Genomic DNA, 72,089 nt, shown 5'->3' on the forward strand with positions numbered 1-72,089 from the left:
GCGACAGGTGCAAAGGTCTCCTCATAATCGATCCCCTCAATCTGTGAAAAGCCTCAGGCAACAAATCTTGCCTTGTACTTCTCCACACTCCCGTCAGCTGCCTGCTTAACTTTGTAGATCCATCTCGAACCCACCACTGGTTTCCCTTCCGGTCTAGGAACAATCTCCCATGCACTGTTTCTGACAATAGAATCATACTCTTCCACCATGGCGTCTACCCATGCGGTATCCTCCACAGCTTTCTTGAAAGAGGATGGCTCAGTCACAACACACTTGCTCATAAGAGCCATGTATCCAGTGTACCGATCAGGTGACTGTCTCTGCCTGCGTTGGGCTGTAGGTGGTCCTACAACTTTCTCTGCATCTTGAGCCAGTCGCTCAACTTCTGTCAAGCGCTTTCGCCCTCTGATGGTTGGCGCTGCATGATTGGTCTCTTCCACTCCATGAACCTCGTCCTGTGGTTGATCCACGTCCTAAAGCTCATCCTTAGGAACTAATAGCTCCTCATCTGCATGCAAGTGTAGCTCCCTCTCAAGCGAACACTTCATGGCTTTCTCCTCCTGAAATTTTATATCCCGTCGCACAACAGTTTTACCACTATCTGGCAAATACACACGATAGTTGTGGGGCGTATCAGTGTACCCCACAAATATCCCAACCTCTGCGGTCGGCTCCAATTTCTTCCTGGCATCCTTCGTCACATGCATGTAAACGTTAGCACGAAAAATCCTCAAATGAGAAAGATCAGGCTTCTTACCAGAATAAGTCTCCTCAGGTGTACTCATGCCAAGTATCCTATGAGGACAACGGTTCTGCACATAAACTGCTGTATTGCATGCTTCCGCCCACAAGTGAAGGGGTAGGCCCTGATCATGCAACATTTCCCGTGCAACACTCACAATCGTTCTGTTCTTCCGCTTAGCTACCCTGTTCTGCTGTGGGTTATGGGGAGCTATGAGCTCTCTACGAATACCTTTTGTCTTGCAGAAATCCTTGAACTCGTCCGAGATGTATTCACCACCATTATCGCTCCTAAGAGCCTTCACCTTCTTCCCCGACTCCTTCTCAACCAGTGCTTTGAATTCACAGAACTTTGAATATGTCTCGCTCTTCTTCTGCATGAAGAAGATCCAACACTTACGAGAGAAATCATCAACAAAAATCAAATAATACCTGTGTTTTGCTGTCGAAGCAACTAAGAAAGGTCCACACACGTCTGTGTGAATTCTCTCAAGGATCGTCGTGGCGCGACTATCCTTCTCGTGAAAGGTGGCTTTCACAAACTTCCCCAAAGTACACCCCTTGCACTGATCTGACTGCGCAAGTGTGCCTTTAGGAAGCCCTGTAGTGATCTGCTGCAGTATCTTCAAGGCTCCATGGTGAAGGTGACCCAATCTCCTGTGCCACAACTCGCCATCATCCCAGCTCACCAATCCTTCTGCCTTGCCTGCCATTGCTGCACATCCATCTACATGCAACTGATAAAGGTTCCTCACTCGAACCCCTATCTTCCGGGTCTCACCAGTTGTCTTGTTGTGCAGGAAGGCCTTTCCCTCGCTGAAAACAACATCATACCCCTTGTCTTCTAACATCGCCACTGAGATGAGATTCTTCTTCAATCCTGGAACATGCATGACTTCCTTCAATACAAAGGGTTTACCAGACTCCCTCTCAAAGGAAATGGTACCGATACCGGTCGCACTGTATCTACCATCATCGCCCATCTCGATGTGCACTCCAAGATCTTTGTCCTCCAGATCAGAGAACAAATCTCTATCTCCCGTCATGTGAAAAGACGCACCACTGTCCAAGAACCACACACTTGAAACCAAGCATGCGATCAATGAAAAATCAAGCTCAAACTGAGAAGCTAAGACCTCTCCCCCTGCAGATCCAGCAGCTTGCTTGTTCTTCTTCTTCTGCGGACAATTTGTGGCATAGTGTCCGTGCTGGTGACAGTGAAAACACTTCACCTTGGACATATCCTGCTTCTTGCCTTTCGCACCAGACTGAGAAGCTTTCTTTATCTTCCCTTTCTTTGCTTTGGCAGCCAAAGCACAATTCTCTTCATTAGCTCCCTTTGACGAAGATCTGTCCCTGGTGCTCCGCTCAGATCAAAGTTTGCATGCATGGTATGAGGAAAAGAGAAGTACTCCATTGTATGAGCTAAGTTCCAATGTGCTTGAATTTCAAGATCCTTATGCAGTGTTTTTGGAGGCGGATAGAGAATTCATATCATTCAACGGATCTGTTTCTAAGTTGCCATCAGAGTTGCCTTTCAGTAGTTCTCTCTTGTTGTTCATAAGCGAACACTTGTGGAGGATTCAAACAGCAGACAGAATACTTACTTGGTTGCATTGGTTGTTTCATTTCACTTGATCATGTGATGAATGAAACTGTTAGAGTAGGTTGTGATGAATAAGCTCCACTTTGAGCATCATTGTCAGTTTGTCGGTTGTGTTTAAGTATCGAGTCAGTTTCTAGTTGGGTCATGAGTCCTTTATGAGTCAATTTTTAGTCTTGTTGTTAAGTTAGTTTGTGTCAGTTTTCAGTCATGCATTTCAGCTTGAGTTTATGACTCCATTGCCCAATGAATAAAGCACTGGTCTGCTCTCCCAGAGGTCTAAGGTTCTTGGCACCTCCAAGGAGCTACCATCCCCATTGGAGCCAATGTTAGTGTCAGTCTTTACAGCCTTCCTCCAGTGATCAAATGTGCTCTTACATAGTGATTTTGAAGTGTCAAGGTCAAATTTTGTCATTTCAGTGAGTCTTCAAGCAAAATTTGGTCACTAGCCATTAGGTCTAGGGTTTGCCCAAATGTCAGTCTATGTCACTATCCAGCTGAGTCTATCATCATTCATAGGGTTGTCATTATCATGTCAGTGTCTAATGGGTCATTTGATACCTTGTTCATGCTTCAGTTGCGCCCAGGCAAGGTCATTTCCCTCTCTTAGGGTTTTGAAGGCAGTTTCTCTTGGGCGGACAAATCATCGGCAAAACTTGTTTCCTGATGTTCATACACCTTCCCCTATCCTTAATGTACCTTATCAAACACTTCCCAACACTCAGATCCCCCAAATTCCTCATTTTTGCACAAACCCTAGTTTCTAGCTACAACCTGGCAATTTTCTAGGTTGGGCCTGTGTTTCACTCTTTTGAACCCCTTCCTCTCACTCAATCTCTGAGATTCCACTTTCCCCTGCTTCCTAACATCCCTCCCTACTCCCAAAAATTTCCTCAAGAATTTAGAAGCCCCTTATCCCCTTCATTTCGCTCCATTTCGACAAAATTCCTTGTTTCACACATCGGGGCAAGTTTCACTAAAATGATGGTTCTGAGCAATCAAAGATGAATTTTGAAAAAATGAGAGAGGTTTTTGTCCAGAACATGCCAAAGAAGAGAAACCTCCTTCACTTTTTTCACAGGTGTCATGGTTTGAGAGAAATGTCAAGAATACCGTTGCCTCAGGAGAATCAAAGGCACCTCTGAAGTGACCTTGGGAAAATCAAGTTTTCTCCTAGATTGGTTGGCCAAATGACTTTCTTGATGGGTAAAATGATACCTAGACACAAAGATATTTCCAATGAGCTATCATGAGCTCAATTTGGGGTTGAGGAAGGCATTCAAAAGTTGACTGCAACAACACTCTTCCTTGAGGCAGCCTCATTGGGCACTTTTTGACCAGTCTTGGGAGATTTGATTTTTGACAGGTCAAATCAACTCCAAATTGAAAAATTCCGGTTGAGTTGGAAAGTAGACTTAGAGACCTTTCCAACGAGCTATCCTGAACCCAATTCCGACACCGGGAAGGCCTCCAAAAGCCTCCTGAAAAAGCGCGACCACTCGAGCAGGGGCGCGACCACTCAGAGGCCTCTCTGCAGTGTATTTTCCTAAGGGGCGCGACCACTCAAGCAGGGGCGCGACCACTCAGGCTGTAAGTGCCAAATTGACTCAAATTTCCTCCAAATTTGCAAATCGGAGTGAGGTAGGCCTCCTAAACATTTTAAGTGATGGTGCCATGGATTCAATGATTGGTTTTTGCTCATGTTCACCATGCAAAAAATTATCAAAAGATAGGTTAAGTGACTTGTTGTTTTGCAAGCTTATGCTAGGGTTTGTTTGTTTTTCAAGGTTCTTTATTCCTTTGTTCCCTCCATTTGTTTTCCCATTATAAAATCACAAATGTTAAAGTGTTGTTGTTATCAACTCATTTGCAAAGAAATGCTAAAACCCCAACCCAATTCCATGAAACCCAAATCCCTTCTAAACTCTATTCAAACCCTAGTTTCCCTCATATATCATGCTCAAACCCTAAACACTATTGCACACAGCAAACATATGTAAAAGGCACAGCAATGAATGAAAACAAACATAGTGAAAAGAAAAAGAAATTGATGACAGAGGCATGCACATAAAAATTATGAAAAAACAGAGCAAAAATGTAACTTGCATAGCCTAGTACAAAAACAAAAGAAAGGACATCTTGCTGCACAAAAATCAGAGGTTAGTAGCTATATGGTGTTCATGCAAAGATTATCAAATGTACAGCTGCAATGTTTTCAAAAGGAGCAGTTTGCTGTGGCTAGGGTTTGCACAATGACATGGTATTCCTCCCTAATCCCTAAACTCTGTTTTCCCTTACCTTTCCCCTCATGAAAACCCTAATTCAATTGCTCATTAATCCTCTAAAAATCCCTATGCAATTGATATCCCTTCCCTTTTGTCAAAGCATGTAATTGAAACCCTAATTCACCCATGACAAAAGCAAATATGAAAGCTGCCAGCATTGTAAAGGAACTGCTGTTATGAAATAGGGTTGGCAGCATTGTTAGTAGTTTTCCTAGTCCCAAACCCTAATTCATTTATCCCCTCATTTCCCTAATTCCCTTGATACAGTCCCTCTCCCCTCCATTGCAAAATTGTCACAAGAACCCTTCCCCTCCCCCCGTGATCAAATAAACTAAATCACTGTTTCCCATTAGCATCCAAAAGCCATTTTAAAGGTTGAAAAAACAGAGTATGCTCATGAATGACATTAAAAGCAAAATAAAAGGAGCAGCCTGTAAAATTGATTGTGGTTGATGCTACCCCATACCCTGATACTGATGCCCTCATTCCCTCCATCATGTAAATTTTTATTGTCCTTTCCCTTGGTGATCAAAACACACATTTTCCCTAATAAAGTATTGATTTGCAAATGATGAGAGATGAGATGGCATGTTTGACATTGTGTGATTATTTCCTTCAAAGTTCCCTGTTTTTTGTATATATTTTCCCTTTCCTTATATAAACTCCCTCCCCTAACATTTTCCTCATGATTTTTCCCCTTGAAAACAACATACTTCTCAGCATTTTGCAGGCAGGGCAGCAGTCATCTTTGCCTATTTGTTCCACCTTGCTCAATAACATCATGTCAACCACTGAGACTAATGAGCAAGGTGATGACCGATCTTCATCCACGGAGGTTGAGACACAGCAGAGGCAGTACGAGAGGGCAAGCAGCCCATGGTTGAGGATGAGGCAGTTGGCGAGGCACATCCTGATTTCATTGATCTTGATGCTCATTCTCCTTCCTCTTCAGATTTCTATGAGCTCATTAGGCAGAGAGAGGAGGAGAACCTTGTGTTGCAGCGGAAGCTTGAGATGGCTCAGTGGACTATCACTTATTTAAAGCAGCGAAACAAACAGCTAGAGACGGAGAAAGAGCTGGATGAATTATGGAGAATCCGCGGTAACAGAGGCTTGAACCGCAGGAGGCCCGGGGACCCATTGCCCGCTGATAGGGAGTCATTGCTCATCCAAGCAAATATTCGCTTGGAGAGATTGTTGGAGAAGGCAAATCATGACAAAGAGCTGCTACGCAACATGAAAACACACTATTGGGCAAGATTGCATGTTTGCAAGGCTAAAATGAAAATTCTCCGAAGGAAGCTGTCAGAGGCCCAGAAGAAGAAGAAAAGGACAAACCCACTCCGTATCTTGGCTGAGGCATCCCTCACTCACCATGGTACTCATTAGCCTTCATCCAGCAGCAAAATCAAAAAATTTTGAGAGTTTTGGAGCATTTTGGAAATTTTTTGGAAATTTACAGGTTTTTGCCTGTGGAGTGGTCTCACCCCCCGCGCGACCACTCGTGAGGATTGCTCGGAATTGCAAAAAGTTGACATTTTTGGAAAGGGTATGCAAAGACTAAAATTACCTATACTTGGGAGAAGCCTGATTTTGAGATTTGAGCCTCCAAAAGCTCAAAATACATCAAAAAAATGACTTTCTGCCCACTTTTTGAGTTGCAGAAAGTGACCTTGGGAGAATTGACTTTTGAGGGGTCAAATCAACTCCAAATCCAGAAATTCCACTTGGGGTGGAAAGTAGACAGACCAAGCTTTCCAATGAGCCATCTTGCACCCGATTTGGACCAGTGGAACCCACTCAAAAGTTGCTTCAAAGGGGCGCGACCACTCGAGCAGGGGGCGCGACCACTCGAGCTGAATTTGGCAGTTTTGACTTTTCAGGCCAGAAAACACTGTTTTCACCTTGGTTGATGATTTTTACTTGTAGATGATGGATGAATGTATAATTTTCATGGAACATTGATAGATTTTATCTCTCTTTACCCTTCTAGAAGCTTCCTTGATGTAAAAAGTGAATAATTAATGCATGGATGAGTTAGCTAAGTAATAGAGGCAAGTTCTTTGACTGCCTATTATCTAGTGCTTAGTTTAGAATTAGTTCAAACTGCTCCTAGGAAGCTGAGCTCGACCCCTAGAGGTGGGGAAAGGAGTTAGATGGTCTATATTATGCCTTCTCTTGCTCATTTTCATGGTTGGACTCTTGTGGAAGAAAGCTTTCATTGTATATTGTACATCTATCTCTGCAATTTAAGGAAAAGGAAGGCCAGGGTTTTGCAGACATCATTGTGGATTCTTGTGGATTGTTGTGTTGATGGTGTGTTCTCTACATGTTCTTGTAAGTTTTGTTTATGTATTCCACATCTCTCTTTTGCTTCTAATTGGACAGATGAAGTGGTAAAGTTTGAATTCATGCTTTGACATGCTCAGCTTTTTAGTTTGTTCAATATTTATGTTTTCTACTGTCTAGAGAGGATTCAAATTGGTTGTTTGCCCTCTTTAGCTCCTCCTCTATCATTCCTGATCATCCACCTCAGATTAAGGCATCAGCACTCACTCCTACCTTGCCCCTAAGATCACCCTACAAAAACTGTGCTCATTCCCCGCACCCTGAATTGCACTTCCACCAATTGCCACCAAAAACCCCAAAAATCATTAAATCAACCCCCCTTATCAATTTACTAGCCTAAAATCTTTATTATTAATTGGTCAGCCTAATCATATTGAAAGATCTATCGAATCTGACCCGAGAGAGCCTTCTCATACCTCGTAGGGCTAGCTACGAGGTGAAATGGTTTGATGTTGCCTTGAAGGTTTACCTTCTTCAGCCTAGGGTGAAATCTCAAGTGCTAACAGGTTCCTCAGTTGCTTTTGGTCTAGTCTCTGGTCGATTCTTGACACCAAACTCACTAAGTCCACCGCCTTCCATGCTTAAACTGATGGCCAGATGGAGATCGTGAACAGGATGATCGTACACATTCTGTGCATGTACAACTCAAAGCATCCATGCACATGGGATGAGAGCCTCCCCTATGTTCAACACAGCTACAACTGGGCTCTCCACAGCTCGACTGCCACAACCCTTTTCAGGTGGGCTTGGGATTCCACCCACTATGTCCCATTGATGTGGCCATGCCATTTTTAGCTACTCATGTAGATTCGGCTCATGTCCATTCTGAAATAGATAAGGCAAATAGATTCATTGAGAAAATACAACATATTCGCTAGTAGGTCGATGACATTCTGGAGAAATCAAATGCCAAGAACAAGCAACGACATAATCAACATCAGGTGCCACACAAGTTTCAGGTGGGTGACAAAGTCTAGTTGCATTTGCAAAAGGAACGCCTTACTGGAGCCTATCGGAAACTCAGACCACTCCAATATGGTCCTTAAACCATTACCAAGGATGTGGGAGACAATGCATTTGAACTCAACATTCCCCCATTCCTTGGCCTACACCCAGTGTTCAACATGGACCGCCTTCGGCCATACTTCCCACCATTACTAGACACATTCGACATTGCAGAACAGCTCACACCCACGGAGTTAAATCCGAATTGCATGGAACAAGTTGCAACTGATCGAATCATGGACACATAAATCAAGCAAACTCGCCAGCAGAATATCCAACTATATCGAATTGTCAAAGCAGGCCAACTCCTTCACCAGGGCAAGTGGCTCGCCAGGGACCAAGTTCAACAGAAGTTTCCTCATCTCATGGAGGAACTCAATGCAATAGGGACCATTGCTTCGTAAGGGGGGAGGATTGATCTAGGTGGATATTGGTGGCCACCCACCAAGTCCACTTGGACCCCCACCATTGTTTCTTTCAGCTTTTCAGTTTCCTTAATTGAAGCACAATTTACTATTTTTAGCAGTTTTTTCGGGTCCTGAACTTCTGGAGCCGTTTTGAGGCCATAAACGATGTTTTTTTTGGAAAACTGGGAGAAACATGGGTCCATGGACCGATGTTTCTCTTCCCAAAGTTATAGTTCTCGGATATATCTTTCTAACAAGATATTGTATGCGTCAAACGAAGATCGTATGCCAAAGTTACGACCCTGGGAAGTTGATGTACCAATTTACCCAGATGGGGCCCACAGTTTGGTGTTTCATCTTCTAGGGTTAGGTTTTTGGATATTTAGGGTTTTCCATTGTTTCTCAACAATAAATAGGCCTTCAAGCCTCATTGTAACACAGTTCAGAGGCATGTAGCTGCCACATCTCTTCTCAGAGATAAGCTACCATTGCCCTAGCTAGTTTATTTTCATTTTTGTTTGTAAGCATATTTCAGTATTTTACAGTAATGAAATGAAGTATTATTTCAGCTGCATATCTGTATTTATGGTTATCACTGTAATTTGTTGCATTCCTGTTTAAATACGGATCACTACTTCCCTTTGTCAGTCTCCTTATCGGGTTCTGATTCAGAGTCAGAACTTGCGTTTGATTCAGAAGCCTTTAGCTCGGCCACCAGTGACTGCTTGGCTCGACACTCACTTGTATTGTGAGTGGAGCTCTTATGGAACTCACACCATTTTCCCGTGTCCTTCTTCGTCTTTTTGGTGTTGTTCTTTGCTTTCGGCTTTGGCGTGGTGTCTTGGGTAGCCTCGCCTCGGCTTGGTCCCTTGTTCTGTTGTTTGGGGGCGCCTTTTCCTTGCTTTGGTTTCACACCTCCAAAGTCCCACTTCTTCTGTTTAAACTTCTGTTCAATATTTACGGCGTACCAATATGCCGTTCCGTGCGAGTAAATGTCCAGGAACTCCATCTCGTACTGGATGTACTTGTGTAGACAACTGTGGTACTTGAGCACCAAATGCTGCTTAGTATCCTTGATACCCAATTTCGTGCGAAGGATATGGAAAGTATTTGTGAACTTTGACACATCTTCGTCCCTTCCCTGCAGTAGCATGGTCCACTTTATGTATTTATCTTCATAGCTCATGATAGGGTAATACTTTTCCTTGATGACATCTTGGAAATAATTCCAAGTGGGTGCAACTGAAAATAGTGAGAGTTCACTCTTGTCCTTTTGTTCGCAGTAGGTTTCCCACCAGTCTTTGACGTGTGGGGTGGCTTTGAGAAGTTCAAACATAATCTTTTCCCGATTGGAAAAGTCATTAACTGAAAAATATCCTTCCAATAGATTTAACCATTTATCTACGACGTATCCATCTATCAGGCCTTCGAATATGGGAATATCGAAGTTAACTTGTACCTTAAAAGGAGTGGTGCCTCCAGAGTGGCTGCTAGATGAAGATGCATCACTTGTGGGTAGCCGTCGAAGGATTTGGGCAAATTTATCCATCATCACATCCCTTTGTCGCTCGAGAGCTTCTTCGAGCAACATTTTGAAAGGATCTCCTGCCCCCTCATCTTTCTTTTCTTCCTCCATGGGAGGTCATCGGGTTTTGTGAAGCTGATCCTACAATGGTTCAAGCAAATCGAGCCCTAATTCCTTATACCCTGACCTCGTCGGGGACATGCGAAGAAAAACAGAGAAAGAGCAGATCGCTCTGATACCACTGATCCAAACTTAAACAGGAATGTAACAAAATTACAGATATAATCATAAGCAAAGAGATGCGGTAGAAAAACACTTCATTTCATTAATGGAAAAATACTGAAATATGCTTACAAACAAAATGGAAATAAGATAGCTTGGGCGATGGTAGCTTATCTCTGAGGAGAAATGTGGCAGCTAAATGCCTCTGAACTGTGTTACAATGAGTCTCAAAGGCCTATTTATTATTGAGAAACAATGGAAAACCCTAAGCATAAGAAAACCTAACCCTAGGAGATGAAGTGCCATAACTGTGGGCCCTATTTGGGTAAATTGGTACATCAACTTCTCGGGTTCATAACTTTGGCGTATAATCTCCGTTTGGGTGTCATAATACCTTGTTTCGAAGATCTCAAAGAGAAGGCTAAAAAAAATAGAGATGCTATTTAGTGACATTTTCGATATCTCTGTTTTCCTCAAAAACGCCATTTAGGGCCTGAAAACGGTGACGAAAGTTCAGGACCCGAAAAATTTCCAAAAAAGGTAAACTCTGCTACAATTAAGGAAACCGAAAAACTGAAAGAAACAATGTTGGGGGTTTAAGTGGAATAAGCAGGTGGCCACCAATATCCACATCGATCATTCCTCCCCCCTTAGGAAGCAATGGTCCCCATTGTGTTGAGTACCTCCATGAGATGGGGAAACTTCTGCTGAACTTGGTCCCTGGTGAGCCACTTGCCTTGGTGAAGGAGTTGGCCAGCTTTGATAACCCGATATAGTTGGATATTTTGCTGGCGAGTGCTCTTGATCCGTGTGTCCATGATCCAATTAGTGGTGGCCTATTCCATGCAGTCTGGGTTTAACATTGTTGGTGTGAGTTGTTCTGCAATGTCAGATGTGTCCAACAATGGTGGGAAGTATGGCCAAAGACGATCTACATTGAACACTAGGTGCAAACCAAGGAACAGTGGGATGCTGAGCTCAAAAGCATTGTCACCAATGACCTTGGTGATGGTGTATGCCCCATATTGGAGTGGGCAAAGCTTGCGGTGGGGCCCAACAAGGCATTCTTTCTGCAAATGAAGCTAAACTTTGTCACCCACCTAGAACTTGTGTGGCACTCGATGTTGATCATGGCGCTGCTTGTACTTGACATTGGATCTGTCCAATATATCATGGACCTGTTGGCAGATGTGTTGAATGCGCTCAATGAGGCTGTTAGCCCTTGCAGCTTCAGACTGCACATGAGTTGAATCTACCTTAGTGGCTGTAAATAGTATGGCCACATCAGTGGAGCATAATGGCTAAAATCCTAGCCCTACCTGAAACACGCGACCACCCCGATGTCTCGTTCCCACAGAAGTCAAGCACAGTGATCAGTGCCATGACCGTGTTGACAGGGCAAATGTTTGCTATGCCAACAAGGGGAACTAACCCGATTGCAGACCCCAATTAGATATACTTTTGTTTGGAATGGCTAGTTCCAACGGGTTTTAAAGGATCCCGTAAATTGTTATAGGTGTTGAAAGATTGCTTCTCGGAATAAGACTTCCATTAAATCAACAAAAGAAACAAATAACCTATATGTATCAATTCCTATCTACACTAATTTTAACTACTTATGCTAATCCTAGCTATTCTAATCTATCTTGCAGGAGCATAACAAAAGAGATTAAACATCATACATAGATTCCAAGTCCAAATGGATCAATTGCTAGTTCACAAATGAACAAGGTTGTATTAAATCTTTACTGCAATCTGATTACTTATACAGGAATACACGTTCCTTTCCATAGAAATAACACTTGCAACTGATGTTTAACAAGGTTTCGAATCAGCAACCTTTCATGAATTAACCATGGTAACAAATCATATTTGAATGACCAAGACTAGTCCCAAACGGTCTGCTATCAATATGCACAAAAACAAAACATATTTATATTTATGCCAGCGACAATAGTCTGATTCTAAACACATGAAAGAAAGGAAAATAGATCTGAAAAAGGCTCTTTCTCGATCAAATAGTCTTCTTTGTTCACAATAAAACAAAAGCTATTCTGCCCAAAAAAAGTCCTACCCTCATCTTCAGAGGTAATACTTATGCAGAAGGAACTGACCCTCGGTCTTCCCCTAATGTTTCACCTCCCTCCTCTTTTCAATATATAGGCGTAGAATCGATCGGTGAAACGGCTTACACATAAAGGCCACATCTTCTGGAGCGTTTCATTTCGTGGGGGAATGAATAGATGCCGATTGAAAGGAGGAGGTATTCATGTCATTTTTTCATGATAAGGCATGAGATCGCATAACCTTCGGAACACACAGGTAACACATGGAAGCATGACCGCCAATGCCTAAAGACGGATCTTTAAATAGAATACACCTGCATATATAAACTCTTCAAATCCGCTCATGCATCTTTTACCTGGAGCCATGCTTGATGCTTATGCATTCGTTCTTCGACCTCGCATGCCTTCTCTCAGTACTTGCCTGCAGAGATAACCAACATCAACTATGCTTATGAAAATATGATAGAAGTGCTTAAAAACAAAAATCTTGCCTTCATAAAAACATTTATAACATCAAAAGGAACAAGTGTGAAAGAATCACCCCCTAGTTTTTAATTCATGCATTGATTAAGTCCTGCAACCATGAATTTGATTTACATTGAAAACCATCGCATAACACAGAACCAGATCTGAAATCTGGACTTGAAATATTATAGAAGGGAACCCTATACCCTATCGGGTCAACGAAACACTATCGCATCGCATCGTTTCAGTGGAGAGGAACCGGGCTTATTGGACTGCCGAACTCTGATATTGCGATGGCGGAAGAGGACCCGAAATCATATTATGCTGCGCTTTAATAATCTCGGCGGGTCCATCAGATTACGGAGCGCCTTATGTATGGACCTTGGGTTCCGTCGATTGCGATATGGAATGGCCGGACCCGAAATATATATGTGCTGTAGTTGATAGCTCCAGTGGGTCCGCCATATGGGATTTTCCTTTGAAAACCCGGACCGCAACATTTTATTGAAACCATGGGAATGCACAGGAAAACCGCATCTGATCACAAGGCCGGACTTCAAATATTATGCACTTGGGCGTATAATTATTGCCAGGTCCACTCATCGCCCCTTTGAATATCACATGGGCTTCACTTTCACTGACTGCCGATTGTGATTAACAATAGGGCTCTGGACTCGAAATATATATGTGTTGTGGTTAATGATCCCAACGGGTCCGGTAGATCGCAGTGCGCTTTATATACAAACCTTGGACCCTGCTAATTGCAATATGCGATGGGGCTCCGGACCATATAAATGCATGTGTTATGTTTAATAATCGCTGTGGGTCCGCCATATCTTAGAATGCCTTATGTATGACCCTCGGGTTCTGCCGATTGTGATTTGCGATTGTGGAATGGACTCGACATCATATGTGTTGCTATTAATTCCATTTGAAGTCCGGAAGGTCCTCCCTTAGCGGATGCGAAAGAGAAAAGCGCAGTATAACGAGGAAATGGAGAGATTACGATAGCAATAGAGGCAGTCATTGACAAATGTATAAAGACCGAAAGAGCGCCGAAAAGGTAAGTTACACACCTTTGCAAAGTATTTCTGTTAGAAAAGTATTGTAATAGAAGTAGAGGCGTGATAGAAGGTTTCGTGGGTTGAGTCCACATAAAACCATGGTAAAGAGTGGGGGTTGATTATATGCGTGGTAATAGAGTACCATGAATGTTTATGAAGGTTGAGAAAAGTCCCGATGACAGAACATGAATGGAGGGCTAGACTGGGTTATAAATGAATCATACTGTAGAGATTTATTCAAGGGGTCTTACCATTAAGAATTGAAGATTTGACTCGACACAGAGTTGAAACCCCTGGGATAGAAACAGATCATTTGGAGAGTAATCATTCAGGGAAATGAAAGAGCAAACTTTTAGGGGACCCATTCAAATTTGCGGCCAGGGTAGGTTTTAATAGGGTGGTGGTTGTAGCCACAACAGACCGGTGGTCTGCTGAGGCAATCAACGACGTTATTGGTGCTTCCCTTCTTATACTTAATGTTCAAATGGAATTGTTGCAGATAGGTGGACCATTTCTGATGGTGATCGTTTTGCAAATTCCTTTGTTTCTGTATGAACTGTAGAGATCGATGGTCTGTGTGGATGACTGTTTCCTTCCACACAATGTAATGCTTCCATTGACGACAGACCTGCACAATGGAATAAATTTCTTTGTCGTAAGTGGGGTACTTTCGAATTGTGTCTAAAAGTGTCTCACTGTGATAAGCCACTGGATGCCCATGTTGAGTAAGAACTGCCCCAATAACATAGTCGGAGGCATCTGTCTCAATCTCAAATGGTTGTTGCAGGTTTGGTAATGTGAGCACTAGTGCAGAACATAAGTGATTCTTCAACTCGAAGAATGCTCACTGCTGGGTTTTCGACCAAAAGAGCTTTGCTTTCGCTTCGCCCTTGGTGACTTGTCTTAAAGGCCAAGCGATATGAGAGAACCCCAACTTGAACTTGCGGTAGAAATTGGCAAGACCCAAAAAGCTGCAGAGCTCTTTTAGAGTGGTTGGGGCTGGCCAATCTTGAATGAATTGTATCTTGGATGGGTCTAGATGTACACCCTACTCATCAATGATGTACCCCAGATATTGAACCTAGGTCAGGCCAAAGGTGCGTTTCTCCAAGTTAGCACACAAATTGTGTTATCAAAGGGTTTGAAGGACCTATCGAATATGGTGGAGGTATTCTTCCCAACTCTGGCTGTAGATCAAGATGTCATCTAGATACACCACCATGAATTCATCGGTGAAGGGCCACAATATGTCGTCCATCAGTATCATGAAGGTTGTAGGGAGTTCGTCAATCCAAATGGCATGACCAACCATTTGAAAAGGCCCTCCTTGGATTTGAAGGCAGTCTTCCACACATCAGAGGGTTCGATAGGCACTTGGTGATAACCTGACTTAAAGTCATTCTTGTTGAAATATTTGGCCCCCTTGAGCTAGTCCAGAAGGTCATCAATCCGCGGGATTGGGAACCTATTCTGGACAGTGATCTTGTTCAGTGCCCGATAGTCAACACAAAGTCTCTAGGTCCCATTCTTGTTCTGTACCAATACAATCGGGCTCCCATAGGGTGATGAGCTTGGCTTGATGTGCCCTTTTTGTAGTAGTTCCTGAATTTGCCTCTCGATCTCATCGTTCTTCAGGACAGAGCGCCTATATATTAGTCCATTGGGCAGCGGCGTGCCCAAGGTCAAATTGATGGATTGGTTGACCTGATATTGTAGATGTACCCTTGTGGGTGATGCGAAAATTTCCCTGTACTCCTCCACAACCTTGTCCATCTGTTGCTACTGTGCAGAGGAGCCCTACGTGGAAGCTGTGGCCACAACCTTCTTATTGCCTTGGGGGAAAATCATAAGGAAAATGAATTTACTGGTCTGGGAAATGATCTTATTGCATTACTTTGCAGTGATCAAAGAGATGGCGGTAGGCGGTGGTACCTCCGGTATTGTGTACAACTTATTAGCCAAAGTAATAATAACAGAGCGGGGTCTAGACTCATATACAACATGTCAGTTCCACAAGTATGGTTGTCCTAACAATACATCAGAAAATTCAAGAGGAGCAACGTCACACAATACCTCATCCGTTAAGGGCTTTATGTTATAGGGAAGGCGACACCGCTGGATGACGCGAAGAACTCATCCTTGGTGAAGCCACACAATGGTGTACGATTGTAGATGTGTTGTAGTCTTTCGGCCCAACCGCTTCACGACTTCTTTTGAAATGATGTTCTTTTGGCTCCTGCTATTGACAATGAACTGTAGCAGAGAACCCTTCACCCACATCTGTGAGTGGAAGAGGTGTTCCCCCTCCTCTAGATCTTCAGGCTCAATTTTCTGCATCTTTATGGTGGTCATGGTGCCACTGGGCTTCACATCAATGATCTGCTTCCCTTTTTTAGTCCCCTTATCAGGTTCTAATTCAATGTCAAAACCTGTGTTTGATTCAGAAGCCTTCAGCTCGGCCACTAGTGACTTCTTGGCCTGACACTCACCTGTATTGTGAGGGAGCTCTTACGGAACTCACACCATTTTCCCATGTCCTTCTTCGCCTTCGTGGTGTGGTTCTTTGCTTGCAGCTTCGGTGGGTTTTCCTGGGTAGCCCCGCCTTGGCTTGGTCCCTTGTTCCGTGGTTTGGGGGCACCTTTTCCTTGCTTTGGATTTGCATCTCCAAAGTCCCACTTCTTTTGTTTAAAATTCTGCTCAATCTGTACAGCGTACTGATACGCCGTGCCGAGCGAGGAAATGTCCACGAACTCCATCTCGTCATAAATGTACTTGTGTAGACAGCTGCAGTACTTGAGCACCAAATGAAGCTCAGTATCCTTGATACCCAGCTTCGTGCGAAGGGTATTGAAAGTCTTTGTGAACTCCGACACATCTTGGTGCCTTCCCTGTCGTAGCGTGGTCCACTTTATGTATTTGTCTTCATAGCTTCTGATAGGGTAATACTGTTCCTTGATGGCGTCTTAGAAATAATTCCAAGTGGGTGCCACTAAAAATAGCGAGGGTTCACTGTTGTCCTTTTGTTCACAGTAGGTTTCCCACCAGTCCTTGACGTGTGGGGCAGCTTTGAGAAGTGAAAATGTAATATTTTCTCGATTGGAAAAGTCATTAACGGAAAAATATCCTTCCAATATATTTAACCATTTATCTATGAAGTATGCATCTATTAGGCCTTCGAATATGGGAATATCTAAGTTAACTTGTACCTTAAAGGGAGTGGCACCTCCAGAGTGGCTACTGGATGAATATGCATCACCTGTGGGTAGCCTTCGAAGGATTTGGGTAAAGTCATCCATCATCGCGTCCTCTGTCCCTCGAGAGATTATGTGAACAACATTTTCAAAGGATATCCTGCCCCCTCGTCTTTCTTTTCTTCTACCATGGGAGGTTGTCGAGTTTTGGGAGGATGATATTGCAATGGTTCAACCAGATCGAGCCCTAATTCCTTATACCCTGACCTCGTTGGGGACATGCAAAGAAAAACAGAGAAAGAGTAGTCTGCTCTGATACCACTGGTATGAAATTAAACAAGAACACAACAAACTTACATATATAATCATAAACACAGAGATGTGACAGAAAAACACTTCATTTCATTAATGGAAAAATACTAAATTATGCTTACAAATAGAATGGAAATAAGATAGCTCGGGCGATAGTATCTTATCTCTGAGGAGAGATGTGGCAGCTACATGCCTCTTTACTATTGTACAATGAGGCTTAAAGACCTATTTATTATTGAGAAACAATGGAAAACCCTTAACATCCAAAAACCTAACCCTAGTATATGAAGCGCCAAAACTGTGGGCCCCGTTTGGGTATATTGGTACATCAACTTCCTGGGGTTGTAACTTTCGCATACAATCTTTGTTTGACTATCATATACCTCATTTCAAAGATCTTGAAGAGAAGGCCGAAAACAAATAGGCAAGCCAATTTTGGAATTTTTCGGTCTCTACATTTTCCCCAAAAACACTGTTTAGGGCCTCAAAATGGCTCCAAAAGTTCAAGACCCGAAAAACTGCCAAAAATAGTAAACTGTGATACAATTGAGAGTACCAAAAAACTAAAAGAGGTAGTGTTGGGGGAAACCGAAAAATGAAATGGGCAAAGCTTGCGATGGCACTCGATTGATCATGGTGCTTCTTGTACTTGACATTAGATCTGTCCAATATATCATTGACCTATTGGTGGATGTGTTGAATGCGCTCAAAGAAGCTATTAGCCCTTTCAGCTTCGGACTGCACATGAGCCGAGTCTACCTGAGTGGCTGTAAATGGTATGGAAACATCAATGTGGCATAATGACTGAAATCCCAGCCTTACCTGAAAGGGGCTGTGGCCTGTTGAGATGTGGAGAGCTTTGTTGTAGCTGTGTTTGACATAGGGGAGACTTTCATCCTATGTGCATGGATGCTTCAAGTTGTACATGCATAGAATGTGTAGGATCATTATGTTGACAACCTCTGTTTGGCCATCAGTTTGGGGATGGAAAGCCGTGGACTTAGTGAGTTATGTATCGAGCATCGACCATAGACTTGACCAAAATGCACTTAGGAATCTGCTATCCCGATCTGAGATAATGGACTTTGGGATCCAAAAGTGTACCCACACTCGCTCAATGAAGAGCTTAGTAGTGGCCTCTGCTGAGATACTCTTCTTGCAGGCTGCCATGATGGCCAGCTTAGAGAATCTGTCGACGACCACGAAAACACAATCGTTGTCGTGCCTAATAGAAGGAAGGCCAACATATCATCCATGGAGACAGATTCCCAAGGTTGGCTAGGAGTAGGTAGAGGAGTATATACACCTTGCTTCTTGATGGTTGGTTTGGCAATGACATAGGTGGTGCAAAATCTAATGTACTTTCGAAATGTCCAGTGACCCGACTGTAGTGCGCCTCCCAAATCATCTTGGCACGCTCACTTGAAGGAACACATATGTGTCCCAAGTGGCATAACAATGCATCTTGAAGGTAAAAATTTGGAACTTTCTTCCCTTCTAGGAGTGTCTAGTATATGATGTTGAATTCTAGATTGCTCTTGTAAACATATGACCACTCCGATGTCTCGTGCCCACAGGAGTCGATAACAATGATCAATGCCATGTCCAATGGTCTGCTGAGGCAATCAACGACATTATTGGTGCTGCACTTCTTATACTTAATGTTTAAATGGAACTGTTGCAGATAGGTGGACCATTTCTGATGGTGATCGTTTTGTAGCTTCCCTTGTGTCTATATGAACTGTAGAGGCCGGTGGTCTGTGGGGATGACTGTTTCCTTCCCCAGAATGTAATGCTTCTATTGACAACATGTCTGCACAATGGAATACATTTCTTTGTCATAAGTGGCGTACTTTTAGACTGTGTCTGAAAGTGTCTCACTATGGTAAGCCACTAGATGCCCATGTTGAGTAAGAACTACCCCAATAACATAGTTGGAGGCATCTTTCTCAATCTCAAATGGTTGTTGCAGGTTTGGTAATGTGAGCACTGGTGCAAAACATAGGCTATTCTTCAACTCAGAGAAAGCTCACTGATGGGTTTCCGACCAAAAGAAATTTGCTTTCGCTCCTCCCTTGGTGACTTGACTTAAAGGCCAAGTGATATGAGAGAACCACAACATGAACTTGCAGTAGAAATTGGCAAGACCCAAAAAGCTACGGAGATTTGTTAGGGGTGTTGGGGCTGGCCAATCTTGAATGACTTGTATCTTGGATGGGTCCATGTGTACACCCTTCTCATCAATGATGTACCCTAGATATTGAACCTAGGTCAGGCCAAAGGTGCATTTCTCCAAGTTAGCACACAACTTGTGTTGTCGAAGGGTTTGAAGGACCTGTCGAATATGGTGGAGGTGTTCTTCCCAACTCTAGATGAAGATCAAGATGTCATATAGATACACCACCATGAATTCATTGGTGAAGGGCCACAAGATGTTGTCCATTAGTCTCATGAAGGTTGCAGGGATGTTTTTCAATCCAAACGACATGACCAACCATTAGAAAAGGCCCTCCTTGGACATGAAGGCACTGTTCCACACATCAGAGGGTTCGATAGGCACCTGGTGATAACCTGACTTCAAGTCAATCTTGCTGAAATATTTGGCCCCCTTGAGATGGTCCAGAAGGTCATCAATCCATGAGATTGGGTACCTATTCTGGATAATGATCTTGTTCAATGCCCGATAGTCAATACAGAGTCTCAGGTCCCATCCTTCTTCTGTACCAATACAATCAGGCTCCCATAGGGTGATGAGATTGGCCTAATGTGCCCTTTCTGCAGTAGTTCCTAAATCTGCCTCTTGATCTCATCGTTCTCCATAATAATGCGTCGATAGATCGGTCCATTGGGCAGTGACGCGCCCGGGGTCAGATCGTTGGAGTGCTTGACCTAACAGTGCAGAGGTACCCTTGTGGGTGAGGTGAAAATGTCCTTGTACTCCTCCACAACCTTTTCCACCTGTTGCTGCTGTGCAGAGGAGCCCTGCCTGGAAGCCATGGCCACAACCTTCTTCTTGCCTTGGGGGCGAATCATAAGGAAAATGAATTTCATGTTATGGGAAATGATCTTACTGCATTGCTTTGCAGTGATCAAAGAGATGATGGTAGGCGGGGCTACCCCTGGTATCCTATACAAATTATTAGCCAAAGTAATAATCACAGAGTGGGGTATAGACTCATATACAACATGTCGCTTCCACAAGTATGGTTGTCCTAACAATACATCAGAAAATTCAAGAGGAGCAACATCACACAATACTCATCCATGAAGGGCTTGATGTTATAGGGAAGGCGAAATTGATGGCTAACGTGAAGATCTCGTCCTCAGTGAAGCCACCCAATGGTGTACGGTTGTTGATGTGCTGTAGTATTTAGGCCTAATCGCTTCACGCCTTCTGTTGAAATGAGGTTCTTTTGGAACCCGCTCTCGACAATGAACTGTAGAAGAGAACCTTTCACCCACATCTATGAGTGGAAGAGGTGTTCCCCTTCCTCTGGATCTTCAGGCTCAATTTTTTGGATCTTTGTGGTGGCCACGGTGGCACTAGGCTCCGCTTCAATGATCTGCTTCCCTTTTTTAGTCCCCTAATTGAGTTCTGATTCATAGTCGAAACCTGCATCTCATTTGGAAGCCTTTAGCTCGACCACCAGTGATTGCTTGGCCTAACACTCACTTGTATTGTGAGTGGAGCTCTTATGGAACTCACACCCTTTTCCTGTGTCCTTCTTCGTCTTCATGTTATTGTTCTTTTCTTCCGGCTTCGACGGGTTTTCCTGGGTAGCCTTGCCTTTGGCTTGGTCCCGATTCTTCTGTTTAAACTTCTGCTCAATCTTTACAGTGTACTGATACACCGTGCTGAGCGAGGAAATGTCCAGGAACTCCATCTCTTCCTGGATGTACTTGTGTAGACAGTCGCGATACTTGAGCACAAAACGCTGCTCAGTATCCTTAATACCTAGCTTCGTGCAAAGGGTATGGAAATTATTTGTGAACTCCGACACATCTTGGTCCCTTCCCTGTCGTAGCGTGGTCCACTTTGTAGAAATTCTGCAAATTCTCTACAAATATCGCTTTGAGACATATGTAGAAGATATGACTGTAGATTAACTCGATAATGCAATATAAATCAAAGTAGAATACTATAACCTACTTCTACTATCAATTTGTGGAAGCTTAAAGATCGAGAAAGATCAAGCTGAACACATATAACCAGAAGAAGAAGAATCAATCATCCAAGACACATGAAAATACTTTGGGGAAAGCCTCAACTAAAAAAACCCACTATCTGTATTATCATACAAGGTGGAAATACATAATAATCATACAAAGCCTTAGTTCTCACAACTAGCCAACTCTTGGTACAATCCTCATAGATGCTCACAGGCATCCTACCTTCTCACAAGCCTTCCTCTCTGCCATCCTTGCGCTGTTCCTAGTGGATGATTCTCACCTCACCAAGTGGATGATCCCCTGATCTCACATGCTGTCAGAACTGCACAATCCTCAAGGAACCTTGCCTTGACTGCATGCATTAGTTTCCTTTATAGGAAAACACATGCAACTGATAGTACACTGTCCTTGTCTTTACTCTCAACTTGGTATTTCTCAGAATATACATGCATGAGTTTCTGATGAGGGAATATTCAGTTAACTGGAGTACACTAGTTGAGTGCCTACATGCATCAACTGACTGATAACTCACCATTAGTTCCTCAAACTGTTTGGAACTAATTTAACTGGACTTAACTCAGTAAACTGAGTTAACTAATTACAAATCAAATATAACTCAATCTTATCTCCTTAATTTAAGGCTTATCTCCTTAATTTAAGGGATAAGTCTTACACGACTTCAGAAAGACTTCTAACTTGAAATTCTCCAAAAAATTAAGTCAAACTGAATTAATTAATTTTTTCCAAGTAGCCGTTGAGACTAAATTCGATTTTAATTCACAATTTTAATTCAAGGACACATTAAAATTGGAATTTCTAGATTCTATTTTTATCATTTCTTGTTCCTATTTTCAACACCCCCTCTCAACGAGAAAGGAATTCAACTCGATCCTGATTGTGAACCTTTGGAATGTTATGCATGCAACACTTCTCTCTAGTGCTGTTGCTCCAGTAACTCCAGAAACAAAAAAAAAACATCCAATGTGAATCAATATGATGCATCTGTCATCAAAGTCTTTGACTGCTATTGCCTCTGTCAACTGAAAACTTTGCACTTCTTCTAACTCTGCCTTTCTGCACTGTTGTCAATCCTTCTCTACGCTCTTCAGTATCTGACTGCTCTAGCCTCTGTCACTTTGATCTCTGACTGCATCAATCCCATTGATTCCCCCCACTACTATGTACTTTGGGCTCCAATAGCAAGGTATGATCCATGAGATAAAACCTCTCAATGGACCCTGCTTAATTTCAGCCTTCATGGGACTATCACTTCACATCGCCCCACCTCACACCTGGAGGTATGACTGCATGTGATCCCTCTACCCACTTGGATTGAAATTCTCCCCTAATGGAGGTATCTACTTGAATGGATCTCTTCACTCGGTCTCCTCTTTGCTTTTCCAATTGTGGCTCCTCCACAATTGTTTGAGACTTCTTCTGGGGCTACATGTTGAGAGGTAATTTACTCTCCCTCTCAACCACCAAGTCTCTAACATTTTCCTTGCTCCTCAAGGCATTGTTTGCATCTTGAACCTCAAGAGCATATAGGTTCTTAACTCATGAACCGATCTGTTTCACATGTCTCGTGGTGATGTGTCTAAGGAAAGCCTTTCCCTTACTAAAAAACACATCATAGCCACGATCCTCCAAAATCGCGACTGATACCAAGTTCTTCTTTAGTCCAGGTACATATTTTACATCTGTCAAGGTGATAGGAGCTTCATGCTCCCTCTGAAAAGAAACCGTACCCACTCCTGAAACACTATACCTTCCATCATCACCCATCTCTATGTGCATCTTGATGTCTTTCTCCTCCAAGGCACTGAATAAAATTTTATCGCCGGTCATGTGGAATGAGGCTCCACTTTCAAGATATCAAACACAACCCATCATCGATGACACCATGCATGCGATGAGGGTAAAGTCCATTTTGAACTGAGAGGCTAATGCCTTACCTTCTGATCCTTCCGAGGATCCCTTCTTGGACTTCTTCGATGGGAAATTAGTTGCATAATGCCCTATCTCATGACAAATAAAGCATCTCACTTTAGACTTGTGACCCTTCTTCCCTCCATGAGAATAATTCGATTTGGAATGGGAAGCCTTCCCCTTCCCTTTCATTTCCTTACTCACTAAGGCTAGATTTTCTTCATCATCATCCTTGGATGAAGAACCATCTCGTGTGCTACTCTTGATCTCCTCTTGCATCAGATCCGACCACAGTCGTTGCCGATCTGGCAGTTTCTCCCTTCCATTCACAAAGTCTTGGTAGCTATTCCAACTCTTTGGAAGGCCAAGGAGAGCGAGGCTCACCATATCATCATCGACAGTAGTTATTCTCACACTGCTAAGCTCATCTCTGCAAGTGGTGAGCTTGTTCAGATATGTGGAAATAGTATCGCCCTGCTCCATCTTGATTCTTCGAAGCTTATCCTTGAGAGACAATTTTCTCTGGTCACTACTGTTCTAGTAGAGGTCCTTCAATGTCTTCCACATTGAAAATGGAGTATCCTTCCCATGGAGACTCGAGACAATATGGTCTCGAACTCCCTCAAGGATGATCCGTCTCGCATTCGCCACACACTTCTTCCACTCAGCCAACTCTTGTGCATTAGTTGAAGCTGGCTTCTGGATTTCTTGATCAATGAATTCCTTCAAGTCATTTTATTCTAATACAACCTCCATTTTATCTTTCCATGCCATGTAATTGAAGCTACCTTCCAAGGCATACTCGAGTCTCAAGCCGTAGAACGCCATTGGCCAACCTTGAAGCATGATAAGAATTCGATTTTCACCTGCAACCCCGAACTTCAAACTTCGAATTCTCTTCTCCGTATACTGTTCACTGCTCCGATAAACTTGGCTCCGATAAACTCAACTATGATACCATGTAGAAATTCTGCAAATTCTCTACCAATCTCGCTCTGAGACCTATGTAGAAAATTTGACTGTAGATTAACCCAATAATGCAATATAAATCAAAGAAGAATACTATAACCTACTTCTACTATCAATTTGCAGAAGCTTAAAGATCAAGCAAGATCGAGCTGAACACATATAACCAGAAGAAGAAGAATCAATCATCCAAGACACATGAAAATACTTTGGGGAAAGCCTCAGCTAAAAAACCCCACTATCTGTATTATCATACAAGGTGGAAAAACATAAGAATCATATAAAGCCTTAGCCCTCACAGCGAGCCAACTCTCAGTATAATCCTCACAGATGCTCACAGGAAATCCTGGATTCTAACAAGCCTTCCTTTCTACCTCCAAGCTCCTATTTCCTCGTGCTGTTCCTAGTGGATGATTCTCACCTCACTAAGTGGATGATCTCCTGATCTCACATGCTGTTAGCACTGCGTAATCCTTAAGGAACCTTTCCTTGACTGCATGCATTAGTTTCCTCTATAGGAAAACACATGCAACTGATAGTACACTATCCTTGTCTTTACTCTCAACTAGGTCTTTCTCAGAATAGACATGCATGAGTTTCTGATGAGGGAATCTTCAGTTAACTGGAGTACACTTGTTGAGTGCATGCATGCATCAATTGACTGATAACTCACCATTAGTTCCTCAAATAGTTTGGAACTAATTTAATTGAACTTAACTCAGTAAACTGAGTTAACTAATTACAACTCAAATATAACTCAATATTATCTCCTTAATTTAAGGATTATCTCCTTAATTTAAGGGATAACTCTTGCATGACTTTAGAAAGACTTATAACTTTAATTTCTCCAACTAATTAAGTCAAACTGAATTAATTAATTATTTCCAAGTAGCTGGTGAGATTAAATTCGATTTAAATTCACAATTTTAATTCAAGGACAAATTAAAATTGGAATTTCTGGATTCTATTTTTATCATTTCTTGTTTCTATTTTCAACACAATTTATGTATTTGTCTTCATAGCTCCCAACATGGTAATACTCTTCCTTGATGGCGTCTCAGAAAGAATTCCAAGTGGGTGCAGCTGAAAACAACGAGGGTTCACTCTCATCCTTTTGTTCATAGTAGGTTTCCCACCAGTCCTTGACGTGTGGGGTGACTTTGAGAACTGCAAACGTAATCTTTTCCCGATTGGAAAAGTCATTAACTGAAAAATATCTTTCCAATAGATTTAACCATTTACCTACTACATCTGCATCTATTAGGCCTTCGAATATGGGAATATTGAAGTTAACTTGTACCTTAAAAGGAGTGGTGCCTCAAGAGTGGCTGCTGGATGAAGATGCATCTCCTGTGGGTAGTCGTTGAAGGATCCGGGCAAAGTTATCCATCATCCTATCCCTCTATCGCTCGAGAGCTTCTTCGAGCAACATTTTGAAAGGATATCCCACCCCCTTGTGTTTCTTTTCTTCTGCCATGGGAGGTCGTCGGTTTTTGCAGGGCTGATTCTGCAATGGTTCAACCAGATCAAGCCCTAATTCCTTATACCCTTACCTCATTGGGGACATGCAAAGAAAAATAGAGAAAGAGAAGACTGCTATGATACCACTAATCAGAACTTAAATAGGAACGCAACAAACTTACAGATATAATCATAACCACAAAGATGTAGCCGAAAAACACTTCATTTCATTAATGGAAAAGTACTGAATTATGCTTACAAAGAAAATGGAAATAAGATAGCTTGGGCAATGGTAGCTTATCTTTAAGGAGAGATGTGACGGCTACATGCCTCTGAACTGTGTTACAATGAGGCTCAAAGGCCTATTTATTATTGAGAAACAATGGAAAACCCTAAACATCCAAAAACCTAACCCTAGGAGATGAAGCACCAAAACTGCGGGCCCCATTTGGGTAAATTGGTACATCAACTTCCTGGGGTCGTAACTTTGGAATACGATCTCCGTTTGGCTGTCATAATACCTTGTTTCAAAGATCTCGAAGAGAAGGCTGAAAACAAATGACATAGTGGATTTGGGACATTTTCAATCTCTTCGTTTTCCCAAAAAATGCTATTTAGGGCCTCAAAATGGATCTGGAAGTTCATGACCGGAAAAACTGCTAAAAATAGTAAACTGTGCTACAATAAGGAAACTGAAAAACTGAAAGAGACAATGTTGGGGGTCCAAGTGGAATAGGATGACGGCCACAAATATCCACCTGGATTAGCGACATAAAATCAACATGTAAGTGACATATAACCATATACACCCAGTCACATACTCATGACAGATGCATTCCGCACAATCAATATCAAATTCTCCATGATAACCATACTACAACCATAATCAATCGTCAAGAAAATGCAACAAGCACATGAAATGCAAGTGTAAGAGACACACATGCAATTGACATGCATGCATGACCAACGCACACCGCCCATCTAGTCTGAGAGTTGAACCATGCTCTGATACCACTCTGTAACACCCTCCTCCCACATCCACCCAAGTAACCATTCAAATTGGGGTAAACATAAGACAAGAGTCTACTATGATAAGATTCGACCTCCTATGTAACCTTAAGTAAGTGGAATCGATGCAAATATCACACACATTCATCCAACATAAGATTCAGGATCCTTAGGAGACATGTCAACCACTCAAACAACCTGTCCCTAGGTCCCATTGTTGTTCTGGATCTCTTAAGCCACAATCTCTCCCATGCTATAGGCAAGGGAGTGACCAAAGACCCAAAGTTTCCCTCACAGGCTTGCTTGAGAGTGACCAAAGACCAAAGACCAAGGACCAAAGACCAAAGACCAAAGACCAAAGACCAAAGACCAAAGTTTTTCTTCTATGGTAGACACTTTTGACTCAAATTTAGAAGAAAAGGATCTCAAAATTTTCTCAACTAAAGTAACTTCCTTTATCTCTTCACCTAGATTCTTCATACAATTAATAATCTCAACTATGCGTAAAAAGTAACTAGCAATACTCTCATCACTACGCATCTTAAGAGTTTCATACTGAATTCTGAGAGTTTGAAGCTTAACATGTTTTACCTAGGAGTCTCCTTCGTAGCTCTGAATGATTTTGTCCCATATCTTTTTGGCTGTCTTGAGCTGCATGACTTTGACAAATTCTAATTCTAACAGACTTCCCAATAATGTGTTGACTGCGTTGGCATTGGTTTCGTATAACTTCTTACTTGCAAAGTCTGTAGGAATTGCTGCTGGGAATTGATATCCTCCTTCCACAATTTCCCAAACATATGCTCCAAGCGATTGTAGATAGGCTATGGTTCTTATTTTCCAATATATAAAGTTGCTCCCATTGAAGATTGGTGGTCTGATGGCTCCCATGCCTTCGTGATTATTCATCTTGAAAGATCTACCTTCAAGCGTTCAAGCTTCTTCTGAAGGACCTGCTCCGATAGGAATTGTTGGAAATAATACTGAGAGGGGGGTGAATCAGTGTTATTAGATCAATAATTTTATTTTCAAAACTAAATTATATATGCTACTTCTGTGAAGTGAACTAGCGTGTACACACAACTGTGATTAGATAAACCAACATATACCTAAAGAACTTGTGATTTAGACAATTTATCATGTGTTTATCTTTGACCAATGCATCAGTAACTTATTAAACATTGCAGTAAAACAAAATAAAGCATCACACATAAGCAACACACATGAACACCACCAGCTACCGTCATCTCTATCTTCTTTTAATAATAAGAAAGTATGTTTACAATCTTGTATTGGTACATACTCATACCAGTATGCAGGCACCCACCTGTAGAAGGCTACAACCTTTTCTCATTTTCCAGCTTCTATTGGAAGGGAGATGTAACCCCCTAGCTCTTGTACTAGCCAATGTGTTTACTAGTACGTAGGCGCCGACCTACAGAAGGCTACGACCTTCTTTCTTCTTCTAGGGACCACGTTTCATAAATTTTCAGACTCGATGCTCCTGGTACATAACAATACACATGAAGGCTTCGTTTCATCAAATTTTCATACTGAACCCATCAGAAACTTTGAAATTCAAACTGCATCAACCAACAATCAGTTAATCTGAACAATTAGATCACTGTCACCAGAACACTGTGTTGAACCCAGGAATCAGATGCAACCTCAAAAACCATGCATCAGAATGTACACGTTACTTTACTGAAAGCAACCTGCGTGTATATGCTACTTCCTGTAGTCAAACCTGCGTATACCTTCAAAACTAATGAAACATTAAACTTCTGAAAGTCTGTACCAACCAACAATGTACTGAACATCTACTGTCTATTTACAGAGCTTTACAAAGGCAACAACAAAGATCACCCTTCTCACTTATACAATCATTCAATCAGATATCAAACTCTTTATTCATTCAGTTTTACATTCAGATGTAAGAAGACTTCATTGAAAAACAATAGTAAAACAACAACATTGATCTGATAGATCAGTCATCCTTGAACATCAAGATTTTCTTTTGCATACGCTACTTGGAAGAGTCGAACTAGCGTGTATATGCACCTTCACCAAAGTGAACCAGTGTACAATTTTGCAAATTCTTACTTCATAACTTCACTGCACTTTCGAACTTTAGACAAACAAAGATCATGATATTTAAAGAATAAAACAGGTGTACATAATCAGATCTAGCCCAACCAATATCATATCATTCAATAATAAGTCATTTCAGGTCTCATGATCCTGATACAATATTGAATTCAAGGTGCACAAAGCATTTAAGATCAAATAAAAAACATAGCCCTTGCATCACAAAATATACTTCATATAGAAGTATTCCTTAGAAACCCATACACTTGCACATTTTCTTTTTATCTAACACTTCATAAGATATTCATTCCTTGTGCACTTAGCCCTTTGATCTTCTCCTCCTTATATACTTAGATCCTTTATCAATACCTCAGACGAAAACTACTTAGGACCAATACCTTGGACCAAATACCTCAGACCAAATACCTTGGACCAAATACCTTGGACCAAAACCTTGGACCAAATACCTCAGACCAAAACCTTGGTTTTCCAACATGTATGCGCTTTTCCTCCTGTGGGAGTGCGTGTATATGTATACGCTCTTTTTGTTCTGTGGACCATCGTGTATACACTGTTTTGACTAAGTGGACCTACGTATACTTATTAAACTTATTTTCATTAGCCTTTTCCTTTACCTTCTTTATTATGATCAGTAGACCTTAGTTCCATCCTCCCGTTCTTATGTACCACTACCCTGTTACTCTGAATATACATGTTGTACTATGAGTTTCCTTTTACCAAAGCTGAATTTACTTGTGAGTGAGTTTCCATCAAATACAACACTTTTATCATAATGCTGTCATATCTTGACATTTGACTCCTTGTTGTGGTCCCTGCGGTCCCCACACACCACTACCATAACATAACTCCACTACCATCGGTCCTATCCACACCATCACAACTCAACATCTGTGGTCCCTGCGGCTCATACACTTATCCATCACTAATTTTCCCTAGATCAATGAGTGAGTGCAGTTGTCTTCTTTACATTATGTCGTCTATCCAATTTCAAATTGACGTGCCTCTTCCTTAATTAAAAACAACTATATATATAATGTGGAGTTCAATGACTGATCAAGGAAGCATAATAAACTCGGTGAAGAATTTCAAAGAAGACATACAAAAAAAGATAATTTAGACTTGAACGAGGAGGGCGTAGAATATTAAAGTTTGGGGTGCCCAAGAACTCCCCTTGTCAAGCTACTCCTTTTCTTCATGACTAGTAGTTCTTCATAGGTTTGAGATTGTTAATCTAGGTTTTCATGATGTCAATATGGAATTGTTGGACATGGAAAATATTCTTGTGATACATGACTAAACCCTAACCTTGTTGGAAAAACCCTAACACTAAAGAAACCCTAGGTGAAAACGCTAAGGTGTGAAACCCCAATCCTAAGTGCATACCCTAGATGCCTCATGAATCCATAACTCTATTTGATGTTCTAGCCTTGTTGAATATGCTCTAAATAAAGAACACACTTGTTAGCCTAAAGACGAATCCCTAGCTTGCAAGAAGCTTGGAAACCCTAAGTTTGGCAAACCCTAAATTCTATGTGAAGCCCTAGCCTATGAAAGATGTCTAATATATTCCAAATGGTTATAAGAACATGAATAAAAAACATGTAAAAATACTAAAAATAATGTATAAGAACCATACATATGATATACCATATATTGAAACATATACCCTGTATATATTTATAAATATAAATATATATGGTATAAAACATATCAAATAAGAGATAACATGTAATTGAATATTGGACATTTATTTAAATATTCAAATTACAACTACAACAATGCGGTCCTTACCTATCCACGTTAATACATATGTCACAACAGTGCCATATCCTGACATTTGACTCCTTGTTGTGGTCCCCGCAGTCCCCACACACCACTACCATAACATAACTCCACTACCATCGGTCCTATCCACACCATCAAAACTCGACATCTGTGGTCCTTGTGGCTCATACACTCATCCATTGTTAATTTTCCATAGATCAATGAGCGGGTGCAGTTGTCTTATTTACATTATGTCGGCTCTCCAATTTCAAATCGACGTGCCTCTTCATTAATGAAAAAGAATATATATATATAATGTGGAGTTCGATGACTGAGCAAAGAAGCATAATAAACTCTGTGAATAATTTCAAAGAAGACCAAAAAGATAAAGATAATTTATAATTGAACGAGGAGGGCAAATTTCTCTGTTGGGTAGCTCAGACTATGGACCCGTGAAAGAATTACAGTCCTGTGGTGGCTCGAATTGACAAAACCTGTGAAACTCTGGGAAGAGATATAGAACAGAGACAAGGACCAATTCACAGGCCGAGGAGAAAAAAAGAAGATTACAGTTTGGGCAATCTTTTTGTTAAGGTACCTTTCAATATTAGAGACCCATTGAAGGCTAGACTTCAGAATAGTGTTATAGATCTGTGATTGAAGCTCGGACCAACAGTTATTTAATCTCACATCTGTGATTATATCTCAGACCTACATTGACAAATTTTCCCACAATCAATCGTTTTACAGTTGGCTCCTCTAACCAACCCTCCAACTCCAATCATCACACTATTCATTACAAAAAGCTACTATATATATTCCTTTGTGAAGTTTGGTTATGTGGGCTTGAACTCAGATATTTCAGGACAGTGAAATTAAGCAAGGACCCATCTTAGACTAAGTGTAATATCTAACTCGGATTAGAGAGTAGGGAAACACAAAATAGAACTTGTAAATTGTGTTTCTTTTGGACATCGTATCTATGGAAGTCCTGTGATCGAAAAAGTTTGATCTAACTACACATCGTAGACATATAATATTTCTCACACCTATAAATACAATTCAGATCTATGGAAAATCCTTTCTAGAAACTTTGTGCATTAATTTACAGACAAATACCTTAATTGCAGATTTATTGGGACTTGCTTTTTGTAACAACAGGATTATCGAAGACTTTAATTTGTTGAAGTAGATCTTTACCTTTATTGTGAAGCTGTGCTTGTTTGGCAACATATATCTTGAAGTCGTCATCCTGGAGCAGATAAATTTGGATTAATTTGTGTAGCAGTGGCAGACTAATTGCAGCAACATATTGAAGATCAGTTGAAGATTCTTTTGAAACAGAGAATTGGGTATGGAGACCATCAAGAAGGAGAAACATGATTGAAGCCTTGATGTAGTACCTTAAGAATTTTTTTGGGTACCATGAAGGAAAGTGAAGACACCTTCACATGAATAAAAGAATAAGGTTGTCATTGATGATGCAATGCAAAGACTAAAGTGAAGGAATAACTGAACATTGATAAGGCTTGTTGAAGAAGACATCGGGAGCTATGAAGTATAACCAAATACATCTTGACTAAGTAAAGTAAGGGTTGGAGCCCAAGAGGTTTGAGCCTCGAAAACACAAGGTTGGTGTCTTAGAGGATAGGGTTGGAGCTCTAGAGGATCAGAGTCCTCAAGAAACCAGGTTGGAACTTGAACCAGATATAGGGTTGGAGCCCTTGAGGTTGGTCCCTCAAAATTGACAAGGTTGGAGCCTTGGAAGTCCAAGTCGGTGCTTGGAAAATATAAGTTGGAGCTCGGGAGATTGAAGATTGGTGTCTTCATCCAGGGTTGGAGCCCTACATAAAAATTGTACTTGATTTATCGAGATTAATAAAAGTATTTATTCATATTGTTCATTTTGTGTTCTAATTATAAGTGATCTAACTGGTAAAAGCAACAATTGAAAAGGAATACTGATTCACCACCCCCCCAAGTATTTCAAACATTTCCTTCATTTTCCTTCTCACATGAAACCTGTGACCTTTCACCTTCATTTTCTCCTAATTTCTATTATTTTCATAAATAAATGTGCCAAAAAGGCCATTTTTCCTTTCCAAATCCTTAGCCATTGCCTTTTCCAATTTCCTTGGCCATAAACAACCTGTTGACATGGTGAATTTTTGCTATATCAACAATGGGGAACTAACATGATCACAGACCCCAATTAGGCTTGCTTTCGTTTGGGATGGCTAGTTCCAACGGGTTTTAAGGGACCCCGTGAACTGTAAGACTTCAATTAAATCAACAAAAATAAAACAGCTAACCACTAAGTATTAAATCCTATCTGCACTACTCCTAAATCTAGTCCTAACTATCCTAATCTATCCTGTAGAAGCATGATAAAGAGAGGTTAAACATCGTGTATGATTTCCAAGTCTAAATGAATCAGTTACTGGTTCACACAAGACAAGGCTACATTGATTCTTAATTGCAATCCAATCATTCATATAGGAATACACATTCCATTTTATGGAAGAAAAGGCTACAACTGATGTCTAACATAGTTTCTAATCAGCAACCTTTCATGATATAACCATGATGTTGAATCATATTCAAATAAGCAGGCTTAACCATGAACTGTAAGTTATCAATATGCACAAAAAAAACAAATATACATTTTCATTTATGCCAGTGACAACATTTTGATCAAAACACATAAGAGAAGATGAAAATCAATCTGAAACACAGGCTCCTCATTGAACCGAGCAATCTCTCTTTATTCACAATAAATCAGAGCTATTTTTTCTAAAAAAAACCCTCATTTCTTCTCTGGAGGGAATATTTATGCCCCTAGAAATGACTCTCAGTCTTCCTTTTCACCCCTTCGCCTTCCTTCTTTCTTCCTTCATTATACAAATGAGAATGGACAGAGGAAGCCAATTGGTGTCACCGTTGACACGTAGAGGGCGTTTCCTGTCATTAGAGCGCTTAATTTCCTGGAGAACTGAATGGTTATTGATTAGAGGGGATGACTGTGTGTCATCTCTTCATGATGCAATATGGGATGGTTTCGCTTTCGGAATACATAGGCAACACCTGGACATATGATCTCCATGCCATAAAACCCAATCTTCAAATAAACATATCCGCATGGGTAAACTCTTCGGATACATGCATTCATCTTTTATTTGGGGTCAAACTTGAAGCTTATGCATCCATCCTTCAGCTTAGCTTGCATTCTCTCGGTCATCATGTTTTAGACATATTTGGGCACATCAACTCCAAACTTATATGTCAGTAAACTAGGGCTCATCAACCCCTAAAAGAGTTGTTTCATGCCCTAAAAGAACATAGTCATCTGATTACATCATTCCCCAAAAGTTCCATATGAGAAACCATCCAGAAATGGCTTAAATTAAACCATACTGACTGCTCCACTAGCAAAGTGTGATGCATACTGAGTGGTACACTGCCAGGGTGCGATGCATATTGATTAGGCCTTCTATAGGGTGCGATGGGTGAGGATGTAAATGTCCGAGATAGTTTGCTAGGTGGTTGCTCATGGAATCTTCTAGAAACTTCTCCTATGCCACTTGCCTCTTTGAATTCGCCCAAGGATGAGTAATGGATCCAAGAAATCTCCAAGTGGAACCAATTGTAACAAGTGGAATGACACTAATCAAACCCTATGGATGACTCACGCCCTTGCACACATCTATAAATGGATCTCCAATTCAAGAGATCTAGAGGCTGGAATATTGTGAATTGCAAGGAAGTGCTGATAGTTTGTAATTGAGGAAAGAGTGTTGTATTGTTGGAGTGATCTTGATATTTCATGAGGTGAAGAGGGATTGAAGCTAGGAGGATGATGCTGGATCAGACAATTGTTGTAATTCTCCCTTCTATTAATAATGTTCTTCAAGTTTTCTTCCATATGATTGTGCAATTGTGAATGTTATCATTTGTGAATGCTATCATTTGTTCAATATATATCTAATTCTGTAATGTTTATGTTGTAATAGATCACGATGCTTTGAAGGCTCTTTGTTACTATACTTGTGTAGGTACTCTCCAAGCGTGTTAAGTACGGGGTGGAGTTGTTGGATTTGTCAAAGGGGAGTGAGAGCAAGCAAGGGATTAAGCAGAAGTTCTAGGTTGGTTCCATTATCTCTCTCTTATCTGTTACACATAGAAGAAATCGTTGAATTTCTTTAAACTGTTGTTTCTAGGGTAGTTGCCAAACCTAGAGGGCTAGTCATTCGACAAGACACTAGTTTTCCCAGAAACAAATTGGCGACTCCACTGGGGAGAGAATAGATGTTTGTTTGTTGTTATTGTTTGTTTTATAAACTATAGACAGAGCCTGAAGTCAGCCAAGTAGCCTTCGAACTGCTCTTGCTCTGCAATTGCATAGTAGATGAATGCTGCTTTAGTCAATCTTTGGTTTAGTTTATGAATTAAACATTTGACTTACAAGCACATCTAGATGCCCTTTTGGTAGCTCAGTAACCTCTCAAGACATTCCTTCATACTTTTCTCTTTACTGTTCATCAAAGCCCAACCTAACTCATTGAAAACAACTGCACATCTGAGCCAAAACCCATTTCAGTTGCACTCCCTGGACCATCGCACTGTCTCCCACTGTAACCCAGTATGCATTGCACCTCTCGAGTGTAGTAAGTGCGATGCATCTCTGTTTCTATGAAGCTCAGGTGCGATGACTGACTGAACTCTTTTTCCATTCTAGAAATTGGGGGTTTTTGACCTTGTTTTCTGTTTTGTTTAGTTGTTTTGCTACATATGAACAATGCCTCCTTACTGAAGCCTACTTGTATCACATATATCAGTCTCATTTAGATTAGGATTAGTGAATGTTTTTGTGTATTTTTTCATCATTTACAATCCCTTGTTGAAAAGTTGCTTAAATCGATTTGTCGCTTTGGTGCAAAAAGTGTCGTAATTGTCGTTTTGTGTCGAAAAGAGAAGTGGCGTGGATTCTTCCTTCCCTTTATAATCGACTGAACTTTTATTCATGTATTTGGTTTGATTTGTTTATATTCGAAGTGTTGAAAGAATTTTTTATTCAAAATTGAGAAGTGTCATGGAGTCTTCCTTTCTCTTTTGAAGAAGAAATTGTCGAAAATGTCATTTTGAAAGAAATATTTCAGATCTTTGCTGCATTTAGTTTTCCTTTTTGGCATTTTTCACATTAAGGAGAACGAAAAAAAATACATCCATTTGCATTTAGCATTTTTTTTTATTTTGTGTGTGAGAATATGATTTAGGAAAATGCACTAGTGTGTGCTCTTTTCTCTTTGCACTGTTATTTTCTTTCCCTAGTAGCTAGGATTTTCATTGCTCAAAATAAACAAAGATTGTTTATCATTGTAGATTGCATTTTAGGAATTTCAAATCATAATCACGCGATGAGCCATTGAAAGATAAACTCTAAAAAAGATCAACTCTAAAATAAATTTCAATGAACCTAACAACGCTTTGGAAATTAATGCAACATATCTAGAAGTCTAGGCTAGAGATGTGTTCTGGCGTTGTTAAAACTAGTGTCTATCGTTTTCATTGAAGGTTGGGTGATTCCTCCTCCTTGATACAACAAGTGCTAGCATGGACTTGTGCTCCTCGTACCGTCGCGTATATATTGGAAGACCACAATAGGCTTAAATCCTCTATCCATAGGAAGTCGAGTCTGCCGCCTTATTGATCGCAATGCACTGAACACAACATTCGGGAAGATTAACTGCCGTACATAAGTCCTTGGTAATTTATTTTTAATTTATCACCAAGGTGTATATTGCAGTTTTGCGATTGGTTTGGTAATCCCTCTGTCTAGATTTTCCAGAGTAGTCACTTTCGTTCCTTTTCGACTCTTTAAAAGAAAAGGTCCATTTGAGCACTTGTCCTTTCAGGCTCATTAAAAATCGAAGGAGACTAGAGTCATCTTTAGTTTTTTATCGAATCTTAAAAACTAAAAAAGCAAAGTTGTGTCAAAGTGTCATTAAAATTAATTGAATTCGGAATAACATCCATGTTCCTTAGTTGATCATAGGTCGAGATATATGGAGACAAATCCGGAGTCCACTGATCAAGGAATCCCTTTTGAGGGGAATCCTAGTCCTTTCCTTTCTTGGGGAAATATTGGTGCTCCTTATATGGCTACATTATCCCTTCCGAGAATTACCATTGGCCTACCAGTATGGCTGTTTTCAACCTCTGTGGTTCAAAATGCTGTAATTTCTCTACAATCCAATCAAGCTCCAGTTGATCCTGAAATTGCCCCTTCGCCTTCTTCCTCGATTGTTTCTCCCTCCCCTTCTTCCTCTTCGCTTGGTGAAAGTAGTGATACTAGTAACCAGGTGGCTGAGAAGAAGAAGAAAGGGAAGGAAAAGAAGAAGAAGCCAATTCAGCAAGGGGGCAACAAAGCAAACATTTCTTTGAATGCATCAACTGATGGAAATATGCCCATTAAACATCCCCAACCCAAATTTCCATGCATAATTTCTGTGGGAGACCATTTTCATTGAGACTATCCTTGCTTTCCTCGGATCTTGAAAGAATGTTCTCCCTGTTCACACCATCCCGTGTCATCAACCTCTGGAGATCATGTTGGATAATTGTCCTGCTTCACCGCAGTGACTTCCATCTGGCTACAAGAAACTCTCCCTAAGTCCTTCACTAGTTGAAAAACTGACTAACTTAAATCAACTGTCAGTCGAAACCACTCTCTCTGAAAGTGAAACTTATGAGTCTATACCTGCCCAAAGTCAACAGGTCGAGGTAACAGTTGACCTAATTTCACCTTCAGCTAATCGTACCTTTCCCGAAGAGAGTGAAAATGATACCATTCAAGTTCTCTTTGTTACTTCAGATTCTAATGAACTTGGGGGCAATTTGCTTGTTCCATAAAGACAGGAGGAAAACCCTCCAGTTCTCGTAACTCAAGGGGTTAATTCTCTTGTTTATTCAGTACCCCCTCCAAGTAGTCTAGTCACTTCTTTTGATTGGAATTGACTAGCAAGATCTTGCCTTCCTTCTTATGTACCTTTCCGGATCATAGTACAATGTAATATGATAATGTCTGGCACTATTATAGATGAAGGTGCATCAGTGAGTATCCTTTCCTCAGCTGCTTGGAAAGTGCTTGGTTCGCCATCGCTTATGCCTGTTACACAGAATCTGTTAGGCTTTAACAAAGGAACCAGTCGGTCATTAGGGATCCTTCCTAAGTTACCTATCACTTTGAAAGGGAAAACCATTCATCTGAACGTGATGGTAGTCCCAAGGCCGTTAGATTACAATTTACTTCTTGGGTGTGACTATGTTTATAACATGGAAGCTATTGTTTCAATACTCTTCCGAGTGATGTGTTTCCCGCATGAAGGCAAAATTGTCACCGTTGACCAGGTTTCATTTCCCGGTCCAAGCATAGCTCCAAGTCAATCATCATCCCTAAATGGTCCTTTTACTTCAACCATATCTCTTGAACCTTCTTTCCATCCACCTAATAGCCAGGATTAATCTGGTGAATGTAATGAAGCTTTGGGGGGCATACACCTAGTATGTAAAGATGAGTTTCCCTGTAGGTTATGTGATTGGTCTAACACACCATTCACCTTTGTCTATTCTGGACGAAGCCAAAGAGGTGTTTTGTCTATTCTGGACGAAACTGCCCTACCTCAACACAGTGACTCCCATCTGGTTACAAGAAACTCTCCCCTTTCATCATGCTGGGGGCATGCAAACCAATTCAAGCATAGTTTTTGTTGTTTCAAGCTTGTGTAAAAATGAAACTGACTTCAAGCATAGTTTTCGTTTTGAGCTTGTGTAAAAATGAAACCGAATTCAAGCATAGTTCCCTATGGTTTAATCTTGTAAAAAAATGAACCCATTTTCGATTTTTAACCCCTGTGATTGCCATTCTATCAACCTTTTGAGCCTTGGTTGTTTTCATCTCATCACTACCATCTCTTTGGCCGACCATACGCTTTCACTTGGTTGTTTTACCCTTTTGAGGAACAGTTGCAGTGAGTGGTCTTATTAGCCAACCTCTTCACAAAAATCAACAAGTTTTGAGAAGTTCTAAAATCACTGGAACCAGTTTCTACCCTCGACACCACTCGTTCCTCAAAATCGAGTCCTCTTTAAACCCTTTTTAGACTCGTTAAATATGAAAATATTGTCGAGCACTTGTCTTTTTCAGCTTGTTAAAGTGATTGGAAAAGTCATCCCTCCTGTATTATTTTATTCTTTTTCAGACCTGAGGGATTATTTTACGAAAAATAACTCATGGAGTTTTCTTTTCATCCCTTTTCAAACTCTCTAAACATGAAAAGGACTGAGTTATCCTTGTTGTTAAACTCATTAAAACAATAGCGACAAACTTGTCCTTTCTAGACGAGACCAAGTTTCACTGTCATTAGACTTGTTAAAACATAGTGACAGGCTTGCCCGAAGGGTGAATTATAGAACAAGCATATGTTATCCTCAAGCTTACAAAAATAAAGAGGTACTGGTAAGCAATGACTGGGGAAAAAGGAAAAAAACTTGAATAATTTATGGTAGCAAGTCGCTCTTGAACATGACACTTTCACTTCATCACCATTATTGAGTTGGGTTGGGTTATTCCGTTCACCGGTCATCTCACCATTGGTCTTTCATACCATCCATCTTTTGGGGTTAACGCTACCAATTCATCTTAGTGTCACCGACATGTTCAAGAGAAGTCATTTAGTTGAGAAACCACAATCTAGTTAATGTCTCATCCACTGCAATACCTCCAACCTTCATTTTTCATGACCACCATTCTTGAACCTTGTGTTGTCAGTTCATTTTCACCTCCAGAAATCATTTTCTTCGTTTCATGTCGTACATTTGGGATGCATTAAGGCCCTCCTACGATGAGTCACTTCTTGTCAACATCAACTCATTATCCAAGAAGTTGACTTAGAAGCACCCATTTCAGTACTTTGGAGCTTGCATATATCAATGGTAAGTTTCTCACTTCTGGTGATAGGTTGACATCAATGGCGTTCGACCGAAAGATTTTGCGTGGTGTTCGACATCGGATCATATATTCACACCACGTGAATTGTACTGTAGTACCTTGAGGGTAATTATCATTATCGATGATTCCTCTTGCGTCTGTTAACAACTTACATCATTGGCTGGTAATCAAGCGATGTCTTTCCATGTTCAACTTCAGAACATCTTTTCACATGGATTGACTTGTACATCGGGCGAAGATTGAACGAGTTTGAAGACCCCAGATCTAGTTTCATCCATCCGGTTTGCGATATATTCAGGGATATAAAAAAATCAAATGTACAAAGGCTCTACACATAGGTCATCCTACCCATGGATGATGACTCTATATCTGAAGAATCACCAGTCTGTATTCTGGAGACGACTATCTGGTCTATGCACATGAAATGAATTTATAAAGCTAAGCATGGGAATGCCTCCCTCAGCTAATTCATGAAAATTATATTATGAGTCACCTTCCAGCACAAAATTTTGGTTCCCCATGATAAAGCATTTCACCCGACATCAATATTTATGACTTCATGCTTTAGGGGGAAACTGTTATAGACATATTTGGGCACATCAACCCCAAACTTATATGTCAATAAACTAGGGCTCATCAACCCCTAAAAGAGTTGTTTCATGCCCTAAAAGAACATAGTCATCTAATTACATCATTCCCCAAAAGTTCCATCTAAGAAACCATCCAGAAATGGCCTAAATTAAACCATACTGACTGCTCCATTGGCAAAGTGTGATGCATACTGATTAGGCCTTCTATAGGGTGCGATGGGTGAGGATGGACAAATGTCCGAGATAGTTTGCTAGGTGGTTGTGTTGACACCTAATCCTCAACGGAAGGGTGAACTGGAATGTGAACAGTCATAAAAAAGATGAACTGTTCCGTCTCCTTCTTGTATATAATCAATAGCTCTCTAATAAATTATATCTCAGTTTTCCTTTGTTCAATGTGGAGTTACCCTGGCCTGACATGGTATCAGAGCATAGGTCCCAGTCCTTAGAATAGTCGTAACTCCTTTTCTCTGCGCATGAATACCTGAGCGCTGCCTCTGTCATGCGTTTCAGTCTCTGCGCTGAATACCTGAGCGTTTCTACCTTTGACCTGCATCTGCCACACCTGCTCTGTCTCTGCCTGGTCTATCATTAATTCTCTGCGCATGGAATGCGTTGGTTATACCTTGACTGGGTAACCATCCACGGTCACTTCGAAAGCTTCCTCCGGCTTAGGGATCTCCACCCTCGCTCCTGCCACCGGCGTTCTTTTCTCTACGCTCGCTTCCGTTTCCCTCGCTGGAGACGAAGATATTGCCCGCATACACACCCCGCCGTTGGGTCCCAACGCCTCTCGCTGCTGCTGCTGCACAGCCCATAAGCGCCCCGCTAGCGATTTTGATCTCTTTGCCGCCTGAAATGCGAGCATTCCAATTCCCATTTTGGCCGTCTCTTCCTGCCCTTTGCAGTGTAGCCCAGTGACCTGAGATATACTGAGTTACAACTCGCCACTTGATTATCCTCGATAGAAGACGCTACCAATGGTCATTGCAAATGGCCATCAACGCCCCTCCGAGCATTTCAACATCTAATGTGTGGCTCTGTTGAGCTTTGAGCTCTCAATGTCGTGCGGGAGATCCGTCAGAAAACCTGCTGTGCCTGCCGCGGGTTGAAGAGCCCGGAGCCCTCAAAACTTCCGTCCAGACATAAAATCCCAATAACTAACGCGCGGAAATCTTTGAGCGTACTACCATCATGTTTGAGCCTAAATGGGTTTAGATGAGCTGGCATGATTTAGATGAGTGTGGAGTTTATATGAGTTGTGATAATTTGTAAATGCAGATTGTGCCTCAAATGTAAAATCCGTGAACTTTCATCAGAGCGTGGATCATAATTGGTGAGAATCGAAATCGAAATTTATTCCATTCTCTGAATCTTGGAAAAGTGGCAGAGGTTATGGTGTTGGAGGAAGAAGGGCACAGTGTTTCAGTCGGCGCATGCAACTTTAAAGTGGTTTTCAGAATATTCTAAAATCCGGTGAGTACAAGGATTGTTTTGATGGTATAGTAATGCTGCTAAAGAACGCGTTATGGTTATGAAAGCTCCTGCCCTTTTAAATAAGTTTTCAATGCTGCTTGACATACTCTCTGTTGATTGAGTTGGTTTGGTTACCAGCGCAGTGTTTAAATTATTGATCAGTTAATGGTGCGGTCTCCACGGAACAACTACAGTGAGACTGTTTCATAGACTTCGTTCCTTCTTGGCGTTCACCGCTTCTTTTATGACTTCAGTTGTTGTGTTCTTGGCTTACATGTTTTTTCTGAGAACCATATTTTTTACCTGAAGATTTTCATATGATCTGCGTGGAGATGTGCTGTTGTTATATGGTTTTGAAGGCAGCCATATGTATTTTTTAACGCAGTCACATGTATTTTGTTGAAGGCAGCCATATGTATTTTTTTTAAAGCAGCCATATGTATTGTTTAAACATTGTATTATTTGGTATATTGCACAAGTGATATCATCTCCACATTAACAGAATAAGGATTTTTTATCAGCAGAAGTTCTTTTTATCAGCAAAATTATTTTTCTATTAGCAGAAATAATTTTTGTTACAGTATGCATTCAAGAGAAAGAGGAAGATACTTTAGAGGCAGGGGGGGCAGACATTCTCAAGCAGAAAAGGCAGATCTGCATTGCATTCGCTGCAAACGAAATGGATCACATGATGCTTCTACATGCAAGCTACCATGGGACAAGATTGAGCAGAGACGAAATCAGCAGAAAGGTAAAACTGATGACACAGACAAAGATAAAGCACCTGAATCCGCTCACTATTTTGAGGCACAATGTAACATTGGAGTAAATGAAGATTTGTTTAATGCTTCACTTGCTTCTTCGAAAAATGACTGGTTGCTTGATTCAGGAGCAACCTGTCATATGACTCATAGGAAAGATTTTTTTGAAGATTTCACTGATAATGTTGATGGAGCAGTATACTTTGCAGATCAGTCAAAAATCAAGCCATCAGGGCTTGGCACAATCAGGCTTAAACTGCCTGGTCTTCCAGACTTTCTTCTGGATCATGTTCTATATCTCCCACAGCTCAAGAGAAACTTGCTGTCCCTGGTCCACATCCGCCAGCAAGGTCACTCCATTCATATGTTTGATGGCAAGCTTGAGGTAAGAAAGGCATCTGACCACTCACTTGTCATGAGGGGTATAGAAGAAGAAAGACTTCTTAAACTGCAAGGAACTTCTGCTCATGCACAACATTTCTCATATATTTCTCATCATGAAGAAGGTACACTTCCATCAAGTTTATTATGGCATGCTAGATTTGGACATTTAAACTATGACAGTCTTCGCTTATTAAAGAAAAATGGTGTTGCTGGTTTGCCTACAATTCCTAGAAAACATAAGCAATGTGATGCTTGCATTCTAGGAAAACATAGCAAACAGTCTTTTCATGATTCACATTCAAGAGCACATAGGAAACTTGAACTCATTCATTCAGATTTATGTGGTCCAATGCCTGTTTCTTCTGCAAATGGAAATAAGTATATCATGACGTTTATTGATGACTACACCAGAATGTGTTGGGTTTATTTATTGAAGAACAAATCTGATGCTTTTCAAACATTCAAGAATTTTCATAAGTGGATTGAAAATGATGCACAATCTCATATTGGGTCTATTCGCACTGATAATGGAAAAGAATATACATCAAATGAATTTGAACACTATCTTCGCCAACATGGGATTAAACATCAAACAACTGTACCTTATAATCCCCAACAGAATGGTGTAGCAGAAAGAATGAATAGAACAATTTTGAATATGGTACGATCCATGCTTTTCTTCAAAAATGTAAAGACAATGTTTTGGGCTGATGCTGTTCTATGTGCTGCATATATAAAGAATAGATGTCCATCTAGTGCTATAAGAAACAAGACTCCTTATGAATTGTGGTATGGACATGTTCCTTCGGTAAAACATCTCAGGATCTTTGGTTCCACCTGTTATGCTTTAATACCAAAGGTACATAGAAACAAACTTGGTGCTAGAAGTCGTAAGTGTATCTTCCTGGGGTATTCAAACACATCTAAAGCATACCGCCTCTATGATGAAGTAAATAAAAAGTTTGTTTTATCTAGAGATGTCATTTTTCTTGAATCATCCAAATCTGGCAGTGTTGTTGAGCGGCAACTTGATCGCTTGGATAGATTCACAAAACCGAAATCATTTCAAGAGTTTGATAATCAGATTCCACATCTTGAAGGGGGGATTCCTATACTAGATCAACATGTGGAATCTTCTTCTGAAGAACAATCTCCCCTGCATGACACTCCAACAACGGATGATGCTTTAAGTGATGTAATTGATAGAATTGGGAGACTCAATCTTGATTCAGTCCCAACTCAATCAACAGAGCAACCTGGACCATCTCAGAAAGGTCCCCCAAAGTGGCTGACAAAGACACTTGAAAGTGTTCATCCTGATGAAATTGGAAAAACAGGAACCAGAAATACAAATCGACAAGATGGAGGTGATGTAGATAACTCTAATTCACCTGTTGATATGGATGTTACTTATGATTGTGAATTGAACTTGTCTACAGATTTTGAACCAACTTCCTTCAAAGAAGCTGCTTCTCATGATGAATGGAAAGAAGCGATGCAGAAGGAGTATGATGCCCTCATAAAGAATGACACTTGGAAGCTGGTTGATCCTCCATTTGGAACCAAACCAATTGGCTGCAAGTGGGTCTACAAGAACAAGTACAAAGCCGATGGCTCACTTGACAAGCACAAAGCTAGGGTTGTGGCAAAAGATTTTGCATAGAAGGAAGGGGTCGATTATGAGGAAACTTTTGCCCCCACAGCAAAATGGGCAACCATCCGGACACTCTTTGCACTAGCTGCTCAGAACGGTTGGAAAGTCCATCAAATGGATGTAAAAACTACATTTTTGAATGGAGATCTAAAAGAGAATGTTTTTATGTCCTAGCCTGAAGGATTTGCTATGAAAGGACATGAACACAAAGTATGCAAACTTGTGAAGTCCTTGTATTGTCTCAAACAAGCACCACGAGCCTGGTATGAAAAACTAACTGAGCATCTTCTGAAACTCAACTTCAATCATTTTGATCTTGATGATGCAACTTTATTTGTCAAGAAAGTTGGCAAAACAGTTGTATATCTTGTGGTATATGTAGATGATCTTTTAATGACAGGGAACAATGAAAGCTATATTGCATCCATAAAGAAAGAATTAGGAAAATTTTTTGAAATCACTGATTTGGGCTATGTTCATTACTATCTTGGCATTGAAGTAACCCAACATCCAAAGTCCATATTTCTTTCTCAAAAGAAATACATTGGAGATTTGTTAAACAGATTTGGCATGACAGAGTGCAATCCTCTTTCTACTCCAATGGAACAAAACTTGAAGCTCACATCTATTGAAGGAAAGGAATTTGAGGATGCAACAAAGTATAGACAGCTTGTAGGAAGTCTCATCTACCTCACTACTACCAGACCAGACATTTCATTTTCTGTTGGAATCCTCTCCAGGTTTATGCAAAAGCCTTGTGAGGGACATTGGTCTGCTGCAAAAAGAGTTCTAAGGTACTTGAAGGGAACTCAAGACCTTGGAATCAAGTATACACAGGTGGACGACTTCAACTTGATTGGATACTCTGATTCAGACTTCGATGGATCAGGAGCTGTCTCCTGGAGATCACACAAACAATCAGTACCAGCAGATTCCACAACAGAAGCAGAATACGTGGCAGCAGCTGAAGCAACGAAAGAAATTGTGTGGCTCAAGAAAATTCTTGAAGATTTGTAGGTAAAACAAATACAATCAACTCCACTCATGATTGATAACACCTCTGCAATAAAGTTGGCCAAGAACCCAAAGTTCCATGATCGTACTAAGCACATCAATACTAAATATCATCTGATCCGACATCATGTTGAGGCCAAAACAATCCATCTCCGTCATTGTTCCACAAACGAGCAAATTGCAGACATCTTCACCAAAGCGCTTGGAAGAGAAAAGCTTGAAAGATTCAGAACGATGCTTGGACTCACCAACATCCCTTCAGATTAAGGGGGGGAATGTTGACACCTAATCCTCAACGGATGGGTGAACTGGAACGTGAACAGTCATCAAGAAGATGAACTGTTCCGTCTCCTTCTTGTATATAATCAATAGCTCTCTAATAAAATTATATCTCCGTTTTCCTTTGTTCAATGTGGAGTTACCCTGGCCTGACAGGTTGCTCATGGAATTTTCTAGAAACTTCTCCTGTGCCACTTGCCTCTCTGAATTCGCCCAAGGATGAGTAATGGATCCAAGAAATCTCCAAGTGGAACCAATTGTAACAAGTGGAATGACACTAATCAAACCCCATGGATGACTCACGCCCTTGCACACATCTATAAATGGATCTCCAAGTCAAGAGATCTAGAGGCTAGAATATTGTGAATTGCAAGGAAGTGCTCATAGTTTGTAATTGAGGAAAGAGTATTGTATTGTTGGAGTGATCTTGCTATTTCATGAGGTGAAGAGGGATTGAAGCTAGGAGGATGATGCTGGATCAGACAACTGTTGTAATTCTCCCTTCTATTAATAAAGTTATTCAAGTTTTCTTCCATATGATTGTGCAATTGTGAATGTTATCATTTGTGAATGCTATCATTTGTTCATTATATATCTGATTCTGTAATGTTTATGTTGTAATAGATCATGATGCTTTGATAGTTCTTTGTTGCTATACTTGTGCAAGTACTGTCCAAGCGTGTTAAGTACGGGGAGGAGTTGCTGTATCTGTCAAAGGGGAGAGAGAGCAAGCAAGGGATTAAGTGGAAGTTCCAGGTTGGTTCCATTATCTCTCTCTTATTTGTTACACATAGAAGAAATCGTTGAATTGATTTAAATTGTTGTTTCTAGGGTAGCTGCCAAACCTAGAGGGCTAGTCATTTGATAAGACACTAGTTTTCCCAGAAACACCTCACCTGCAGAAATGGCCAACATTAGTTACACATATATAGATATGATAAAAAAAATGCTTAAAAAATACAAATTTTGCATTCACGAAGCATTTATAACATCAAGAGAAAGAATCACGGAAGAATCAGCCCCTTGTCTTTAATCTACGCATTGATTTGGTCTTGTAGGTGAAAATCCAATTTACACTGAAAGTCCTCGCAAAACATAGGGTTGCATCCAAAATCCGGACCTGAAAAACTATAGGCGGTAACCCATACCTTGTCGGGTCCACCACATTGCATCGCATCATGCCATGAGCTTGGGCTTAAGACTATGCCGATTGTGCCTTTCGGTTGGCCGGACCCGACATGCATATATGTTGGAGTTCATAATTCCTTCGGGTCTGGCGCCAAAGGCTCCCTTTTGTAGAACCTAGACTCTAGCGTTTTTTGAAAATACAAGGGAAAACACGGAAAATACCCATGGCCGGCGGTAGGATGGACTTCAAATGCTATTTAATTGGGCGTATAATCATCGCCGGGTCCGACTCTCGCCTCTCTGCTAACTGCATGACCCCCGGGCTCCACCGATCGCGATATGTGATGTGGCTTCTAGACCTGATATATAGATATATCTTGGTTAATAAAACCATCGGGTCCGGAAGATGGAAGCGTGCTATATATATATGAGCCTTGGGCCTCCCGATAGCGATAAGCGATTAAACCCCAGACCCTATCTATATATATATATATATATATATATATATATATATATATCGTGTTTAATAGAACCATCGGGTTCGATAACGTTGGTGCACCATATATGTATAACCCCCGGGACCCCGCCGATAACAATATAGCGATATAGCTTCTGGATCTGAAATATATAAAATAAGGTTAATACTACCATCGGGTCTGGAAGGTAACGGTGAACACTAAGTCTTAGTGTTGATTGCAATTGGCGAAGAAGGGGTTTTATGCATGTTTTTTGAGCATTTTCGCTATAAAGAGTTATGACGAGAATAATGATACGATGGAGGGTTTTTGTGAGTTATATGTGAGGGATTTGTTAAGGGGCTTTAACCATTTGTGAATGGAAGATTTGAATCTCTAGAGAGCTAAATCCCTCATGTAAAATAGATCATTCGGAGAGATGCAAGATTAACTTCTAGGGGACCCATCCAATATTGTTGCCAAGGCAAGTTTTGAATGGGTGGTGGTTGTGGCCACAACACAACCAAATGAACACCCACTAGGATGTTTTTCCCACCATTCATCTTGGCATACATGTCCCATCAACCGTGGTATTTATATATTTTACGTGAGTCTTTAACTAGGGGTGTTACGTTGGAGGATAGTGAAAGGAAATCAAAGCGATATATACGTGAAAAAAAAGTATTTAAAGATCTGAAACATAAAGAAAATGGAGCAAAACAATATGAATTCCAATTTCAAAACCACTTAGCATTCAGATATTGAAGAAAATATTAAACCAAGAGAGAGACAGAGAATTATGACACAATAATTTATGTAAACTTCTCACATAGTGTGCTTTATTATAATACGATCATAAAGCACATAAAAAGTCTCTCTTTCAAATAAGTTCCAACCCTTTTTCCTTCTTCAGAAACTATCTTTATAGAACAAACCATAACTTACAACATTTTCCTAACAAAAATTAATTACAAAATCTAAAAATAACAACATACTTTATCAAATACATGCATATAGAAAAAATACTAATCCTATCTACATCTAAATATCATGTGGTTGTTGGAGTCATGGTTGGAGATAAGGATCACCAAGTCAAATTTTATGAGGTGGCATCCAAGTCAACAACTGTCCATGGACTTTTCCGTCACGAATTCCTGAAAAATAGGGTCTAGTGATCCCTTCAAAACTCCAAAACCGCGACAGATGTTAGAAAATTAAGAGAGGGTTTTTTAAATGGTCTGTTACAGATAAAAACCTATTTCGGTTTTGAAAAATGTGTTCTCATTTGTTTGGAAATTGTGCTCGAAATTACTCTGTTGTGCAGGAAAAATTGTCTAAAAACCAAAGTTTTTTTCAAGTAAAAACAAATATGCTTTGGCACCTTTTCCCTTTGACTGCTGAGCTTGTGTCATAACTTCCACTATCTAGAAACACAAGTAATGAAGATGGGAGTGGGATTCAATTACAAGAATGTGGGATAACAATTGTTTTACTTCAACGGATAAAACATTAAAAATGATTAACTATGCATAACTTTTAACTCATGGTAATATAAGTACTTTCACCATCCAGAAACAATTGAGACTAAACATGCTATTCCATCGACACATTTCTTTGGTCATGAAAATGTTTGAATTTTGCATTTGGTGTTGACTTTCGAGTTGTCAGAGTTAAATTATTGTCTTCACAAATTCTCGCAGCTACTATGGTTTTTAGTGCAATTTTAAATTTTCAAAACTGCAATAACGCTGACACTGTCGTTGTTAGCGCTTTAACCTTGTTTATTACAAATTGGTCATGACACTTCCATTATCAACGCTTTAGCACTGTTTTTTACAAATCAGCACTGACCCTGAAACTATCATCTCTTTTAAAAACTAACAAATAAAATTGTGATAACATGTTCCACCCCAATTTTGGTCCTCCCAGATTTTACAAAACCATTTGTGATCGAATGTGATGCCTCACGGACAGGTATTGGAGCAGTCTTAACGCAAGATGGTCGACCAATCGCCTTCACAAGCTAGTAATTAAGTGGCAATAATTTTGGTCAATCCAGTCACGAGAAAGATATAATTACCATATTACATACAGTACCATAGTCTGAAGTATTTCTTGGAGCAACACTTATCCTCACCACAAAAAAATGGCCTACAAAAATGTTGGGCTATGAATATGAGATAGTCTATAAGAAAGATCATGACATTTTTGTGGCAGATGCTATATCTCGGAAATATGAGGAGGACGAAAACCTCTTATCCTTATCTTTTCCCATCCCATCTTGGATTGAGGAGACCTGTCGTGAATGGTTTTCCCATCCATCTCTTTCCCAACTAATCCAAAGGTTACGAGAGGATCCTAACCCTCTAATAGGTTACACTTGGCAGGTAGATATTCTTTGATATAAATATCATGTGGTTCTCTCCCCTAACTCCACTTTCAAACCAATAATCCTACCAGAGCTGGAATCCTCTCCCATTGCATGACATTCAGGCTTTCATACGACTTATCCCGTGCATGCTGCTCTTTTTTTGGAAGGGATGAAACAAAACATTCTTAAATTTGTGACTGAATGTGATGTATATCCATGCAATAAAGGGGAAACAATGAAGGCACCAGGAACCTTACAACCATTTCGCTACCTTCTTCTATATGGAAAATTTCTTAATGGACATTGGCTTGTTGGGGCCTGACCTAGGTGGAGAGTTAATTAGCCAAACAAATCCCTGTACCACTGGCACTTTCGGAAACAGTTCGCAGAGCTCAGACTGAGGTCTCACCCGAAGTAGTATGGGCCGGTGCTAGAACCAAGTTTCTGCACCCTTGAGATGTCTGAGAGGTTCGATTGGTCCACTACTTGTTCCTGTGTGCAGGTCACTTCGTGCACTTCCCTCTTCCTCGCAGGCTGATACACTACCTTTGTGCAGCCATAACCAGGGGTTGTGAAGCTCCCACGCTGCTAGAGCCACGCTCTGAACTATTACCCGAGATCTTACTTATCTTCTTGTACCAATTAATTCCCTTTGCATACTTGGGTGTATTATGTTATAATAAGTTATAAAAAACATTCATACAAGTTTGCACTGTAAATAAACAATATACTTGCAAATTATATCCAATCATGCATTAAACCATGAAAAGATACACATAAATATAGTAAAAATTTTCTTTATTGATTCTCCTAATAGTTACATACTTGACTTGCCCTGTGCATGTAGCTGCAGGGGTACGCGCACTCTGCAGACTACTAGGCCTCTGTGCACTCAGATGCAAAGCCTTCTCCTACTTTATGACCCATAGACACACTTTACACTTCGACTCAGTTACTCAGACTTCTCTTGCTCTTCTATTCTATCTTTGCTATCTTCTCTACTTAGAGCCTCGCTCTATTTATACAATCCCATGGTCCGTGGATCATGGGTAGGTCTATTAAGCCAAAATTACATTACAAAATGAGGGTGGAAAACCATGTGACTCCATTATAATTTCGTGCTCCGCGCCCACAATTCGCGGAGTTTTTACAAGAATATTTGGTCAAAACTTGGGCTTTAAGCCCCAAAACATGCCTTGGGGGATTCCATGCCCAACAAGCCCCCAACACAAACATCGTGACTCGCCCTCGAGTCACTCTGTCGGTGCGGAGATCTTTGCGCAGAGTCCCTCCAATTATGCTCGAACTTTCACAAGGTCGGCAATGCACTGAGATGCTGTCTACTTGATCTGTTGCATGCATTGTTCTGAGACTGCGGTGTCGGAAGTGCTTCTCTACATCTTTTCCTGTATCCCCTGCATGTGTGTGAGTGTTGAAGCCCCGAAAATCGGGTCTACAACAAGGGGGATACCCACTCGGTCCAAACCTTGGTTAGCAACTCCTTTTCCATTTGGTATAGTGGGTCCGACTGGGGATGTGGGACCAGTTTCCTAATATATGTGTGTGTGTGTTGAGAATTGATATTTCTTTCCTAATTATTCCTAAGTAAAATGCTTTTTATTCTAAATCTAATTTAACAACATGCAATTGTATTCTAATAAACATAAATATCTAATTCTAAACTAACCCGGGATGTAATCTTTCCGTTATGCGATCTAAAATGATTTCAAACAATAGTGGGTAATAAAGATCATTCAACTGCTATGAGAAAAGAATTCAATAAAGATAAACCATTTCATATAAAAAGTTAGATGAAACAGTTGTGAAAAACATATCGCATAATAAGCTACTCATATATTAAGCATAAATAAATAGCTATCACCGTACAAAAGTGCCAAATGATAACTCAAGCATTTAAGCATTCATATATAAATAACTGAACATGAATATCACCATAACACATAAGCAGAAATAGTTAAGAGATAAAAGTACCATTTATAACTAGTTCTACTCATGAGCTCCAACAATAATGATCTATCTCTTCTTAATCCAACATCCACTAAGAGTACAAAAGTGCAACATCAGTAGTAGATATTAAACGCAGATATCAATAAATCCTGTTCCATTCATTCATCAAAACCTCCTCGGAGGGTGCAAAAGTGCATGTTCTGAGGAAATTTTTTTGATAAATTTCTGGACCCTTCTCTAAATGCATGAGAAGGGTTTAAATACTACTAACTAATTCTAAAAATAATTTATTACAAAAATGTAGGATGCGGTTTAAATGACCGTCCTCATTTCAGGCAAAAATAAAGCAAAATTAAAACTAAAACTGAATCTAAAACTAAAACTAATAACTAACTATCTATGTATCTGTTCCTTGAAGTCACAAGCGTTCAGCATTTGCTTGAGGAGAGTTGGCTGGCCGACTTCTGACTTTAGCTATCCTGCAAAAACTGAATCGGTAAGAGCTGGCGCCATCTTCTCGGCAGAATTGATGATACATTTGAGAGTCATGCACTGGCTGTGTGGTTTTACCAAGTACGTCCAGTAAGAATCCCAATTCAACTTGGTTAACCTTTGGATTGACTCTGCCTTTTCTTGAACCTTCTATCTCCACCTTGTTTGTAGATGCTGTACATTTGGTAGATATCCTAGAGTGGTCTCTGAGATCAGAATTGCCTTGTGTAAATTTTCATTGATGCAGTCAATGACATTATTTGCGGCTATGGCTGCTTCTTCTGCCGCTTGTTCTGCGTTCCTGATCTGTGCATCCCACTTATTAAAGAGAATTTCTTTGTGGGTGTCATTGATTATTGGTGCGCCTGCATTTTTCCCTTCCTATGTTTCCTGCCAAGCCAAATATTCAGTGACTCTTCTATCAATTAAATCATAATCATGTCGCAAGTCCACGACTTGATTAGTAATTCTGTCACTTGTTTCAAAATAAGAGCCCCACTGTGATATTCTTTGGCACAATGTCTCTTGTTGCTATAGCAATTGATCATTTAAGGAAATGGATTCTGTGATGAATTCTGTAAGCTAAGGATCATCCTTGTGCATCTCTTGCATAACCTGCAACTATTTTTCGATTTCGGCCAAACTGTTCTGGTATCCTATCTACATCTATTGAAAGTCCTGCTGTAGTTTTCAAGCTGTTTCTGTGCTTCGCTATTCGCACTGGCTTGTTGTAGCTATTGCTGCAAAACTTGTATTTAATCTTCTTTTTCTTTTAGTATTTTCCGTACCTCAGACGCTTTATCAATGGTCGCAGAAGCATATGCTCCTGCGATATGAGATAATTTAGTGAGATTTTCAGTAGGATCAGTGGTAGGATCTTGCCAAAGGATGTCTAATTGTTCTGCATCATGAGAAAGCACACTTTCCAATTTCCTTTTCTTTCTTTGTCTTCTCACCACAACCTTATGTTGCGGGCTGTAAAATACATCAAGATGGGGAATTTCCTCTATTTTGAGCATAAGTTCAGACGATGGGGTAATGGGAATATGTTCCATTTCTGGTACATTGATGATTATTCCTGTGACTATATCATTCACTGTCTGTACATTACTCTCAGGTGTTTTTGTGCTCTGTCCCTCAATATTGATTAAGTCATTAAATGTCTCCCATTCTTTATCCAACTCAGTTTTGATTGATGGTGGTTGGACGATGAGGGGGGGGGGGATATAACTGTGGAGAGGTCAAAATATGTTGTTCTGGGAGCTCCTTAGACTGGGTAGTATCCCTTACCGACCCTTCGTTTTTATTATGGTCACTCTCGGACCTCTTAGAGTGTTCTGATGTTTCTCTCCTAGACTTAGATTTAGACCTGTCTGTTCCTGAACTTCCACTGAGACTGATACTGGGAGTTGGTTCCCTCACAGGTTCCAAGCGTAATTTATCCAAAGGGATATTAGCTAACCTCCTTTCTCTGTATATTTTGAATTCTTGAAATTCTGCTGGAGGAAATCGCATTTGGGTATCGCCGCTATCCTGTGCAAGAATGAACATGCTAGATCTATAATAGATGCCTTAGAAGACCCGTGTGAGCCCGCAGTAGCCATAACCTTCATTACCTTGGGATATTCTTCCTCAAGTAAACTATACATGCCTTCCCAAGTAGTAATACCAACATCTTTGTTACAGGTGGTGTCTGTGTACAAGGGAGTCATCTCTTTATCTTCAGAACTGGGAGCTTTACCCTTCTTTCCCATAATATCTTGAACTCTGCTCTGTATACTTCTCTGTTCTTCGCTCCTGTAGTTTACAAATGAGGTGAGAACGATGATAAGAAAAAGGTGACGGGAAAGCTTTAAATGCAGAAAACATATAAAATATACCACCTTACGTGAACTGGCTCCTTGATAAGATCAAAACCATATTTTATTAATGATTGCCAACTAACTCATTAATTAACATAAATGCGCATAACTGGGCCTCGGTTTTATGAAAAAACATTCTCGAACAACGGGTCCTGCAGATTTGCGATAAGGTGATTTTGAGATTTGCTTTGCAATATTGCAGATCGCAGTATCGCAGATCGCAATATCGCAGATCGCAGTATAGCAGATCGCAATATCGCAGATCGCAATATCGCAGATTGCAATATCAAAGATCGCAGTTGCGTGTGGTAATCATCCGTCAATGTGTTTTTTGCGAAATGCAATTCGCGAGATGCGCCATTGCATATCGGTGGTTTAAGGCATTTTAGTGTAAGTGATGTTTGAGGCATGCGATGTGATGAGGATCTTCTGATGCGTGATTTACATCGCAATTTCGCATTTTTAGAATTCCGCTTGTAGGAAGGCATCCATTACCCTTTTTGCGATGCAACGCATTTTAAGGAGTGATTTTATTCTAACTTATCATAAAAATTAAGTCCTTATAGATTTTTTGAGAGTATTCTCCTAAGTTTATGATAGTAAGTTTTAATGAAAAAAGGAAATACAAGCATTAATTGGTTTTTTAAATTTTTGAATAAGGGTCCCCACTTATTTAGTATTAGTGATAAAACTAAATAAGAAGGGGGGTTGTTTCTGGCCACAACAACAAGCTTGCCTTCAATTTTTGTTATGATGGTGAAGACCTCATCGATCCAAGGTTGAACACATGCCTTCAGGACTGATTCTTTGTGTTGTGCCGCATCCACCTGTTATTTCAGCGCTTTGGCCTATTGCATCAGCATGAGCCTATAAGTGAGGTCCACCATCTGCATAGTTCCTTTGATGCTGTCATACTGCTGTTGGATTTCTCATGCCTTTGTCTCTAAGTGTTGGATGTTGGGGTCCTCCTGCATATTTGTGAGGACCTCAAGTGATTCTTCCAACATGCTGGTGCAGTCTCGCACTGCTCTGCCAATCTCGTCCACTCCCACTGTAATAGTTCTAGCGCGTTGTTCTCTAACTTCTGGAGGGATGGACGGCTACGCCTTTAACCGCAGTTTGACAATATGAAGGTTTAGCTCCAACTGAACCTTTGTCATTTCCTCCCGTGCCACACGCACCCCTGTTGCTAACCTGTGGATGTGCGCCTCTGCTAGCATGTCTGCTGGGATGGCCAACTCCGAGATGCTTTGATAAGCCTCATATATTACCTGTACCAGCTGTCGATTCTGTGACACCATTTCATCGCGCTACAAGGTCAACTGTTCCATATTGATTTTCTGCTCACTCAGGACTTGTAGTGGACGACTCTCCCTAGCTCGCAGCTCTGCAGTTATCCCATCTTGCAGAACGTATAAGGTCTTTGGCGGGAGTGCAGCCATGTTGATGCCGAGACCCTTCAGTGCACTAACTGTAGGCCTGTCGGCCTCATTTTTTGTCACTAGTGCCCCTTTTGGCAGCACTATTGTATTCGTCACTTGAGCGCGCAACATTTGTTTTGCTGCCATTGTTCCGACTGCGAGGCTGCTCAAAAGGGTACTAGCCTGAGGAGGGTGTACCTGCAACTCCTGTAGCTGCACTCTGAGGGCCCCCAACAAAATTTGGTTCTCTTGCATGAAATTTTGGAGGGCCTCGGAGGTGACATCGTGCATTGTCTTGCTGATGTTGTGCAGATCACCCTCAGTTAGGGTGATTGGGTCAATAGACAACTTCGATGCCTTGACCTTCTTGTGTGACCCTGTCCGCTCGGTTGGGTGTTGGCGCTTCAACTGTGTTGACACAGTTTGTGGGTCCACACCTCCCTCTTCTTCCTCTGCTTCCTGCCCATGCGAAGGTGACATTTGGCCCTCGCACGCCTTCGCAGCTGCCTCCTTCCCGGCTGCTGCTTCTGCTGCTGTGGCCTTTTCCTGCTCAGTTACTATCTGTGCAGTGTCCTGCACCACTCGCACTTCTGTTGCCACTACCCCTTCCTTCTCTTTTCTGCCAACTGTGTGATGCGCAGTTTGGCCTCATATTTCTTCCTCTGTGTCGCCGACTTCTCTATCTCCACGATGTCTGGAGTGCGCCACTCCAGCAGCCATGTCTCCAGTATGTTAAAGATGACATCGTCCATGGCTACAAAGGGTAGCTTTCTCCATTGTTTGGCCAGGTCCTTGCGCGCTCTGATGTATATGCTATGGATGTCTGCTTTAAATTCTGCAAAACTTTGTAGGCTGTTGTAGATAGTGGGTGACAACCGCGGCTTGCGGTTGATCCCCATTCTAAGGTTCATCTCCATGAACACCCAAAATATTTTACTGTTGCGAATCCTAGTGGCATCCATTGTGGCCCAGAGTGAAGCGTATTTCGCGACCTCTGACAGATCCCTATCAATTGTGGGGAATTGAGTATATTCCGGCAATTCCCTTGCCACGAGAACTATGGACAGCAGAAGCCATGCATAGTGGAACATTTTTCCCTATTCTTGAGCTTTGCAGCAATTCTCCAAGAATTACTTGTAGAGGAACTCAGAACAACTAAAGTGGACCCCCTCCACACACTGTTTAGCAAGTGCTATCACCGACGTGGGTACCTCGTCCGCGTGGCATTTGCGTGTAACTTTACTGGCCAATATTTGGGTTGCCACTCTCACTGCTTTATCGTTGATGCTAGATATGGCTTAGCCCCTTTTCTTCTTCGCCAACTTGTATTTTTTCTTCATGGCCTCCTTGATAGCCAAGTCACTACTCTTCCCTTCCGAGATGTCTGCGGGGTCCTCTCCTTTGGATGGAAGCCAGGTAATGTGGTGAATCAAGTTTGTTGTGATGGGGATGGGCTCCTCCAGCCACAAACACCCATCATGCACCAGGTAGAGCAACTGCCTGATGACGAAAATGGTTATTGGTGCGCAGTGGAAATGCGGCACTGAGAGCAAGTTCAGTAGCCCGGCCTTTTCCACTCCGCGCAACCACTTTCATGACTCTAATTCTGTAATCCCCACTGGGGTGTTCTGCTTGGGCTTCATGAGGTGCGAGGTCTCAAGGTGAGGGAACTTCTCATGGTTAGCAGGGTCCCAATCTTCAAATTTTAAGCTCAATGCCCGTCCCAGGTGTGTGCCCTAAAAAATAATGTTATCCAGGAGGAGCGGGGTCTGGAGCAAGCTCTTGGTCTCGTCAAGGTCCTTGGGCACTTTATCCTTCCCTTTTCGCGGGGGGATATAGGCGGGCAACTTTTTCTAGGGTGCGCAGGCTCAGTTTCCTCCTCCATGCCTTCGTCCTCGTCTTCTGTGATGATTAGATCCTCCAGGTATTCTTCTTCTTCATCTGTCTCTATGGTGACGAATTTCCCCATTTCCTCCATTGACAGCATGGTGCGCAGCGGGTTCCGCAGGGACACCCGTACGAGAACCATTGCTTGTTTGTTCTTCTTTGGTCTTGGTGGGCGCGGTGATTTTGGGATTTCTGCCACAATCCCAGTACCTTCCGGAGCATCCCCCACAGTCAGGGCCTGCGCGGCCGCTTCGACGGTCATTTCTGTTATTTCCATAACTTCCTCAGCTGCTGCCATCGTGTATGTCCAGAAATCTATCAGTTGCGAACTCAGGTGCTCAATCAATGCTCGACACAACAAACAGGGCTTTGCTCAATAGCTTAATTCACAAATGACCAAGTGTTGTTTGCTGGGCAGCCCCTTGTAATTTATAGCACTTTTTGAATTTTAATTTGATCGTTCCCCCAAATCTGGTTCATTAATGCTCTCTTGGCGGCAAATTTTCCCAAATCTTGCCCGTAAATTGTGTCTTAAATGCCTGCCGCCCACTCCATTTGGTCTCAAGTCGAGCATCCCATCATGAATAGTAACTTCAATGGTCACTTTCTGGCCAACCTGCATGGCAGCACAACCCCCCGTGCGTGGTCGCGGACCTTGTGACTCTTTGCTTCTGCGTGCAGCTCCAACATCGTGCAACTCCCGGGCAGAGTAGTTTATAGTCCCACGCTTCCTTTCAACTACTTGGAGCACTAAGACTGTACTTCCCTCGGCTATTCAGGTGGTCGCACCACCCGTGTAAAGTTTTATCCTATCATCCATCTTGTTTCTTGGAAAATACCCACCTTTTATTGTTATGGGCGGCATCGCGCACTTTATCATCTGGAATGTGCTACCCTGGTCGATTTGCTTAGTAATGTGCTGTTGAAATTTGGTACCGGAGGATAGGTGGTTCCCTTAGGCTTTGATCTTTGGCTTAGGGAAAAGTGTCCAAAAGAATTTAATTTTTCTCCTAAAGTGACTTTATAATTTTATAAAGTTAAATCTAATTTAAAAGTGACTTTAAGTGATAAAGTTACTAAGTCTAATGTTAAAGTGACTTTTATAAAGTCAATGAAAAATTAGAAAGGAAAAGTGACTTTGGAAATAAATGACTAAGTGGGTCCTTATTAAAGTGGGGTGAATTAAAAAATAAAAAGTGAGATTTAAATGAGCATCTAATCTCAGCCATTGATCTAAATCTATTTCAGCCATTGGATTTAGAGATCACCCAAAAGTCACTTGGAGTTATATTAAGGGAGGAAAAGGAGGAAAAGATTACATTCGATTCAATTATTTCATGAGCAGATTGGGAGAAGGAGAGCAAGAGAGCAAGAGAGATTTCTAAGCAGGGAGGAGAAGGAGACAGCAGCTTGGCACACATTCCAAGGCAGCAGTTGAGCAGATTTGTACAGCTAATTCAGCACACAGTGAAAGACAGATTTTGGCACGATTTTCGAGGAGAGGTTTGCACAAAAATCGAGGAGCAGTTTGCTGGTTTTTCTGCACGCAAAACGAGGGCCATACAGCAGCATTTAATGCTGAAAGTGGGCACAAAAATCGAGGAGACCGTACAACATTTATTGCTGTCCTGTTTGCTGTAATTTCCAGTTTGCTGTGAAGCATGGGAAAAGAGATAAGTTGTAAATTTGCTTGCTGATTTTTTTGCTGAAAATTTCTCACTGTAAAAGGCAATTTTCAGAAATAAAGAAGAGCTCTCAAACTGGTTTTCCCCAAGAGTTGTAGGGGGTTTTTCTAGGGTCACATTGACCAAAAATCTCAGTGTTTAAATATGTTTTAATGGCTGTTTATTACTGCTGATTTTTATTTCTGCAATTTCCAGCATTCTGTAAAATTTCCAAAATTTGTGTTTTCAGCAAATTTATTTTTTCAGCTTGTTAAATATATGGTTATGGGAAAGGGCATTTAACTATATGGGAGAAATAAGGATAAACTGAAAACCGGGGTGGGAAAACAGAAATTTCTACATGGTATCAAAGCTTGAGTGCTGAAGGGCAGTTTGGGACAGCAAAAGGAAAAATTACAGTTGCTGATTTTTCACTCAGAAAATTCCAGCAAGCTGATTTTTTCATAAACAACAGTTTTATCTTTACTACAGCAGTGCTATTTTTTTAGTTTTAGGACAGCAGGATGTCATTGGGATTGAAGGTGGAGGATAGACTGGATGGGCATATAAATTACAGCGTTTGGAAGGAGAGAACGCAGAGTATCTTTGAGGAGGCAAAAGTCTGGGATATCATGGTGCATACCACACAGAACCCTGTTGTTGCGCCTACTAATGCTACTCAGTTGACAACTTATAATAAAAAGAACAACAAGGGTAAGAGGTTGATTCTAGACGGAATCAAAGACCATTGCATTCCTCATGTGAGAGGAAAGAGCAATGCCCATGAGATGTGGACAGCATTGTCCAATCTCTACCAGAGTACCAATGAGAACCGGAAGATGGTCCTGAAGGAGAAGCTGAAGAACATTAAGATGGGTAATGATAGTGCAGCTGGATATCTCACAAAGATTACTAATGTGAGAGATGAGTTGGCAGCGATTGGAGAGGCCATTCCACCCACTGAGTTGGTGCGGATTGCAGTGAATGGCCTCCCCCGTTCATGGTTGAACTTTGTTGATGGGGTTTGTGCACGTGAGACCCTTCCCACATGGGAGAGGTTTTGGGATGATTGCATTCAGACAGAGACCAGGAAAGGTCAGCTTGGGGCAGCCAAGCCAGTTGAGCAGGATGAGGATGTAGCACTGGTGGCATGAGGCAAGAAAGGCAAAGGGAAGAAGCAGGCTTCCACAAGCAGTGGTGGGGGCAAAGGCAAAGGTAAAGGTAAACAGGGGAACACACAGAAGGACTATTCCAAGGTGAAGTGTTGGAATTGGCAAAAGATGGGACACTATGCAGTTGTGTGTTCGGAGAAGAAGAAGAAGAAGGGGAAGAACCAGGACGTGGCAGCTTCAGCAGAGATTGAGGACTTTGCTGGTCGTTTTGACCGAGAGTTTGCGTTCACTACGTGTGAGTCCTCTAGTGCAGGATCACCTGCCACACAGGTTCAGAGGGAGCATGCTTTTCCCTCGATTAGCGGAGCATCTTCAGGTATCTGGTATGTGGACAGTGGGGCTTCACGTCATATGACAGGAGTCCGTGAGTACTTCTCAGAGCTTTCAGAGAGTGGCACTGATATTGAGGTAGTACTCGGTGATGACAAAGTTGTTAGAGCAGTTGGGGTGGGGACAGTGACATTTTAGAGGGAGTCCAAACCTCCCTTGAAGGTGTCAGAGGTTCTTTATGTGCCAGGGATGAGGAAGAACCTCATATCCGTCTCAGCTTTGGAGGACAGAGGATATGAGGTACTGTTCAGGGGAGGACAGGTGTTGATGTATTCCAGGGGCACTCCAGCTGATTCAGCTAGAGTGATAGGTGTACGCCATGCAAAGGTGTACAAGTTTGCATTCCAGTCCCTTTTGGCATTGAGCAATAGTACCAACAGCAGAGCTAGCAGTTCTGAGCTGTGTGAGATTTGGCACCGCAGGATGGGACATATGTATCATGGAGCCTTGAGGACATTGCGGGAGATCACTACAGGTGTGCCAGATTTCAGTACTGATCACTTTGATACTTGCAGAGGTTGTGCGATGGGAAAATTTTCCAAATCCCCTTTTCCCAGCAGTGACAGCAGAGCGACGGGGATACTTGATTTGATTCATTCCGATGTGAGCGGTCGGATGTCTCATGTTTCCTTGAGTGGATATGAGTACTATGTTTTATTCATTGATGATCACTCCAGGAGGACCTGGATTTATTTTTTGAAGACCAAGAGTGAGGTCTTCAAGCGCTTTCAGGAGTTCAGAGCTCTTGTGGAGACTCAGACAGGTTGAAAGATCAAGTCCTTGAGGTCGGACAATGGAGGAGAGTACACCCTTGGAGAGTTTGTTGACTATTGTGCGGAGGCAGGCATTAGGAGGGAGTTCACTGTTCCTTACAACCCCCAGCAGAACGGGGTTGTGGAGAGGAAGAACAGATCCATCATAGGGGCTGCCAAAGCCATGTTACATGATCAGGGGTTGCCATTGTTCTTGTGGGCAGAGGCCTGCAACACAGCTGTTTACTTGCAGAACAGGAGTCCGCATCGTGCCTTGGGGCACATGACTCTGGAGGAGGCTTTGTCTGGGAAGAAGCCTGATATTGGTCATCTTCATATCTTTGGATGCATTAGATACTCTTATATACCCAAGGAGAAGAGGGCCAAACTAGAGCCCACCGCAGAGAAGGGTATCTTTGTGGGCTACAGTGAGACCTCAAAGGCCTTTCGGATTTACATTCCTGCACAGAGGAGAGTTGTTGTCAGACGGGATGTGAAGTTCGAGGAGGACAGGGCCTTTAGGAAGTCATGGGAGTTAGAGTATTTGGATCAACCAGACCCTCAGCAGCAGTTGAGTCAGTCGCAGGGATCCAGTGGGCAAGGATCAAGAGGATTCGGAGGTACATCTATGAGGATGTCAGGTCCGTCAGTGAGCAGTGGCTCGCCGAGCCAGAGGGGTGGTGCTCCGGGCAGCATGCAGAGCAGTTCACAGAGCAGTTCACTAGGGAGTCCATTGATGGACAGTTCACATGGTGCCTCAGCTTCTACAGGTTCAGGTGCAGGTAGGAGGACAACAGATAGACAGTTAGGAGTTCAGGCTACTGATGGTGATGAGGAGGAGGAGTTTCATTCTCCTATGGGAGAAGCATGCTCAGGGAAGAGAAAGCCCAAGTGGCTTCAGGACACCTTGAGAGATGCCACATCTGTTGCTGAGCCGAAGAGGCCGGTCAGAGAGAGTAGACCACCTGAGAGGTTTTGTAGCTATATGGCGATGGTTACCAGCATCCTTGACTCTGAGCCTTCTAGCTATGAGGAGGCAGCTAGCCAGTAAGTCTGGAGAGAAGCCATGCAGGAGGAGTATTCTTCTATCATGAAGAATGATGCTTGGGAGGTGGTGTCGAGGCCTGAGGGAAAATCCGTGGTTACTTCCAGATGGCTTTACAAGGTAAAGCATGCTGCAGATGGCAGCATTGAGAAATTCAAAGCGAGGTTTGTGGCTAGAGGGTTCTCCCAGGTAGAGGGAGTTGATTATGAGGAGACCTTCGCTCCCGTGGCTCGGTATACTTCGATTCGCTCCATTATATCGATAGCAGCAGAGATGGGTTGGAAGATCCACCAGATGGATGTGAAGACCACATTTCTCAATGGCTTCATACAGGAGGAGGTGTACATTGAGCAGCCATAGGGCTTTGAGGTGCATGGGAAGGAGTCCCATGTGTGCAGACTGAAGAAGGCCCTTTATGGCCTGAAGCAAGCTCCCAGAGCTTGGTAATCCAGGATAGATACATATTTGCAGGGGATAGGTTTCACAAAGAGTGAGGCAGATCCGAACCTTTACTTTATTGTGATTGGTGAGGAGCCTCTCATTTTGGTGCTGTATGTGGATGACTTGATCATTACAGGTGCAGAGAGACTCATAGAGCACTGCAAGAGAGATCTTGCGACGGAGTTTGAGATGAAGGACATCGGCTTGATGCATTACTTTTTGGGTTTGGAGGTGTGGCAGGAGGAGGGGCATTTCTTCCTGGGGCAGGGTAAGTATATTGTGGACATCCTTAGCAGATTCCACATGGAGGATTGTAGACCCATGTCGACACCGATGATCACCAATTGGAAGAAGCTTCATGCTTCGGATTCCGAGTTGGTGGATCCCACATTGTACAGGCAGCTGATTGGTTCCTTGATGTATTTGGTCAACACTAGACCAGATATCTGTTTTGCAGTCAACACGATGAGTCAGTTTATGTGTGAGCCTACGAAGGTTCATTGGGTGGCTGCAAAACACATTTTGCGGTACTTGCAGGGGACAGTGGATTATGGTCTGGACTACAGGCAGGGAGATGGAGTGAGATTGGTAGGATACACTGATTCTGATTGGGCAGGTTGTGCTTCTGATAGGAAGAGAACTTCAGGGTGCTGTTTAGGGTTGGGTTCAGCAGTAGTGTCATGGTTCAGCCAGAAGCAGCAGTCAGTAGCACTGAGTTCAGTGGAAGCAGAGTATATGGTAGCCAGTCTAGCTAGTTGTGAGGCTATCTGGCTTCGCAAGATGTTGTTTGGCTTATTTGGTCAACCGTTGAGACCTTCAGTGATTTACTGTGATAATCAGAGTTGCATTAAACTCACGGAGAATCCAGTATTTCATGACAGGTCAAAGCATATCGGGATTAGATATCATTTCATCAGTGACTATGTTCAGAAGGGAGTTGTGAAGCTTGAGTATATTTCCACTGATGAGCAGGTTGCAGATATCCTTACCAAAGCCTTACCACGGGGCAAGCATGTCTACTTCAGAGACAAGATGGGTGTGGTGAGGAACACCTTCCTCGGTAAGAGGGAGTGTTGAAATTTGGTACCGGAGGACAGGTGGTTCCCTTAGGCTTTGATCTTTGGCTTAGGGAAAAGTGTCCAAAAGAATTTAATTTTCTCCTAAAATGACTTTATAATTTTATAAAGTTAAATCTAATTTAAAAGTGACTTTAAGTGATAAAGTTACTAAGTCTAATATTAAAGTGACTTTTATAAAGTCAATGAAAAATTAGAAAGGAAAAGTGACTTTGGAAATAAATGACTAAGTGGGTCCTTATTAAAGTGTGGTGAATTAAAAAATAAAAAGTGAGATTTAAATGAGCATCTAATCTCAGCCATTGATCTAAATCTATTTCAGCCATTGGATTTAGAGATCACCCAAAAGTCACTTGGAGTTATATTTAGGGAGGAAAAGGAGGAAAAGATTACATTCGATTCAATTCTTTCATGAGCAGATTGGGAGAAGGAGAGCAAGAGAGCAAGAGAGATTTCTAAGCAGGGACGAGAAGGAGACAACAGCTTGGCACACATTCCAAGGCAGCAGTTGAGCAGATTTGTACAGCTGATTCAACACACAGTGAAAGACAGATTTTGGCACGATTTTCGAGGAAAGGTTTGCACAAAAATCGAGGAGCAGTTTGCTGGTTTTTCTGCACAAAATCGAGGAGACCGTACAACATTTATTGCTGTCCTGTTTGCTGTAATTTCCAGTTTGCTGTGAAGCATGGTGTTACACAGTAATTTGTCACCATTGGTCACCGTCCCTATCACCCCGTTCCCGTACATTGGAGGACGCATTCCGGGACCTGTGAGCAGTGACATAACCCAAAAACACTTGCATTATGTTCCCCTGAGTATGTACTTCATGTTCCCTGAAGACACCTTCTGCAAATTATCCCTGAAAAGTGCTCTTTTTCCATTGGCGCAGGTCCACAGTGTCCTACCTGCGCCAATCACTGAGATCCTCAAAAGGGGGTGCGACCATTGGCGCTCTGTCACAGAACAACACCCACGCCAACCCAGTTTGGTAATGATTTTTGACAAACACGCACCCATATGTTTTTTCCTTTCAGATCACGAAGTCTTTTGAGGGTAAAATCCATCGGATAGAGGTCGAGAGTCATCATCTATCCTCATCATCTATCCTTTCAGAGATAATGCCAATCCACAATGGGTGTCCTGGTTCATTGAATCTTCCTCCCTTCTCCATCTATAAATTTCTGTCCTCATGCATTAGACAAGCTAGTTTTTGAGCAATGCTAGTTGTGATTATGCTTGTCGTGAGTGATAGTGAAGCATAGAGAGGTTATGCTGCCGGAGAGGAGGTATATTGCAAGACACACATAGCTGCTCGCCCAGCCAGAGGAGAGGTTGGACCTGTGAGCAGTGACATAACCCAAAAACACTTGCATTATGTTCCCCTGAGTATGTACTTCATGTTCCCTGAAGACACCTTCTGCAAATTATCCCTGAAAAGTGCTCTTTTTCCATTGGCGCAGGTCCACAGTGTCCTACCTGCGCCAATCACTGAGATCCTCAAAAGGGGGTGCGACCATTGGCGCTCTATCACAGAACAACACCCACGCCAACCCAGTTTGGTAATGATTTTTGACAAACGCGCACCCATATGTTTTTTCCTTTCAGATCACGAAGTCTTTTGAGGGTAAAATCCATCGGATAGAGGTCGAGAGTCATCATCTATCCTCATCATCTATCCTTTCAGAGATAATGCCAATCCACAATGGGTGTCCTGGTTCATTGAATCTTCCTCCCTTCTCCATCTATAAATGTCTGTCCTCATGCATTAGACAAGCTAGTTTTTGAGCAATGCTAGTTGTGATTATGCTTGTCGTGAGTGATAGTGAAGCATAGAGAGGTTATGCTGCCGGAGAGGAGGTATATTGCAAGACACACATAGCTTCTCGCCCAGCCAGAGGAGAGGTTCAAACCTCTCCTCTGGCTGGGCGAGAAGCTATGTGTGTCTTGCAATATACCTCCTCTCCGGCAGCATAACCTCTCTATGCTTCACTATCACTCACGACAAGCATAATCACAACTAGCATTGCTCAAAAACTAGCTTGTCTAATGCATGAGGACAGACATTTATAGATGGAGAAGGGAGGAAGATTCAATGAACCAGGACACCCATTGTGGATTGGCATTATCTCTGAAAGGATAGATGATGAGGATAGATGATGACTCTCGACCTCTATCCGATGGATTTTACCCTCAAAAGACTTCGTGATCTGAAAGGAAAAAACATATGGGTGCGCGTTTGTCAAAAATCATTACCAAACTGGGTTGGCGTGGGTGTTGTTCTGTGATAGCCTCTCCTCTGGCTGGGCGAGCAGCTATGTGTGTCTTGCAATATACCTCCTCTCCGGCAGCATAACCTCTCTATGCTTCACTATCACTCACGACAAGCATAATCACAACTAGCATTGCTCAAAAACTAGCTTGTCTAATGCATGAGGACATACATTTATAGATGGAGAAGGGAGGAAGATTCAATGAACCAGGACACCCATTGTGGATTGGCATTATCTCTGAAAGGATAGATGATGAGGATAGATGATGACTCTCGACCTCTATCCGATGGATTTTACCCTCAAAAGACTTCGTGATCTGAAAGGAAAAAACATATGGGTGCGCGTTTGTCAAAAATCATTACCAAACTGGGTTGGCGCGGGTGTTGTTCTGTGACAGAGCGCCAATGGTCGCACCGCCTTTTGAGGATCTCAGTGATTGGCCCAGGTAGGACACTGTGGACTAGTGCCAATGGAAAAAGAGCACTTTTCAGGGATAATTTGCAGAAGGTGTCTTCAGGGAACATGAAGTACATACTCAGGGGAACATAATGCAAGTGTTTTTGGGTTATGTCACTGCTCATAGGTCCCAGAATGCGTCCTCCAATGTATGGGAACGGGGTGATAGGGACGGTGACCAATGGTGACAAATTCCTGTGTAACACATGGGAAAAGAGATAAGTTGTAAATTTGCTTGCTGATTTTTTTGCTGAAAATTTCTCACTGTAAAAGACAATTTTCAGAAATAAAGAAGAGCTCTCAAACTGGTTTTCCCCAAGAGTTGTAGGGGGTTTTTCCAGGGTCACATTGACCAAAAATCTCAGTGTTTAAATGTGTTTTAATGGCTGTTTATTACTGCTGATTTTTATTTCTGCAATTTCCAGCATTCTGTAAAATTTCCAAAATTTGTGTTTTCAGCAAATTTATTTTTTCAGCTTGTTAAATATATGGTTATGGGAAAGGGCATTTAACTATATGGGAGAAATAAGGAGAAACTCAAAACCGGGGTGGGAAAACAAAAATTTCTACATGTGCAATCCAAGCCAAGGAATCAGACTAATCAATTCGCGATGATAGGCCTCAAACCTGTCATCATGATTGTATGCATCCCACCGTATTACCCTGGTCTTTTTACTGAGAAAATATTCCTTTATCGTTTCCTCCAGCTTCTTGACTTCCGCGTCCACCAGAAAGCTTTTCTTCCTTAGTCGTACCCTTTCTTCTTCAAGTTCTTGGAGCCTAGAATTTCCTTGTTGGATTTCTTCTTCCAAGGTTCCACAAACCGTTGTATCTACCGGTGCTATAATGCATGGTATAAGCTTTTTATGTACTATAGGGCTTACAACGTTTGCTTTATACTCCAGCCTTGGCAATGCCTACGCGGTTAGGTTCTTGCACGCCATCCTATAAGCCCATGGAACTGCTGGCATGCATAGGTCCCATTCAGTCCGCTTCGCATTGTGGACCTTGTTCAGTGCTCTGCGTACTCTGTTAAAGGATTCTGCGTGGATATCCTTCTGCGCACTTGGTCTTTTCATACTTCGTGGTCCCAACTGGAGGGGTCATTCGCGCTATTGCCTTACCCGCACCTGCTTACTGATCGTGTCTCCTACAGCGAGGACTGTGTGCATTCACACAAGTTTTGCACCATATGCCTGTATCCGCCTGGATAGGTGGGTACGCATTCCGGTTCGTCTGAAAAACTTGTCTGTTAATCGCATCAGAGGCTTTCCAAACTATGTGCGCATCATCCTTCTGCATTCGCACCAGTCCTCAAAACCTCTTTGGTGCGTACCCCACCATCTTGCGGGTGTAGTTCGCAGTACCCATTTTAGAGCATCGAAGCGTTACTGTTCTAGTACCTCTCTTTCAAATTTGTTCAGGAAGTCATCCACCTCGCTTAACCCGTCATACGTAGGAAGATCTCTTACCTCTGTTGCTATGCAGCGCAACGACCTCGTCATCATGTTACAGTTGAGCGTGGTTACCTCGTGTAACCGGTTCTACCATCGTTCTATCTCCTCATCAAAATCTGATGTGCAAGAGCTTTCGCGCTCCCATTGGATTCGGCCATGCGCAATTGGATTTACCCAGTCTTGTTCCCATGCCGTTATCTTGTAGATGCAGTCCAGATCGTCATTGATGTCGTAGTCACACATTGGCTCTGTGTAGCGCGATCCTTCTGTAGGGTCTAAAGGTACCACTACGCACAAAGACTTTTTCTCAAAGATCATCTTGCGCTTCTTCATATTTATCACTCCATTCATGTCAGTGGCCCAATCTATTCCCAATAGCGTGGGGTAGGGATTGCTGTCATCAACAATCTCTATCACTTCGAAATATGCTAGCGCGCTTGCTCCTTCGATATCTAATGTGATTCCCTGCAATCTCCCCATAGGTAGGATCTTTTGCTGGTTCACCATTCGCAGTTGGATAGGAGACCATTGCAGCGCAGACCTGTCCATGTGCTCCCATGTCTGCTTTGGGAGGATGTTCGCGTCCAATCCTAAATCCAAAATCACTTGGTCCATCTCATATTCCCCAATCTATGCATCAATCTCATTTCCCTTTCTATTCGCATTATGTTCTTTCCGAGCTTCCAGACTATGCACAGTTCTCTTGGCGTGGTCCCAACGCATCTCGTTATGAGTTCTTGCAGTCCCTTTACCACCTTGCTGTCGCACAGTAGCTTCATGCATGTCTCCAAGAATGTAGTGAGAATCAATGGGTCCATTTCCAGCTCTAGTCTGTCTTTACTTCCTGAAGTGGAGGCATCAACGAAGCTCCTCTTTGCTTCCATGAAGGTCTCCTTAGTGCACTCCAAATCAAACTCTGGTTCCTTCGTTGGATCCTTGCAAACCTAGGTACTTTCATCAGGCTGTTTGCCTTTTTCATCCCCTGTCGTAATTCCACTTCGGAGCATGATATTTACATTAGGGTCTTCCTCGCGCAGCTCAGATCTCATCATTTACAAGTTCTGAGTCGGGGGAGGTTGGAGTGCTCCTTTATCGCAAAACCTCGCTATCAGTGTGGGACAATCCTTCGTCTCATGATCAAGCAACGTACAATACAAGCATGATGGTCATGTTGGATTCATACAATCATGGGCATAATGCCTTGTCCCTCTGCAATTGTAACATATCAGCTGCCCACGACCTCTTCCTGGTCCCCCTCCACCTCGGCCTCATCTGCACCCTTGAAATCTAGTGCGCGCCATTCCTGTGTTTTGATTGAGGGCCCGTGTTTTGACCTGAACTCTGTAGGTAGGAGTTCGATCCATCATTAGCTCATAACTTCGACATGTGCGCTCATCATGTCCCATTGACCTACATAAATTACGGAACAAATGCTATGAATTCTGCATATGCTTTTGTAATAGATGGCAGTTATCTGTAGCATGCTTTCCTCCTATCTAACAAATCGCACACCATAGTGCAGGCACCATGCTTGGTCCTTCTTGTGCCTCTGGTCTTAATGGCATTGGCCCTCCTCCCGCAAGGTAATTTGCGAACAACGGGTAGTGTTCCTTGTCATGCCCTTGGCCATTTCATTTTACGCACCATACCTCATCGCGCATCTCTGGGCGGGTTGTCCTGTCTTGTTTCAAACTCTGCATCGCAAGGCACAGGTTTTTCAACTGCGCGTGAATCTACTGAACTCCTAGGTTGGGATCTTGTATCAGGCTCTCGTGCAATCTCATCGCAACCTCCAAGGCCTCGGCATGAGTGTTTAGCCTCTGTTGTGACAACACGTTTCGTAGATGTGGCGTTAACAATGCTACAAACCATTCACGGTGTTACTCATCTATTAATGTCATATTCACTTCGCGAATTGTGCACTTCAATCTTTGATCCAACTCCCACGGGGTTTCACCTGATAGCACTGTGATTTCCTTGAACCCAATGATCGACTGTGCCTCTGACTTTGGCCTGCTAAATTCTTTGTTTAGTGCAACTTGGATATCCGTGATCCCCGCATTCGGATTGTCATTGGAATTCTTAATGTACCAGGTCAGTGCGCGATCTTGCAGAGCATTGACCAACGTTGCCTTCTTTATATTGTCATCTGTGACTCTCTGTGCTTTCCACACATCTTTTATCATGAACCAAAACTGGTCTGGATCTTCATTTCCTACTCCCTTGAACACTGGTAGCTTCATCGCGCTTGCCATACTGCTTCGCGGTGGTGGCGGAGGTGGTATGGGTGAAGACGGTGAAACTAGCAGTGGTGTGGGTGGGGGAGGTATGCGCGGAACTCTTTGTCTTATCAGATTGATCACACTTCTTGGAGAGACCTTCAAGAGCTCTTCTTCGCCCCCTCTCAGAGGTGAAATCAAGGGGCTAGTTTCTAGTTCTGTGCTACCTTCGTTTCTGTATATTCTCCCACTTCGCGTAGCCCCAAACATCATTTTATTCGCATAACCTGATTTTCACACAGTAGCATTTTAATCCAAGTGTTCAGATATTTAACGTACTTACCTCACGGTGCTTTGAGGAAGCGTCATTCTGCCTCGCTATAGCTTATTGAAGTATCTACCACGAATTCGGTGATGAATCCTCCTATGATTCGATCAAGCCAGTGATCGACAACGCATGCAATCTTATCTTCCAATGTTTCTCGTCTGCACACCAATTCTGGAGTCCACACAATAGGTTTGTTGAGTTTACACCATCCTTGGCTATCTGCTAGCTTCATGATCCACTCATACAACTCAGTGGGTAAGGATGCAAAGAAAATTTCGTGGATCTCAGTATATAAGTAGCAGTCTAACCACTCTTCCTTTGATAGTCGTAGATTCGTGTTCTCCTGTGCCACGAATTCATGAATCTTTCTGTTCAAACAATCTTCAATTCCTTTCTTTGTCGGATTCCAGTGATACAACATCAGACATCTCTATGCGGATCCCGGTCCTGGCAATGGAACCATTTGTTGGCTTGTTGGGGCTTGACCCAGGTTCAAAGTTAATTAGCTAAACAAATCCCTGTACTACTGGCCCTTTCGGCAATAGTCCGCGAAGCGCGGACTGAGGTCTCACTTGAAGTAGTATGGGAGGGTGATAGAACTAGGTTTCCGAACCCTTGAGATGTCTGAGAGGTTCGATTGGTCCACTGTTTGTTCCTGCGCATAGGTCACTTCATGCACTTCCCTATTCCTCGCGGCCTGATACACTGTCTTTGCGCAACCCTAACCAGGTGATGTGGATCTCCTGTGCTGCTAGAGCCACGCTCTGCGCTATTACCCGAGATCTTACTTATCTTCTTGTACCAGTTAATTCCCTTCGCGTACTTGGGTGTCTTATGTTATAATTAGTTATACAAAACATTCATACAAGTTTGCGCAGTAAATAAAGAGTATACTTGCAAATTATATCCAATCATGCACTAAACCAGGAAAAGATACACAAAAATATAGTGAAACTTCTCTTTATTGATTATCCCAACGGTTACATAATCAACCTGCCCTGTGCACTCAGTTGCAGGGGTCTACGCACTTAGCTGCGGACTACTAGGCCTTTGCGCACTCAGCTACAGAGCCTTCTCTTACTCTATGACCCACAAACACACTTTACACTTCGATGCAATTATTCAGACTTCTCTTGTTCTTCTATTCTATCTTCTCTATCTTCTCTACTTAGAGCCTCGCTCTATTTATACAATCCAATGGTCCGCAGACCATGGGTAGGTCTATTAAGCCGACATTACATTACAAAATGAGGGTAGAAAACCTTGTGACTCTATTATAATTGCCCACAATTCGCGGATTTTTTACAAGAAAATTTGGTCAAAACTTGGGCTTTAAGCCCCAAAACATGCCTTGGGGGTATTCCATGCCCAACAATGGACTTAATTACCGGTATCCCTAAATTAGGCAACAAGTCGATCATCATAGTGGTAGTTGATCGACTCTCCAAATACACCCATTTTCGTGCCTTACCACACCCATTCATT

This window comes from Pinus tabuliformis, chromosome 4_1 (genome assembly GCF_031772625.1).
Source record: "Pinus tabuliformis cultivar Carrire ecotype Pingquan chromosome 4_1, CPIR1, whole genome shotgun sequence".
Classification (NCBI taxonomy): Eukaryota; Viridiplantae; Streptophyta; class Pinopsida; order Pinales; family Pinaceae; genus Pinus; species Pinus tabuliformis.